Source organism: Cibotium barometz, chromosome 7 (genome assembly GCF_041138505.1).
Source record: "Cibotium barometz isolate CiBa-2024 chromosome 7, ASM4113850v1, whole genome shotgun sequence".
Taxonomy (NCBI): domain Eukaryota; kingdom Viridiplantae; phylum Streptophyta; class Polypodiopsida; order Cyatheales; family Cibotiaceae; genus Cibotium; species Cibotium barometz.
The window spans coordinates 2,514,152-2,586,240 of NC_141052.1; the positions used below are offsets into that span (position 1 = coordinate 2,514,152).

At 42.3% G+C, this 72,089-nt stretch overlaps 1 pseudogene across 1 annotated transcript; it reads left to right on the plus strand.

Moving 5' to 3' along the window:
* Positions 1 to 30,305: 30,305 nt before the first annotated feature.
* LOC147636586 (uncharacterized) lies at positions 30,306 to 60,173 on the plus strand (annotated as a pseudogene). Its single transcript, XR_015266170.1, has 8 exons — positions 30,306 to 30,562; positions 47,503 to 47,586; positions 47,733 to 49,643; positions 49,762 to 50,865; positions 58,984 to 59,209; positions 59,307 to 59,449; positions 59,703 to 59,726; positions 59,824 to 60,173. The product of XR_015266170.1 is annotated as an uncharacterized LOC147636586 (transcript).
* Positions 60,174 to 72,089: the final 11,916 nt, after the last annotated feature.

The window sequence follows — 72,089 nt, forward strand, 5'->3', positions numbered from 1 at the left end:
TTTCTAGCTATAAACAACATTTCCATAAGTGTTTTATTATCTTACAAAACCATGTACCCTTGCATGAATTATGATCCTCAAAATTTTTGTACGTAAGGCTTTTTCTAAGCATTAAGGTTTTATGTTGTAAGCTGTTTGCTTTTAAAGACTAAAAATGCAATTTTCAGCACTATATAAAGAAGGTCGTGATATTAACAATGAAAGCAAAGGAATGTTTAAAAATGGTGCAAGCCTAATGGAGATGAAGGGTCTACCTCCTTTTTGGAAATTAATCAAAACCATTGTAGGTTAGTGTGACTCATGTCAGGCTTCTACTAAATGAGGACAAAGTTATTGTGAAGATGAACCCACACGACATTTGCCATTTAATTCTTTTATGGTCTTTGAGAGACTATTATATCCGAGACTTCCGAGACTTCATGTTGTAACCATTTGTGATATCTTAATTTTGACCATTGGTGTATAAATGATTAAGGATGAAAAAGGGAAAACTTAAAGATTTTTGTTATATACAAAAATTTTAACAATTTTTATGATGTTCTACATAATGTGAACTTAGTCACCTTATGAATTTATTACCAAAACACATTATGAAAATCTTTACATTATGATGGATCTATAAATTAGGTGAATGAGTGGAAGTGTTGAGAAAATGAATCTGAACTTCCATGATGAATCGTTGATATATAAAATAACACATCTACAAAGGGCTTACATTTGTGTTGTTCCTGTCTTGCAATTATAATGCAAGAGATAAACTTGTGGGTCACTCCACATGGAAACTATAACATGATTTTTTGAACATTGTGGGGGTAAATACCCTAATAATACAATTTACATAGTTTGAAATTAATACCAACATGATTACTATGTCAAGAAATTAAATTGGCAACTTCTATTCTATACTTGGAGCAAGAGAAGCCCCTAGATGGCATACTATAAAACATGTGTAAAAAATTAAAGGTTTTTATTTCTTAGAGAGAGAGAGAGAGAGAGAGAGAGAGAGAGAGGGATTATTGTTTTCTCAAAGACTCAAATGCTCTATGAGACCAAAGAGTAATGCAAAATCTCCATGAAATAAATGTTCCATGGGAAAAATTGAAAATTGAAAAAAGAAGCTAGCTACCTATGTGATGTGTTGATGTTGAAAAGGTACTAAAAGTAGCTAGTTCAATCTAATAATAGTATATCCTACTGCATGATGGAGAAAAGAGCTATGATGATGTTCATCTCTCTTGTGGTGAGGCCTCTCTATGTCGGTCGAGTATGTTTTAGATCTACAACACTAACAAGTAGAAGGTTGACCAGATCCTTGGGGGCTAGGATGTTTAGCTCTTAGAAGAAATCATGCTTTCTCTCTAGTGACACTACAAGTGCATGGGGAATCTTGTAGTCAATGAAATGGTACTACAAGTAAGTATCTACAAGTAACCAACATCTAATACAAAGTGATAGTTTAATCTAATAATAGTAAATCCTCCTACATGATGGAGCACAAAGCTATGATGATGTTCATCTCCTATGGCGAGGCATATGTCAACCAAGTATTTCTTAGATCCTTGGGGATAGGTGTTATTCAACTAATTAATGACTATCTACATGGCATGTGACGTGCCTATGAAGGTACCCATGGTTGTTAACCCCATTTTGGGCTAACTAGATGCTCTACATGAGCATAGTAATAAGTATCATGAAAAGGAACTATAAAAGTGTAATACTTAGTTATAAGAAAGCTGGCCATAGCTAACCTCAATTAGCCTATGAGTTTTAGGTGCCCAAGTGTGAATAAGGGCCAATTGTATAAGGCATTATCTCATAATGAATGGAAACAATCCCCCTTTGTGATATTTGAGTTGTCTAAGCTATCTACTTGCTCTTGTGTATAAGACATTATCTCATAATGAATGGAAGCAATCCCCCTTTGTGATATTTGGGTTCTCTAAGCTATCTACTTGCTCTTGTGTATAAGACATTATCTCATAATGAATGGACACAATCCCCCTTTGTGATATTTGGGTTCTCTAAGCTATCTACTTGCTCTTGTGTATAAGGCATTATCTCATATAATGAATGGACACAATCTCTCTTTGAGAGTAGAGGTTAGATTAATTCTTAGTACATGTTCCTATTTATGCTTTGTGTTAGAGAGAGTAGATAGTGAGAGGAGAGAACGACTCCTTTTGCAATAGGCAAAGCAGCTTTCTTGGTGACAACTTGGAGGTGAATGCAAGCTTGAAGAAGAGGAGCTATCAACCAATAGTTGAGCTTAGATGGCTTAAAGAGACCCGAGCTGGGAGGCAATTTTCCCATTGTGGTTGTTGCTTATTTTTCCTCTTTACTTGAGAGAGCCGAAATGGGCCATAACATTCTTGGCACCACTACCGGGCAAGCAATCTTTCTTCCTCAAATTTTTTTAGAGCCTCCACTATATAAGGCAAGTAACTTTTTGCTTTGACATTGAATAGTGTTATGTAGGTTGAGAAGTGGATAAGGTTGGGTATGTTGAGTGAAAGAGAAGGAAATAATGGTTATTTTGTGTCTTCTATTTGCTCAAATTAGTTGTTTTCATATACATTTACATGTTTCTTGCATTGTAACTTCACTCCATTTATTTACATCACAGAGGCCTTGTATATTGTAAGCATAGTCACAAGAAAAGTTTTGAGTTTTTTTTCATTTCGTTTTTCAGGTTTTGTTTCGAAAGGTTTCTTCCCTCGGCTAAGAAACCGTGAGGTTTCGAAAAATCAATAATTTCATAAAGTATAAATACTTAAAGAACTTATAGTAGCCATCTAAAAACATAGTGTAATGATGAAAAATTGGCATCTTCTCACACATCTCGGTGCACTTAGCCAACCCTAATGAGGGTTAACTCCTCAATGTGAAGTTGCTTAGGGACTCACTCCATGACCACTTGTGTCACCCAAGTGGATCTTTCCTCAAGCTAGGTGGGGAGGAGCAATGAGAGAAGGAGCTATGGGGAGCTCAGCTCCTAATCAATGCCTTCATGTGAGAGAGAGAGAGAGAGAGAGAGAGAGAGAGCAGAAGAAGGAGAAGAGGTAAGCAAAAAGAGCATCACCTACATGCACACACACACAATCAAGCAAGCAAGAATGCACACACATAAGCTCATCACCATAGCCACAAGAGAGTGAGGGAGAGAGAAAAAAAAACTCAATTATGATAATGGGATTGTCCCTTTTCATATTTTGCAAGTCACTTATATACATGAGCTCTCTTTTTACAACGGCCGACTGCCCATTTAACAATTGGGGGCCCAAAATTGGTTTTTCTAGCTCTATGTATAATAGGCTTATGCTTATGGCTTGCATTACACAAGTCGTAAGCTCCGTCATCCCATATATCTTTTACATCATGAAACACTTAGTGCGGTTTACATAAAAATGAGTTACATGAAGCGTAACTATGCTTTAAAATTATGTTAACTAGTGTGGTTAGCATACACCCCTCCCTAATTTAGGTTCCTCTTTGGAGCTGGCAAGAAGAATCATCGATGGTAGATGGAGTATATGCAAACAAAGTCGAATCACAACTTGGGGTACTAGGGGGTCGAATGAAAGGCCTTGTAGCTCATCCAGAACGCCGTCTCCATCATGTCCTTAAAGGTTTGGAGACACCAGGCGGCGGGCATGCACTGGATACGCTCATGATAACCAAAAAGATACTTTAGGGTGGGGCCTTTTTTGAATTCAAAGGCGAGGTCTTGTGCTCCTTCATGATAATGGTGCCACTTGGGGAACTCTGTGAAAAGGGTGATGATGAGGTTGAAGAAGCATATGGTGGTAACAATGGCGAGATTCGGCACTTGATCATATCTGCCAATCAAAGTATGCATTTGAGCGAGCATGCTTTCCTCCGTGCATGGGCTTTGGGGCATGGGATGGGGGAACCATGGGAAGTTGACTTGGATTTTAGGGTTCGCATGTTGTTTGGTGGAGAACAGGTCTCAGGTAAGCCAGGCTAATGGTAGCGGAGGTTCAGGGGGCTTTGCAGTACTCACGCCAAAGGCACGGCTTGAGTAGGAAGGGTCTCCACTGCTCGCCCATAAGATCAAACATGAGGGATCGAGCATCATAGTGGGGAATGATGTAGCCTCCACATTGTTTGTGTGGATGATCGCTTTTCCATGTGGCATGCTTGGCATTGAGGTGGTAGAGCTAGAGGACATGGATATCAATGCGGTCCATTACCTTGGTGAGTGGTGCCTGTTGGAGTTGTCCAAGCAAGATTCGTATGGCTTACTTGAATTCTGTACAGTCCAAGGGATCACACTAGTTGAGGGGATTGAGGGGGGGATCCACCTTCTCATGCATCTCTCATGCATCCTACGAAGATTAGGGTGGGATCTCGCCCTCTTCCAGGGGGGTGGGTGAAGGGAGATCGGCGGGGTGAGGTTGTTGAGGTGGAGGGATTTTGAAGGAAGAGAGGGTGATGTTGAGCGAGGTGCCAAGGAAGGGGGTGGGCATGCTGATGTAGAGGGAATATCTTGTGGGAGCATGGGCAGGCCTAATCCAAGATAGAGGGAGGGTGATGGCAGTGTTGGTGAAGGAGGTGGCAAGGGAACTTGAGGAGAGGTTGTGGTTGGTGTGGGAAAAAGGGGTAGGGTAGTGGGGGAAGAGGTTGAAAGAGGAAAGCTAGAGCCCATGATGGAGGGTGGGGGACTCGAGGGAGTGTTGACGGGCACCAATGGGAGGTGGTTGAGAGCTGGTGGCAGTGGGAATGTGGTGGGCGTGGAGGGTGAGGAGGGGGAGAGTGGGAGATGGGGGGATGTGCTTTGGCGGGAGGATCGTTGCATGCGTCCCCGCCATCGTCATTGTTGTCATCGTTATTGTTGGTGTCGTGCACCAAGCGTTTGGAGAAGAAAGTTTATGTCTCGTCGGCCTCTTCGATGGTGATGTCATAGGGGAAGGCGATATGCGAGTAGTATGTTAACCCCATTTATAACTAGGCAAACGACTATGACGTGTCCCATCGGATTTTTTTCAAAGCATTCAAAGTCATTACGAGTGATTAGCATCAAAGGTTTTATTAATTTGGGTCACTGTAATTTTGTTTGCCTAAGTGATTTTTTGCACTTAATACACAACTTATGATTTTCTTCTCTAATGAGCTACACACGATGTAAACAAGGGATAACCGATCTAAGTGTAATGTCCGCATCAATTTCACATGTATACTAGTAGTCTAGATGATAGATTTACTCAATGGCCGCCCGTGCTCAATGCCTGGCCACTTATTGAGTTTGTATAAAGGATAACTCATCTAATGAGAATGGACACTTCCCTTGTGTGAGAATTGCAAGCTCTTGTTTCTTCTTCTTTTCTTGTTTGGAGAAGTTCTCCGTGCTTTTGAGTAGACAACTTTTGACTATTTGAACATCCCAATTGGACTTACGAGTCAAAAGTTATGAGTCGTACAAGTTGGCGTTGTCCATGCTTAGCCAAAAGTTGTCCCTGCCTAGCATTTTCTCTTAGCTTAGAGACTCTTTTTGAGTTCTGACTTTTGCTTAATGTTATAGAGACCTTGTACTAGGCATGCGTCAGGTATGACCTCAAACTGCTAAATTTGAAAATTGCCTAAAATTGGCAACATTTCTCTTTTCCTCATTTACGCCCAGCTAAAAATAGCGAGTGGACTTTGGAAAAGAAGACCTAAAGTGCTAAGACTGAAGATTAGTAATTGGACATACCACATATTGAATGCTGTCTCATTTCAACAAGATTAAACCCATTTGTGGACCACTCCAAAAACAAAGATAAGCAAGGGTACATGGCTGAAAATTAAGCATTTCCAGGTTGATTTGCATGAGATGTCTACGCCTAACCCTAATGTCCAAACAGAGAGTTTGAATCTCTTAAACTTTATAGGTGTGAGGAACCCTACTAGTACTTTCACGAAACTTCACCGAGCGATATACTAGCTATTTTTAGCAGTTTTATGGACCCTAAACCTTAAGCAAGCCACTTATCCTGAATGGCTATAATTAGCAATCTATATACCTATTTCAAGTGAACCTATGCATGGAGGTGGTCCTTGCCTAGGTCTACAGTCCTATCCAAATAGAATTTTGTTCCAACCATTTGTGTGAAGACGGTGGCTCGATGTAAACGAAGAAGGATTCTTCCTACTTGTCCACGCCTGGCTCTAATCCCCTGCTCATGTAAAGTTCACAAAAACAGAATATACACAGTCGTAGATGGTATCATGGACTACCCTCACACCAAATTCGGTTATGAGGTATTGAATTTGGAATGCACTTTGGAAAGAATCAGAGATGAAAGGCCTTACAATATCTTGGATATTGGCTTGTCAGACAATTACTTTCTTCTCATAGGAGAGGCAGCACTAGTGGAACCATGAACACTTACACATTAGTTAAAATGCTGCTCAGTTGCTTCAATGTGTCAATAATCACCTTGTAGTTAAATTTTCAAGACTTGACACGAGAAAATATGTAGACCTTAATGTCATATCTATCACATTATGCTGTGCCCACTCTAGTCTTTGGTTTATTCTTTGGTGATTACAAGTTGCAGGATGTCAAAGATTATTTGCTCTTGCTTATGGATCCATTTGTCCTCCATTTTCTAGGCCAAAAACATTATGCTAACATAGGTATGGAATGAGAGTGACCCACCACCATTAGTATTGTCAACTCCTCTTGAATTATATAATTTTTGAAGCCGCTCATCAGGATGGATTGAAGATAGTGTTTGGTGGTTAGACGTATATGGTGTACAGGAAGTGAGGAATGTATACATCACTTTCTAGGCAAGAATAACCCTTTTTACCATCCCTTGGGGTTTGTCAAACTACTCTACAACATACACAACTATTTAAAGAATATGCTTTTAGATGCAACTATAGGAGTCTATATTGATTTGGTCAATTATCCACAAGTAGACACACAAGAAATGCATGAGTTACAAAATAAATATCATGGCTTCTAGGATCTTGCAAGCAACTTATAGGAAAATGAACAAAGGTTACAAAACTTAACCTATCCTTTCTTTACGGAATCAAATCACTTAGAAGCTCCGGCTCTTTCACAGTGTACAAGTGGCTTAGAACCTCTCTTTTTTTTGGACCAATATTGGAAAATTTGACTATTTTCTTCCAAAAGAATAGTTTTTTCTCCTGTTCATGGGAAACTCTTGTATAATTTATAATGTCCAATCCAAAACCAATGTGCTCATGTTTTTGCAACAAAAATTTTGACTGTCTATTTTGGGACTGGCATTTTTGGACCAAAATTACCTCTAAAACTGGCCAAAAAAGTACCTTTTAACTACTTCTTGCTCAGGAAGGCTATCCTTATTTCCATAGAAACATTTCTCTTCAAACCCAACCCTCAACTCTTTATTTATAATCTGCTTCCACACTCATGGAAAAGTGTGAAACATGTAGGTAGGGGGAGTTAGTCGACCTAGAGAGTCCTCTAGTAGTGGGTGTTGGACATTGGTCATCAGTAAGGTTGAGGCAGAATGCCAAGAATCCTAACATATCATTTGGTTATACTATATATACTGAGAATTTAGTAAATTCACATGTATCATAAAAAGGGAAAAGAGAAGGTGGATCATCCTTTCATAAAACATGATGTTTCAGCAAGTCATTCATTTGTTGATGGGGATAGTGGCTCAGTGTTGGAGACCAATCAGCTCGTTTGGCTGCTACCTAGATCGTTGCTGCTGCTAGATTGACCGTTGTGCAACAAACCAAGCCTTCTTGTTTTGTAACAAATTCTTGATGAACGGGTAGTACCCGTGGTTATAATGGAAAAAGGGGAATCAGTTGGATAAGGGGATAGAGGAGTTAGAGTGGACGTGATCTACCCGGCTAATATTGTAGGAGAGTGCATTACTGCCTGGATAGAGAGACTCATGTAGTTTGTTCCTGTCTGGATGTGGAATGTTGTCTAGAATCTGGATAGCCCTAGGAACTAACCTGCTTTGCATTCATGATCATTCTGCCCGCGCTTAGGCAAATAGGTGGATCAACGTCCTATTATTGGCTTATTGCATTAGTCTCGCTGCTCCTCTAGAGCCGACTAGGTGGTCTCGAACCACATAAGTGCTAGGTCTTGACCAGACACTGACACCTTTTGCAATCTTGCTGGCAAACTGGTATGCCAGGTAGGGGAGTAGGAAGATAGAGGTTAGTTCTAGGTCAGTCCTGCAGAGTTAGTCAGTAGAGTGAAGGTAGTTGAAATAGATCTAGAAAGGAAGCATGCACACACTGGTGTTAGGAATGTTCAAGAGAGAGTCATAAGAGTACAATGGAGTATGTATGGAGAATGAAGGTAGCTCAAATAAAGCAATGTGGCACCACCATCGCCACAAACAGGTTGAAGCTACAGAACACAAAGGACAACTACATCGTCCAAGAAGACTCATAGAACGAATTCCACACCATCTGGAAAGACAGATTCAGGAACCACTGAGAAATCAAGAAGGAGATCACCAAGAGCCACAAAACAGAAGGCAAGGAGAAGAAGAATCAAGAGAAGCTATGGGAAGGATATCTCTCAAGTACCCTAAGTTCAAGGGCAAGAGTGAGGAGGACCAGATGCTCACATCTTCGTCGCCTTCAAAACCACATTCCTGGCACCAGAGCTTCATTGCCACAAAAGATAAATTATTTTGTGACAATGTTGGGTGGCAAGGCCACCAACTGATATGTGCAATATGGTTTAAAGAACTTCCAGACATTCAAAGAATTTAAGAAGGCCATCCTAAAGAGATTCAGGAAAGTTAAGACCATAACAGAAGTGCTCGAAAAGATACAAAGGCTAACTCAAAAGAAGAGGCCAACAAAGGACTATGTAGCTGAATTTTAAGCACTGCTAATACGCTTGGATCAGCCCAATCGACCTGCTCTCCAGCCACGCTGTGCCAGTGGTTTGTGAGAGGACTGAGGACAGTGAGAGGACCGAGGAAAAAGCTCCAAATAGCAGTGCCTCATATGAATTGGATGCCCTCACCTTTGAACAAGTGGTGGTAGGAGCTACCAGAGCTGAGGGGATCTTGAAGCAAACAAGCAAAGACCCTAAGAAGAAGAAGGAGGAGGACAAAAGGAAAAAGAAGGAGGAAGAAACTTTCGAGTTGGATTCCAGAGAAGACACCTCAGAATTAGAGTCCAGTCAAGAGTTGGATGCCGAAGAGCAAAAGCCCCGACGAAAAAAGAAAGGTAGGAAGCAGGCAATAAATGTTCAGGAAGAACTAAAGGCTGCCCTAGCCAAGATTGTCAAAAGGACACGTAGGATCCAGACTCATACCAGATGTTTGGTGCATAAGGCGTAACAATCAAGGTCACATGAAGGAGGAGTGCCAGTTAAGGAACACTAAGCAGATATGCACTATCTACGGGAGGAACAATCATATTGCAAAAATGTATTTCTACAATACTCAGAACAGGAATCCAAGGGTGATGGAAAGGTAGCGGCGGCAAGCCCTAGCCATCAACCAAGTCACCATAGGACCTCAAATCAACAGACCGTATGGAAGAGAAGGTGGTAGATTTGGACCAAGGGGAGCTTGCTTCTACTGCAATGGTCTAGGATATAGACAAAATGATTGCCCCATATTCCAGTGCCATCAGAGCAGGAACTACCAAAAGGCAAGGCCACAAAGGGAGGCAAACCCAGCAACATAAACATGGTAAAAGTGGACCATGGTGCAGATAAGGAACAAGAAAAGCCACCAGAGATGATGGCTATGACAAGATTACAAGGACTTGTAAGGACGCTGATAAGCATGAATGCCAAACCAGAATAGATATAGAAGCCCGAACAATGGGCAGGGCACAGCGGAGAGTCTATGAACAAATCACCAAATTGGTGCAAAGTGCACAAGGGATGGTGAGGACAGTGTAGGAGGAAAGCCCACCCCTGGGAGAGCATTTTGAGGAAAATCTGGATAGGACAAACCTATTCAAGAAAAGGGAAGAAATTGAAGCAAGAAAGAAGCCGTTGTGTAATGGTAGAGCAAATAAAGGATGTTGAAGTGCCAACTAGATCCAATTACAGCCCATAGCAGCAAAAGTAATTGGAACCCTGATTCCTGTATGTTCACTGTCGTGTTCATAGTTCTCAAAATGACTGAATATCCCATGCTTTTGGGAACATTATGGCTCAAAACTGGAAGGATAAAGCACAACTAGGGTATGGACAAGATCACACAATCAAGAGAGGGAAAAACAAGGTCTGTATTTTGGTCACAGGAAAAGACAAGCTAAATTTGGCCAACCAACCAATGCATGCAGAGGTCCTAAACTACCTGGAAGGGGTAGAAGATGACGAAGAAGAGCAAATCATGAAGGAAAATCTAGATTTGTTGTCACTATTTAAGGTGGATATAGAAAGGATTTTACAAAGATACGATCTAGAAGTCCTGGTGGCTCACCCTGAAGTGCTACTAAATGAAGAAAGTGCAAAGAAAGAGGAGGAGGATACTCGAGGAAAAGGCTATGATGGCTCTCAAGCAGGAGGAAGCCTAACTCAGGAAGCGGAACATCAAAGTAATGAACTTGAAGAAGTGAACCTGGGGGATGACCAAGAGCCAAAAACAGTTAGGACCAGTGACCAGCTAAAATCAAGAATTCAGAGGAAGGCTCCTGGATTTACTAAAGTCCTACAAAGATGTGTTCGTCTAGAATTGCTCAGATATGAAGGGGATTAATCCTAGCTTCTATCAACATAAGATCAACTTAAAAGAGGATGCAACTCCTATCCAGAAAAACTCATATAGAATGAACCCCAACTATACCAAATAAGTGAAAGAGGAGATTAACAAGCTACTGAGTAGGATTCATCTATCCAGTGGTGGACAGGGTGGAATGGATTTCACCAATAGTCATCATCTCAAAGAAGAATGGGAAGCTGAGGGTCTACATTGACTACCACAAGCTGAATGTCTCCACCATATCGGATCCATTCCCGCTACCATGTGTAGATTCCTTGCTGGATGCGGTAGTTGAGCATGAGACATACTCCTTCCTGGATGGGTTCAGTGGGTACAACTAGGTAGTATGGATGGCCCCTGAGGATAAATTAAAAAATAGCCTTCGTGACATAATGGATGGGTTCAGTGGGTACAACTAGGTAGTACGGATGGCCCCTGAGGATAAATTAAAAAACAGCCTTCTGGAGGGTTTTTTCCTCCAATGTAATTACTTTTGGGCTCCAACCACATTCCAAAGGATGGTTCATGAAATATTCTATGAATATTTAACCACCTTCATGAGTGTCTTTATGGATGATTTTAGTGTGTTTGGAAAGAAAGAAGAGAACACATAACATAACATACCACCTTCATGAGTGTCTTTATGGATGATTTTAGTGTGTTTGGAAAGAAAGAAGAGAACACATAACATACCTCACAATGTGCTTGGAGAAGTGCAGGAAGGCTAGACTGAGCCTTAATCCAGCCAAGCGTGCCTTTGCTATAACAAGTGGATCCCTCTTAGGGCACATAGTATGTGCACAAGGGCTAGTTGTGGATTCAACCAAGGTAGCAATCATTGTAAAGTTGTAGCCATCGAGATGACCAAAATGCTAGCGGAAATAAAAGAGAAGGATGCTATCATCCAGATAGTGGGAAGCTAGCAAGAAGCCCTATCGAAGGAGCTGTGCAAGAGGAGGATGGAGGAAGATAGCCTAGGAGAAATGTAGAGCCAGATCTGTGACCTCCAGAAGGCCAACGAGGGATTAAGGAGGAAATGGGGAAGATAAGGGAGGCAATGGCCCAGAAGGAGCAAGCATATGAGCGATTTCAAGAGGACTTGGACAACAGGGCCAGGGAAAGCCAAGCTACAACAAAAGGCTAGGTCATCTTGATCAGAGAAGATGTTAAGCTAAACATATAACGTTGCACACATGAGAGGGAAAGAAGAAGATAAATAACCATGCAAGGGTTGAGTCGAAGATGTGCACTTAGCCAACCCTAATGCGGGTTAACTCCCCTTTATGAGACAAAATGTTGCTCCTCCTCATCGCACGATGACCTTCTGGAGATGGATATTGTTCAGTGTAGATGTGTATAGATCATCGACAGTTTACAGCTCTTAAGCCCTCACAAGAAACATTTGTTGTTGTGCCAATGATGCAGCCTCTTGCTGGCGGTAAATGTAGTTCATCTACATTATGAGCTCGCAAGCCATGTGAGAGAAGCCCTAGGCGAAGTTTGGTACTTCCCCATGTGTTGCACAGACACTCTCTGCATATGCTTTGCTAGATTTGAAGCTGCCAGTCCTTGCCCAGCGGAGGGTTTCCACAGTGTTGAAATTGGAGGATTAAGGAGAAGAAGGGCCATGTCTAAGTAAGGAGGAGGGAAGGGAGATGAACCTGCGGGGCGGGGGGTGGGGTTTCATAAAGATTTTTCTCCAAAGAAGCTTGCCTTTATGCTTCCTCGTCAGTGAATTTGTGTTTGGCCTCTTCAGCTTCCTGCTCTTTGGGGGTGGGGCCTTAGGATTGTGTGGGAATGGGCTCTTGGCCTTTGGGGTTGGGGTGATGGCACTTTGGCGGTGGTGATTAGGGAGAGGATTGGGGGGGAGGCAGAGAGATGGGGACTACATCTAGTCCATTGAGCTACACGGCCCTAGGAAGTTCCTCCCACCCTATAGCGTGGTAGAGGACTTCGGTGAGCAGGGTGGCTACTGTGAGCTTTCCTTGGGGGTTTGAACAGACTGCATGCAGATCCTTATGTAAATATTCTTCCCAATTGATGGGAGTCCCCTAGTGGACTCTGGCTAATGTCAATAGGCTACAGTGGCTAAATCTATCAGTCCACCTGGTGGTCAGGCAAAAAGGGTTTGCCGCTCATGGGATGTACCTTCCACATCTGCAGGTTGATCTTAAGTGTCTAATCTTTCCTTAGAATGTAGATATGGTCAGTATCCCAATCATGGATCATTTTAGTTTCCCTCATGAAAGGTCGCCCAAGGATGCAATCATATGAAACTGGCTAACGTCCAAAGTTTATCACCACACAAAGGTGTGGTGGAAGGTGGTTCCAAGGATCTTTATTTTCAGATCCTTCAATAGAACAATGGGTCTAGCAGTGGCTACATCAATGAGTTTTACCAGTAATGTTATGTCATCCATGGCAGGTGCTCCCCATTTTTCCTAGCATTGTTTTGTAACAATGCTCACTCTCGATTCCCCATCTAGGATTGTTGTGACCTGGAGACCATCGAAGGTTATCAGCGACAATGCAGCATTGAGCTCATCACCTTCAAAATATTGTCCGAGCTTATTTACTCAAAGTGTGGGAGTGTTGGTGATCTTGTGGGGTTCAACGAGCTTGTCTTCCTCTGACTCATTAGAGTTGTCCAGCTCTATGGATTCTTGCATGCCTGCCTCCCCCCCAAGGCATCCCTCCATCCGATCCTTCGTATCTTTCCATAAGCTTGGGCTAACTTGAAGCAAGGTGCCAATGGGGATTTGGATCTGCAAGGAGAGGAAGGAAGAGAGACCAGCAATGGCTCTCTAGGAGCGGAGTCTGTTCCATGAGGAAGGTCACCTAGGATTTTTCTTAAGCTTGGGCTAACTTGAAGCAAGGTGCCAATGGGGATTTGGATCTGCGAGGAGAGGAAGGAAGAGAGACTAGCAATGGCTCTCTAGGAGCGGAGTCTATTCCATGAGGAAGGTCACCTAGGATTTTTCTTAAGCTCTTATTTGTATAAGGTATCTGGATGGGGATCTCTGTGTTTGTTCTTTTGAGATGGTCATCCCCTAGGTCTCTAAGATATTTGCCTACCCGGTTTCCCTGGTGGGGGGTAGCTATCGCAGTGGGAGTCGCCACTTCTGTTGGCCTATATGGGGGTGATTGGTCTGGGAGCTCTCTAGTATATACCTAAGCTTCCACAGTGGGTCTCATGTTGGAGACCAAAGGGCATGGCTCAAGGTAAGCAGTTGGAGGCTCATCTTCTATCTGAGCTTGGCAGTCTTTGACCAATTCTTGGGCTACCAAGAGTCTTTTTTTGTCCTCCATGGGCAAGCTTTTTAGGGAGTTGGTTAGTGTCAATCGGTTCCCTAGCTTGGGTGGCTGAATGTAGCAGATCTTCCTCTTATGATGAAGAGGTTGATGTATGTGTGGTCATGTCATCTTTCAAACCACTCTTAATAACTACCCGACTATCTCCTTTGCTGATTTTCGTGGTTTTCTTTCTCAAGCGTCTAGTTGCTTGTGCTTGTTCAAGGACGTTCTTTGAAGATAATACCTTTGCTTGTCCCTGGTCTTGCGAGGCCGATGTGTCTGCTTTCAGCATATGAGCTATGGCCCTTTGTCTGTTTTGCAATCTGCTTATTGCGTCGAGAGAGACCGTATGGATGAAGCTCTCTCTTACACTTAGCAGGTTAATGCTGGTGTTGGGATTAGCTTCACGAGCTTTTCCTATTGTTCCTGGTCTCAATGGAAAATTCTTATACATATGGTCTATCCCACACCAACACATAAAGGGGTTAATGCGGAAGTGCCTACAGAGGTACTTGCCATCCCTTTCTTGATTGGACACTCAGCCACTCGTTGAGGTCCCCTGCAATGATAGCATTGCATGGGTGGTCGTTTAGCCATTGTATTCATGTCCCGGCCCCGTGGCATTGGGGCAGCTAAGTACACTTGGAACATTTGGTCACCCTCCATCATTTAGTGGCTTAGAATTTGGGAGGGTGGACTAGTTGGCTCCAGAGGTTCATAGGTAGGACCTTCGGGAATTTCCCCCTTGTCTGCTTCTTCAAAGATTTTCATTAGGGTTAGCTGACGATGAACATGTGTGACTCATGGTAATGGGGGTTGAGGTGAAAGAATTGGGGGTGGTAAGGGCATTTTGGGTACCCTCAGAACTTCTTGGCTTGGTTAAGGTACATTGTGAAGCGCAAATGCTGGAAAGGCCAGTGCAGCCAAGGCTTGAGGTAGAGCGCGGGATTGAGCAGCCCTTTGGATGATAGCAATTCGTGACTTCATGATTGCCCCATCTTTGTAAATATGTGCAATAGAGGGTGGAATGGGGTCACAAATGTGGACACTCCGTGCTGGTATGGTTAGCTCGACAAATCGGGTACCGTACTAGCTCCCTCTTTGGATAGAGAGAAGGGGTTCGCCAACTCGATCTCGGCCTTTGTCAATTCTCCAATGTTGGGTCATTTGCTGCATTAATGCAACAACCATCTGCTCGACTTGTTGTCCAAAAGTCGACTCCTTTATATTTAGTGCTGGTGGTCTTGAATGAGGCTTTTGATGTACCCTCATGGAGTTCTCGGGAACGTGCTCCCTTGAAGTTGTCCTCGAACTCCATGGCACTCTTGCTACAGCATTGCTCGAAGGAGGTATGGACCAAGGCATACAAGGAATTGTGTAGGGGTACGTCATCCAAACCTTCTAGAAATCTCTCTATTAACCTTTCATCAAAGAACTTGTCTCTCGCACTGCAGCGGGAGTAGAGATATGTGACTCTGTTGATGAAGTCTCAGATGGTTTTGCCATCCTTTTGTCTAACATGTGCAGCTACTTAACAAGACTCCATCTGGTTCCCCGATGAGAATATCCAACCTTGAAGGCCTCTTTCAAGGCTTTGAAGGTGGCCTTGTCCTCAGTTTTCAAGGACCTAAACCATTGGCCAGCTTTACCATCTAGGGTGAGGCCAAAGGCACTCACCTTAACCTGATCTTCCACATGGCCAAAGGCTTCGCAAATTTAGTTGAATATCCCTAAGTGTGGGATGGGGTCTCCAATCCCATCAAACTTAATGATCAACTTCGAGATGCTTGCGGGTTTGTTCTGCTCTATTCTAGGTCTAGGCTGGGGCTGGGGGCATGATGCCTGTAGCCACCTTCTACCTATTTCCATGGCTGATCTTAACATTTCTAGTGTTAGTCCTGCCATGGCTAGAGCGGGTGCTAGTTGGGGAATGATAGGTGGAGGAGCAGGGCCAAGCAAATAATAGACCATTGGAGGCCCTTGCCTCATGGGTGGATTGGGTTGTGCCTCATGTGACCCCATGTGGTATCCTGGGTAAGCTCCCCATGGTGGGTATTGTTGATATACCAGCAGCTCAGGCTGATGTGACGGGGCCGAGTAGGCCCTGTCTCTAGCCCAGGGTTTTGTATGGGTCTCTAAGCCCTGAATGAATCGGCCACCCTGAGATGGGCATGGCTCTCCAAACTGGTGGCTCTAGAGACGGCTTGGGCTCTCTTTCCTATCGGTGTTCCATACCTCTCGTCTGGGATGTAGCTCTTTTGACTGTATGTTACTCATAATAAAGTTATGGAGCCTTGAAGCAAGGCTTCTCTGTGAATGTGTGGGAGAGGTAGGGTCTTGCTCCTGGATAGGTTGTACACTGAGCTTCAAGTTCTCCTATTAATCATCTTGAACAAAATTTCTTTCAGGATCTTATTGGTTAATTCAACCTATCTATTTGCATGTGGATAGTATGCTATAACTTTTTGTGCATAACCATATGCTACTCTGTCAATTTCCTAATAATCTCATTTAGGAAATGGGTACCTTAATCACTCACTAGCTCAATTGGGCATCCAAACCTTGTCACAAGGACTTCATACAGGAACTTTGCGCAAAAACTCCAATAATCTATTGCTACCAATATATATATGTTTCCTATTCTCTAAACTAAAGGCATAAAGTCAAAGCCCCACTTCTGGAATGGTTCTAGAGGTAACATGGGTTGATGAGGCATCCTGTCTACTGCATTGGACTATCCTACCCCCTCAGGCACTACATATCACATTCCTTTAAAAACTTTTTGGCATCCTTAAGGGTGGTGGGCCACCATAGTCTAGATTGGAATACCTTATTTCCTTTTTATGCCTCCAACAAAGAAGTGACCTCCACTTATACCTTGATGTACTTCTGTGCTAGTTGTTCATGATCTGAGACATATCTTCTCAATATTTGACCATTTTTTACAGCTGCCCTGCTGTCCTCATCATGAACGACTTGTTTCTTAAGATCAACTTTTTCCTATGATCTCTATCCATGCTTTCTGGAAAAGAGAGATCGGTCAAGAATTGCAGCATCTCATCATATCAGTTTCGTTGTCTTGATCCGCCAAGAATAGATGTGCATCTTGAAAATCATTTCTAGTCCCACAAGGGCTTCTCCAAATTCCAACCTAGATAGGAAAAGTTGGCCTACCTGGCATGTGCTTGCTATTGAATGTGAATTCCTATAATAACAACATTCACTTAGCCAACTTTCCTACCAAATCTGGTTTGTTCACCGTACAATAGTGCTTTGTGGTCCACATGAAATTCAAATAGCTTATCCAACAAGTGGGAACTTCTTAATGGAGTTAATCATCCCCAATGATTCCTTTTCCATGGTGGAGTATTTCCTCTCTGCTTTTGCCTTGCATAATACACTAGCCGGAACTAGCCTTTTGTGCTTCCTGTATCAATGCAATGGCCACATTAAATGCATCCATAAATATATGAAAGATTAGCTTGTAGTTGGATTATTACAAGATGGAGTTTCCCATCCCATGCTGGGATGGTCTTCACTCTCACTCATGCTGTCACAAGACGAGCACCGTTTGGCTCCACGTTGTATTAGACTGATGGGTCCAACCTTCTTAGCAAGGGAGCTTCAAGAGAGTTTATCATCAACGAGAGGGTTGTTTCGCACCAATTTACCCAAACGTAGGTGCATGAATGTGTGGAACTACTATGCGGAGCCCCCCTGTGAACAGTCTTTTATTTTTTTTAAATGGTATGGCCGTACGCTTTAGGATGATACGGGCATATGCCTCAAGAGGGAACGGGCGTATGCTTCTCAGGAAGAAGATGGCATGGGCGTACGCTTGAAAGACACAGTCATGGCTTCAGAGGAAGGAACAAGTGTGTGCTTTTGAATGGAGAGGGCGTGGTACAAATGCCACGGACATGGCAAGCAGATGGTACGGGTGTTGAAAGGTTACCATGGGCGTATGCTATAGAAAGGAGAAAGGGTACGAGCGTGGCATAAATGGCACAAATGTATGCTTGTTGTAGTTGAATGACATGAGTGTGGCGAAACTGACACGGGCATGGCAATTGAAGGGAACATGTTGGAATGGGCGTATGCTTTTGAGAAGGAATGACCATGCGATTCAAATGGAACGGGTGCACACTATGAATGGTATGGGCATTCACTTCTAGTTTTCAAAGGTTTTTTAGAGATTTTAATGTTTCAGGTCTTATTGCCACATATAACATTCTATGATAGTGCAGTTGTACCCCTTGGTTAAATGCAATTTATGCCTACTTAATGAAAATATTCTCTTTTTAATGCTCACTGCCAAATTAATGGCTAAAGATTTCACAAGATTTGTCCAGGAGGAATGGAACGGACTGGCAAGTTTGTCACGACCATTCACTGTGAATGGAATGGGCGTTTGCTTTCTCAGAGATTCATCCAGAATGGAATTTTTGCCTACCTTCCTCCTCTGACTTTTGCAGATTTAGGTATCTTCCTAATATTTTTTTGGATTTTTGTTTTAATAGGGGGCTAGAGCTAATCTCTACTATTGAAACCTAGAATGCGTAAAGATACTTGATAAATTAAGATTAATAATTAAACTATGGTGCAAACTTAACAAAAGATGAACAAAAATAAAAAAATTGTATGAATGTCAAGAGCAAAGATTGAACACTTACTTATGTCTCCTGCCTTTGGTGAAGACCTCGATGCTCCAATGCTCTGGTTGACCTCCATAGCTCCATTGAACATGATCAAACAAACAAACAACAAGCAATCAACTGGTGGATTTGCACTCCAACCGGACCAAATGAGGACTCTAGTAAATGAAATATGTGGAGGACCCTAACCTAAGTGCTATCCCTGATAGCGATGCCAAAGCGGTGCCAAAGATGTTAAGCTAAACATACAACCTTGCACACATCAGAAGGAAAGAAGAAGAGAAATAACCATGCAAGGGTCAAGTCAGAGATGTGCACTTAGCCAACCCTAATGAGGGTTAGCTCCCCTTTGTGAGGCCGCTAGAGGCTCACTCCACCACCACTTGTACCACCCAAGTGGAGATTCAAGAGCTAGGTGAAGAGAAAACAAGGAGGGATCTATGGAAAGCTCAACGTTCACTTCATACCACATGCATGCAAGAGGGACTTTGGTAGAGAGATAAGAGAGGGGAAGAGGAGAGGAGAAGCTAGATCATCACCATCCCTAACATGCACACACAACAACAATCAACAATACAAACAAGCATACATAAGCTCAAGAGAGTGAGAGAGAGAGAGAGAGAGAGAGAGAGAGAGAGAGAGAGAGAGGCAAAACTCAATTTGCGACTAATGGGATTGTCCCTTTTCATATTCCATAAAATGTCTTATATACAAGAGATCTCATTTTATAATGGCCGGCCACCCATTTACAATTGGGGGCCCAAAACTAGCTTCTTAATTCTATGTACATCTCTTTCCTATGATCGACGTTATAAAATCCATAAGCTCGATCATCCCATATCTCTTTTATCATTCAGTACTTTATGCGGCTACAAAAAGATAAGTTACAAGAAGCATAGCCATTCTTGAAAAATAATGTTAATTGGAGGGGTTAACAGAAGAGCATGTCAGAATCATAAAGGAGGTGCAGGCTATGGTGGCTGACAAAGATAAGATTGAGTTGATTAAGGTAGAATCTAGGCTGGCTATCTTGGATGCCAATAAATTTTTGGAAGTGTATGAACTAGAAGCTCAAAAAAAGATGGAGCAATGGGAAGGGCAGGCCATCGAGGATTTAAAGGAGGTGTAGGGGGAATATTTAAAGAAATTGGCAGCGACGGTGATGCAAGCCCAACACTTTCCTATAGACAAATGGTGTCCTACCATTCTCAAGACAACAATCTGGAGGGAGGATCCGGATAGTCAAACCCAACCCAGCCAACATGCTCAGAACCGACAAAAGAGCTTTGGAAGAAGCTGCACCCAGCCAAGAGGGCAAGGAGGCCAGAGCTAGTGGGGGAGACACCAGCAAGAAAAAGTAGTTGCAAAAGGAAAATGAGCAGCTAAAAAACAAAGTGGAAGTCTGGAAAAGGAGATTCACCCTCTTGAAGGGAGATGAAAAGAAGCCATCTGCGTCATAGACAGATGGGTAGGGGAAAGAACTATTCATATACAAAGGGTCATCAATGGACCTAATCCTCGACGAAGAGCTAAAAAATGAACGTGTGGGTAGCGACGAAGAAGCTAGAGGAAAAGGAGAATGACGAAGCTACGCTCAGGGCATAAATCAAAGAGCTGGAGGCCCTAGTGGGAGAGTTCAAAGAGCTACAGAGGCAGGATGGGCTAACAACAAAGGCCCTCAAGAAGGATGTAGAGGCTGCCATACCTGCAAAAATGACAAGAGGAAGAGGAGGAAAATGATGGTCAATGAGCTAAATGTCGCATTAACAAAAACAACTCATACTGACCTCTGGAAAAGACAAAAGAAACTGGACACCATGAGAAGGGCGCACACAGAAGAGGCACGAAAAAGACAGGAGAGAAGATGGACACTATAAAGAGGGTGCACACCAAGGAAGTCTGAGCAAAAGATAAGATGAAGAGGAATTCCAAGGTTGGGCAAAAAGGGAAAAGGGGGCAAAAGAAGACTTGCATAAAAGAGTCCAAGAGAAATTGGGCCAAAAGAGTATGGGTGTTTAGAAGGGCATTGCCCTCAAATATATTCAAACTTTAATCCGGACAGCCTAGCAGGTAGGTGCCTTGAGACCTTCCAACTGGGAAGAAATTACAAAATTCATGAACCAGTTGGAAGTGTCAAAGACAGAAAGAGAGGGCTTAGACAACTCTCAAGTAAGGGCGTCAAGACAAGAAAGGAGCCCCTCCCCCGGATCTAGAGCAGTACGTGGAAGCAAAGGTCTCTTATGACTCGAGGATCCAGGTGAGTTCAAAGAGAAACACTGCCAAAGCCCCTCTCCAAAGAAGTCAACAAGTAGAAAGGAAAAGGGAAGTATTGAAGCCTAAACCTACAGGCACTCCACCCTATGGTTGGAAATGGAGTCCCGGTGGGAGAAGAAGGCCAAAGGAACCAGAGCAGATAGTATTTGAAGAAGACCTCATCACCTCATAGTAGCAAATATAGCCCCATGCCTTCTCGTAGCAAGAATGGTTGTGGAAGCAATGCCAGGGCAAGGCAAAGGCATTTAGAGGCATGGACCATCGTTATGCGGTTATGAAGGGCCGACGAGAGGACTAGCATAGGGCATGCCTCGGTAAGCAGCAGGAAGAGGGCTTATGAGCCACGATATGCCCATGATTACCCCATCAAGTTCATCTTGGGGGGCATTGCAATAGAGAAGGTACCAGAAGAAGGCAACTAGAACAGGCCGTATGGAGTCTGGATGGGAGGTATCCGGACTAAGAGGCACGGACTAAGAGGCAATCCAGACACAAAATTTTCTGAACAGCGAGACCGTGTGCTTCATTGTGCTACTGGTTGAGCTGGACTGACCGTTGTCCAACAAATTGAGCCTTCTTGTTTTGTAACAAACTTGTAACAGCTTCTTAATGAACATGTAGTACCCATGGTTGTAATGGAAAAAGGGGAATCAGTTGGATAAGTCATGTCAAGTCTACTCTAACTCCAAAGTAATGTTGAGAACACTTGGCAATGGTCCATGTGTATGTAGGTCTACGAGGTCAAATATCCAACGGAGAGGTTGAGATTTGATGGGTATACATCCCATCATTATCAAAGAAAAACAAGAGATAAAGCCCATATGCTTTAAGGAGGCACTTGGAAAACTCTACATTGGATATCCGGTATCCAATGGTAATAAGATACTCCCCACCACGATCTTGTTTGGCCATGCTCTAGGTGCCTGATTCAAGGCTTTGTGTAGTATGCACATAAAATTTAATTGGCGGTAACCCCATTAGCCTTACCAGCCCACCAACAGGCACAAGCTCTAGTGTCGAGGTATGTATAGACCCAATACTATCACCCCAGCATGTTCCTCACTTGCGATTACTAACTCCAATACTATCACCCCAGCATGTTCCTCTAAGAACCACACCTGTACAACAGTACTCAGTGACCCTACCCACATAGATAGAAAACCAAGAACAAGAGAGCTATGAGTCTTATGACCAATAAACCCATATGAATAGCAATACTATGACCTCTATGGGTATCCTGAACAAGCTTCACCCCCATAAACTATTCCACTCTATTCAAAGCCATGGTGCTGCAAAGAGTGAGAGACCTCTATGGGTATCCTGAACAGGCTTCACCTCCCCCCATAAACTATTCCACTCTATTCAAAGCCATGGTGCTGCAAAGAGTGAGAGACCTCAATAATATGGTACGTAGGCCATCAATGTAAAGGCCCATACCATATTCTAGAATGTCCCCAAAGACACTATACCAAATCTCCCATGTGCTCCAAGTAGCACTTCGAGTCATGTGCCAAATCCCAACGTGATTCCTCATGAAGACCAATGCTATAAGTGTTGATTCAACCATGGTTACAAGGGTTATCCGAATAGAATGACAATCGTCCCCCATGTAAAAGCCCTTGGTACCAACAATGAGCTGTGTCATGGTTTCTATGGTGCTAGTAATGAGCACAAAATTGTTGATGTCTAGGCCTTAGCATTAGACACTATGTACTTGTATGATTTTGATGAAAAATTACACACCAAACCATATCTCTATGTGGGAATAAGTGTGGGTGTCCTGCTTAGGTGCTTGTTGGGGGGGCTGGCCTTGGGGCTGGCCTTGCCATTGTTTAGCCTAAATGGTTTAAAAGATTCTTAGCCATGCTCACGTCCTTGACTAGGACTCCATTTACTGTTTGGTGGGAACCCTTGGCCAATGAGGCTCTCTGTCAACTCAACCATGCTCATGTCCTCCTGTTGGTTGGACACCCTTGGCTGATGAGGCTTTGGATGATGCATCCGCTATCTCTTGGTTGGGGTGGAAGACTTGTATATCCTTCACTTGTAGATTGTCTACTAGGTCTATTGCCTCAACAAAACAGGTGACGGTGACAACACTGTCTAGACTAATAATACAGATGGTGGTCATGAAGTATCTTGCTATTAAGACCAATCAATGAGCGATAAGTCATCCATTATTTTGTAGGTGTTACATCTCATATGGAGATACTTCGTTCTAGCAATGTAATCCTGCATTGTTTCTCCCTCCTCATGCTTGAGGTTATATATTTTAAGTAATGGGGCTCCATGAAGCTCCATTGGGTGAGAATCCTATAGTAAAAGTGTGTCTCATAGTAGCTGGCCTTTTCAAGTGGGTCTAGTGATCTAAACCACTAGCCTACTTTGCCTAGGCAAAGTACAAATGAGAAAATCTTGGTGGGATGATCAATCCGTCCCATGGCCTTGCAAATTTGATCAAACTTCTTTTGGTAGTGAATGGAATCTCCAATTCAATCAAATTTGGTCGTCATCCTTGAGATGTGGATTGGCTTGGTTTTGCCCACTAGGTGCTATATTTGTCACAAACCCCCTTCCCATTTTCAAACACCATCCTAAGCATGTTTTTTTGTGTATTCACATGGCATCGGAAGGTAAGGATTTGGTTGCTTGAAACCCTCTATTTTAGGCAACCATATTTGTCGCAGCCCCCCTTTCCACTATCAAACACCATCCTAAGCATGTTTTTTTACGTATTCACACATGGCAGTGGAAGGTAAGGAGTTCATTGTTTGAAACCCTCTGTTTCAAGGTATGGGATCTCTTACCCTATAGGGTTGGTGGGTTTTGTAGTTTCTAGTGGCATTTTTCTTTCACCGAGCTAGCTTTGAGGCTGCAGGTTTTCCATGTGCCGGTGGCTAAGGACATGTTATTAGAATGGTCTCGCAAGTCCCTTTGGTTTGAGGTAGTCCCTACTAACATTGGCTCTTTATCCTTCCCCGCTCATGTGTCCAAGTTTATGCCTCGAGACTCATGTCTGGGCTCATGTGTCCAAGTTCATGCTTCTAGACTCATGTCTGGGCTCATGTGTTCAAGTTCACACCTCTAGACTCATGTCTACAAGCTCACGTATACAGGTTCATGTGTTCAAATTCAGGCTCATGTATTCAAGCTCTCACGTCTAAAGGTTTGCATCTTTTTTATATGAAGTGTTCAAGTTCACACCTCTAGACTCATGTCTACAAGCTCACATATACAAGTTCATTTGTTCAGATTCAGGCTCATGTATTCAAGCTCTCACGTCTAAAGGTTTGCATCTTTTTTATATGAACTATGCTCATGTACTTTTCTTTTATGAAGTAGTTTACCTAGGGCACATACTTTTAGGCAGCATTGGACCTATGATAAAGTTGGTGTGCATGTATTCAGTAATAATTATAGTATAATTTTCCAATAGTTATGAAGGAAAAGGATTCTCCTTAGAATTTATAGTTGGTATAGATTGTATTGTAGGAAAATCCTCAAAGGACATGAGTAGATATGTCCTTATCTTCAAGGTAGTAATAATTGGAATGTACAATGGTAGTATACCTACCTCTAGGCTCACATGTCCAAATTCACGGCTCATGTCTCTTACTACCTTGAAGATATGTCCTTATCTTCAAGGTAGTAATAATTGGAATGTACAATGGTAGTATACCTACCTCTAGGCTCACATGTCCAAATTCACGGCTCATGTCTCCAAGATTGTCTCACATCTCCAAGACTCACAGTTCACATATGCGGGCTCATGTCTCATGTCTCCAAGATCACGTCTCACATGTCTAGGCTAATGTCTTTTTGCTGGGAGCGGTGGGCTCATGCCCGAACCCAAGAGGTGGTTTGGCATGGTTTTTGGAGTTTTTTAAAGTTTTTTTTTGGACTTAATGGGGAGCTAATAAAGATATTTATTCTAATTAATAATTGTTATGCAAGTAATTATACATTTTTTGATAGATTTGTATGCTTTTAAGCTACCAAGTCAAACATGCAATACATGAACACAATTGACTAATTCACTCTAATCCACCCAACGGAGCTTAGTGCTTATGTTTTTTGAGTGGATTCCACTCCTAATCACAATTGGTAAGCTATTCGTTGGCTCAATGTAATGAAAGCCTCTTGGGCTCCAAAATCATGCAAATCACTAATGAAATTGGTGTTTTGTATTTCCAAAAGATGAAAATAGAATGCCCTAATGCAACAAGCTTCGAATCAAAAGAAAAAACAATAACCCACATGTTTTTTAGAGGACCTTCTAATCAACACCAAGCTTGGAGTGGACATATGGACGAAGCTAAGCCCTAGGCTAGTCCCTTGTAGAGCGGCACCAAATATGTTCAAGTCAAGAACTTACCTTAGCCTTGTTGAAGCATGTGTCATTGGGTCTTGCCTTAGAGACCACAATGGCAACTTCCCTGTGTGGGTGCACTAGCTGCCATGTCCTCACTCTATTATCACACTAGAATGATCCTTGCCGCCGATAGGGTGAAGGGAGAGCTCTCTAAGCATAGGTAAAGGCAAATAGAGATTGTACTTCATAATAGAGAGATATCTAAGCATAGGTAAAGGCAAATAGAGATTGTCCTTCATAATGGAGAGATCTCTAAGCATAGGTAAAGGCAAATAGAGATTGTCCTTCATGATGGTTCTCTCTCACAAAAGGAGAGGGAAAAAGAGGAAGCTAATGCAAGTAGAAAACATAAAACCAATCCAATGTAGCAAGCATTCGTCAACAGAGCACAAGCAAGCAAGAGCAGCTCACAAGTATACTAATGCAAGGGGACAATTGTGTATTACTTATTGTCAAAAATGATTTATATAAAAGTGACTAGTTTTCACACAAGCAAGCACAAGTAGAGAAGAAGGGGAGCTCATAAGTATTCGAATGCAAGGGGAGCTCATAAGTATTCGAATGCAAGGGGAGCTCATAAGTATTTGAATGCAAGGGGACGATTGTGTATTACTTATTGTAAAAAATGATTTATATACGCGTGACTAGTTTTCACACTAGGTTGGCCAAACTTAAAATTGGTCTAGCCTCTATTACTAGTCTTAAGCAAGTACGTAGAAGGAGTCCATAGACTTTCATGTAAGGTCGCTTTATATGTTTCAACACTATCTTAAAAAGGATAACTGCCCATTCGAGTAAGTAAGATCGCAAAGTGCCTTACAGTAGGTTAGGTGGGTGAAATCATGTTAACCTATGAAGTGGTTTAATATGTGAACTAACACCCAACTCTTTAGGTTCACACTTCTCTTGAACTATTCTTTTCACCATCTCAAGGACACATACATGGTCATACAACAAGGATTTCCACACCCCTCCACAAGATCTTGCATTATTCATGAGCATTTACACATTCATTTCTCACTTTCACCCTCTCCCCCCCTCTCTTGTGGCCTCCCTCATTGATGACAAAGTTGAAGTTTGTGCCACGTCCATAAACCCCTCAATGGCTGGACATGGCCAACCATTGAAGATTGCCTACTTCACACTGCTGCCAAGGTCTTCACAACCTCATAGTTGCCAAGCCCTCAATGCCTTCTTCACGCTTCATAGTGTTCACACCCTCTTCAAATGGCCACCCAACCCAAATAGGCCATCTCAATCGGTTTGAGCTCAAACTTGCTACATGAGCTAGTTTGCCTTAAACTTGACATGTCATCTATAATTTGCCTCAAACACGATCCCAAACTTGCAAGCTAGGGATAGTTCAAGCCCAAACTTGTTAGCTCACTCTAACCCTGAACTCAACAAACTGGCCAGTTTGAGTCAAAACTTGCTACATCATCTAATCTCAGCTACATCATCTAATCTCAGCAAAATCATCTAGTTTGTTTCCAACCATGAAATTTTTGGCTCACTTTGAGCGTGAACTTGCAAGCTCCACTGTGGTAGCCATCAAGATAATGTAAAACACTTACGGATTACTCTCCCAAATATGGCGCTGATGAGTGGGCACATGGTGGTACACCATGAAAATAAGAAGTAGGAGCCGGGGGGGAACGTGCATGTGCAAGGAGAGCACACTTCAATTCCTCTTCCTTTAATAAGTTTCATGCATAAATTGTCCCATTTCTCCCTATGTAGGGTAATAACTCCATTCTTTACTACTTATGTGTGATAAGCCCAAATGCCACCACATGGTAGCTTTTGTGGCAATAAGCAAGAAGAAAGGAAGAAGGAAGAAAGAGAAAGAACAGAGGAGAAAATTAAAAAGAGAGGAAGAAACAAAAGAAAGGAGGGAGAAATTTATGGAAAGAAAAATGAAAAAACAATTGAGTAAAAATGTTGGAATAGTAAATGAAATAAACAAGGACCACAAGAACAAAATGAGACAAGGAAAAAGGAAGAAAATTTCCAAAAATCAAGCAAAGAAAGAGAGAAAATCGCCAAATTGGAAAAGACAGGCAACAAATAAATAAAGTTGGGGAAAAATGGGAAGAAAATATCAGGAAACAACATGAGAGAAGTAATAAAAAAGAGTTAAAAAACTAATACAAATATTTTTTAAATAACTCACCAAGCTTCTTTTTAAAGACAAAGGGGATGTGCACGTCATTCTTCTCACCATGCACGAAGGAAGAAGCTTTCATTCATAAAACAGTCATCTAGCCATGGTAGTGGTCACAAGCTTGGGAAGGTGAATTCCCATAGCTCTTCAATAATCCCAATCCATAGGGGCAACATGGTAGCTATTAACATTGATGCCATAATATCACAAGATTCATGTATGTAATGATATAAGGCTAAGTTTCCATAGGGCTTACAGAGTTGAATGTAGGTGGATCCAAGACCACTAGAAGCGTTGATACTAGAGGGAAAGGCCATAGATCCCATGATGGAATTATGGACCATTGATCCCACCATTAGTCGTATAGCAATATGTAACAAAATTCAACAACCATGTGTTTAATCTCTTTCTCCCTAAAATCTTAGAAGGCCAACAAAGTGAACTACCATGAAGGCTTGGAGAGGATCTTTTGCTTCATATGGTAGCATATGAAGTTACCCAATGTGCTTGAAAAGTTCTAAAAATAGTGATGCTATTACTATCTTACATGCAATTCAAAGACTCAATACAACACATGGATATGGAGAAAAAGTGAATGAAAGGGAGCATTGCTCCAAACTCATAGATGAAAGGGAGGGAAAAAGTGAATGGAAGGGAGCATTGCTCCAAACTTATAGATATGGAGAAAAAAGTGATGAAAGGGAGCGTTGCTCCAAACTCGTGGATATGAAAATCAATTATAAAGTGGGCATGGGTGTAAACATCATATGTGTTTATGAGCGATGGTGCATATTTACAAAAAGAATACATAAAAACACAAAGAAAATGTCTTCTTATGTAGGGGAGTGAGTGCGCACACTTAATTTTGGGTGCTTTGTGAAACTTACTTACTGTCATATGGCACTATGCTAATACTCTTAGGTGTTGGTTAATATTGTAAAAAGAATACACAAAAATACAAACAAAATGTCTCCTTATGAAGGGGAGTGTGAATGCTTAGTTTAGGTGCTATGTGAACCTCACTTGCTATAAGTTGCGCTATGGTGCTAGTACTCTTAGGTCCTAGCTACTAGGAATGTAGATGAAGAACCCATGACCCCTAGCTCAATTTTGTCTAGCCCAAGTTGAGGCTAAAATGTGGGATTAAGATATGGCATGGTGAGGAACATGCATCTGCAAAGAGGAGGTGTTGGAATTTGAATCTACATTTTGGTGAGTGAAAATCATTCACTTTTGCATGTATTTAGTGGATGAAAGGTCCTCCAAATGTGTGTGCTGATTTATGTGCACAAACATTGATTTATTATGGTCAAATGTAAAAGGGGAAAAGGTGGTGAGTCTTTATGGTCAAATGTAAAAGGGGAAAAGGTGGTGAGTCTTTATGGATCAAATGTAGAAGGCGAAAAGGTGAAGAGTCTTTATGGATCACATGAGTTATGCCATGGAGTGCAAAGCATATGTAGCATAAATTCTTGTACTTGGGACTCCCTTAGTGACAGGTTTTCTAATGAAATCACCTTCTATGTTTCATTATTATCCTTTACTATTTTTGCTTATCATTTTGTAAGTTTTTAATCATGTAATTAATTAATTGCTTTGATCTCCCTAGCTGTTGATTTTGTTGAAACTTTCACCTCCCCTCCTTGCTCAACAAAAAAGTATTAGGCTTTTCAAGGAAGAAGCTAAACAAAAACTAGGGAAGAATATTATCACACCATTGGAATGTTGTCAATTCTTCATCCACAAAAAAGCATCATCGCATGTATCCTCCCATTGTCTTTTCTCACTTAAAAAAGCAATTCAAAGCCAAGCTTCAAATAGAAACTTGATCCTTGTTAAAGCCTTAGCTGTGATATCACTATGAGGTCCCAATTACTTACAACAAGCCTGTGTGCTCTACCTTCCTCGATGATGGCACGGAGGGTGAAGATGTGGTCAAGGGTAAAGTAGCTCCTCCGAAAGCCTGCCTGTCCTGAGGCTCTGCATCCTTGTCTCTCTGCAAATGAACTGAGCTCCGCCTCTAGCACCGATCCATAGAGTTTGGCCAATGTGTGCACACATTAGTGGAATGGGAAGGGGATAGTCTTCTAATTCACTTCCTAACCAAGAGCACCAAATCCCCTTGGGAGGACTTCCCTCACACAAGCATGATCTTGAAAAATGGGATTGGATTGTTCAGTCCTTGAGGCTAAGAGAACTATGTGCATTTATAGGCAAGGCTACCCGATTTTTTCTTGTAATTAATTGATTTAAAGTAACTCATATTAATAATTCAATTCCAAGCCAAAGTTATAATAGTTAAATTCCAAGCCAAAATTACTAATCACTAATCTCCTAATCATCATGTATCTCTGTTAATAGACAATTACAAGTTCCACCTAGCCATCAGTCTTGATAATCAATTAAAGCACCCAACCCTTATTTAATGCGAAGACTAAATAGGGATATGACAATGACCAATCCTTTGTTTCTTCATCATGATGGATAACCATGAGGCCCACTTTCACCATTGCTTGGGCAGAGGGGGAGGTATGCCCAATGATACTTTTGGAAGATGCATGAAATTACCATGGTGCCTTGTGCATCATCAACGAGGGTTCGTTGGAGTCGTTTTTAATGGTAGATAAAAATATGGTTGTAAATTAAATATGGGGAAAAGTAAAGCAAGATATTTTTTAAAACATATGTATATATATGTGGGCCTTTACACACCGCCTTGCGCCCACCGAAACGGGTGGCGCTGGGTCAATCAAATACCCTGCCATACATGTCTGCCTTACACACTGCCTCGTGCCCACCTAATTCGTCTGCCACTGTGGCCTCCACCTAATTCGTCTACCCCACTGTGGCCTCGTGCCCACCTAATTCGTCTGCCACTATGGCCTCCACCTCCGGTCCCTGTTTTTGCCTCTGCGTGGGTAGCCGAGCTTGGCTGCCCAAACTTGGGTGCACCTATCTCAAGCCAATCGCCCTCTAGTTGGTGGACCATGTTGCATTCCTTCCTGCCATTCTACAATGATAAATCGGCCGTGTTGCTTGTGGGCTATTGCAGACTGATTTCCAGCACATCGCCTCAATTTGTAGAGCGATCTCCATCCAGGTAAGCCTTGCATTTTTTTTTTCTTGCTCCTCTCTCTCCGTATCTTCTGTATTTTTTGCATGCTATATTTTCTGCATGTTGTATTTTTTGCATGCTATATTTTCTGCATGTTGTCTTTTCTTCTGTATTTTCTGCATGTTGTATTTTCTGCAACATGCTGTATTTTCTGCATGTTGTATTTTCTGCAACATGCTGTATTTTTTGCACTTAGTATGAGCCTGATGCTTTGATACGAATGAAATATGTGGAAGTTTGGATAGTCTTCTCTCATCCCTAAGCACTTCATAGGAACTCTTGATGCAAGAATAATCACCATAGATAGAGAGTAGATAGTGAGAGATGGCTTTGTATTTAGTATATTCATATGATACAACAAAGTACATCTTCTGTGGCCTTTGGCCTTTCCAAAAGGATAACCCTGTATCTTCAATATTTTCTACATATTCTGTATTCCTCCCTTAGTGTGGATTGGCAAAAGAAGTATTCCGTATCTCTTTGTTCTACATATTCTATATCATTTTTGTTCTGTATTATCTGTAAGGCAGGGTTGCATGGCGGGGTATTTGATTGGCCCAGCACCACGTGTTTAGGTGAGTGTGAGGCAATGTCCTAATTTGCATCTTCTTTGATTATTGTTAATCATCATTGAGTGCTTTGATTAGTATCTAACCCCTTTATTTTGACGTTCCAGTTATCCCCCAATGGATTCCCAGAACTCGCAAGACAGCGAGTACACGCCCTTATACTCCCAATATTCTTAGGCATCCTACTTTCTTGACATGCATGTGCCAGTCACTCTCCAACCAATAGTTTGACACTGCACGCATCCTCATCCTCAGCATTTGCATGTCCCCCACTTGTTCCAGGGACTTTTCCTTTGTCCGCTTTCGGTGGTTCACCGTTTGCGTTTACGCCATACCAAATGGCCCTACCCAATCGGCTACCAGTCTGTGCATCAAAGTCCGCAACCCTCACAAGCAGAGACGGAGATCTCGTCTTTGCCTCTAGAAGGGAGAAGTGATGTGGATGAGGTTTCTGCCCTAGAAAAGGTAAAAAAGCTTCCAATAAAATGTAGAGTCCAACAATCAGATGATGCAGAGGTGCAGGAGGTTGAAGTTTCCAACAAAGCCCCCATGACCAAGAGAGGTAGAAAGGCCTCAATACCAAAGACCAATGTAGATGAACAAACATGCAAGAGGGAGGTTTGGAAGGATGCATGGATTGTTCAGCTCATTCACATTCGGGGCTCAATGCATGATGAGTTTGGAAAAACTCCAAAGCAAGGGGTTGATCTATGGTCTAAAGTTGCCACACTCAACTTGCAGGACTATTCCCAGAGTGTGACAAAGACTCTGAAAGTTACAGAAAGAAATGGGGTCGTGTGTATGCAGACTACAAGAAGGACAAGGCCCATAATTCAATCTCTGGACATGATTATAAGGTAACATGTCAATGGTTTGATATCATTGATGAGTACATGCACAATAGGGCAAACGTGGTTAGCTACACCCATGCTTCAACTGTGGGTGGTAAGACGAAGGAGAGGGCACACAATCCTCTATTAAAACAGAAGCGCCAAAGAGCAATGTCCCCAATCTACGACCACGAAAAGATCGGAAGATTGAGGATTCCCTTGTCAACATGGCCAGCACAACCAAAGTAATGGCAGATCACTCTCTTGTGGATCGCAAGGTAGCAGAAGCCCAAAAGTTGCCAGTGGATGATAGCCATGTTCCAATTACTGCCCCTCATGTGCACTATGAGGACTACTTTAATCAGAAGGGGTTTCATTCTATAATTTTGCAGATGACCGTTGCTCCTAACTGCTTGGTTTGGGATTATGACATTGGTTGGACAGGTTCTATGCATTATTGGAATGTATTCCAAAGAAGTGATCTAGGACAGAGGTGTGAATCAAACAGCTTAGGCAATTATTGTTTACTTGGTGATTGTGCTTACCCTGCAAGGTTTTGGATGCTTCCTCCATTTAAAGGAAGTACAGATGGATTATCCCCTGAGCGGTACTTTTGGAACTACATTCAATCTAGTTCATGGATGCCTGTGCAACGGGCTTTTGGAATGCCGAAAGCCCACTTTTGTATTTTATCGAAGAGATGTGACATGTTATTGCAGAATGTGCCGAAGATGGTTAGCACTTGTTTGGTCCTTCATAACATGTGCATTATGCATGGAGATTCATTTGATGAGGGTTGGGTTCGAGAGACACAAGAGGAGGTGGAGAGAGCAAACAATGATGCATTGGCTTTGGATCCAATCATTCAGAATGGGTTGTAAGTGGGTCTTGCTGAGGTTACAGCTTTGGTGCAGACCAAGACCTCAGCGGTTGTGCAGAGGGCACAATCATCAGAAACAACAATGCTTGATTCATCCTAGGTTGGGGTGAAGAAAGAAGAGACAATCTTACTAGAGTTATGTTTAAAGAATGAGAGAGGACAAATGTGAGAATTGTATTTGGTGATCACTCATGACTCGGCTGATGAGAGTGACAATAGTCAGTAGGAGATGAAATAGTGCTTGGATGTTATGACTTTGGACACAATGTTGGTATTTTGTTTATCTCTAAGACATCATATTTTGTAGGCTTTATAAAATATCTCCCAAACACTAGGTAGATTATTTTATTAGGATGTTTATTTGGTTTTTAATCTCATATGCCTGCTGATTCTCATTCTTTTTTGTAGATGGGAGGAGGGGAGGGTGTAATCTAGTTCATCCCCTCCCCTCCTCTCGAAGAGAGCAAGGTGTAGCCACAATAACTGTGGTGATGAGATTCAAGTCCCCAACTCTCTATTTGTATGGATGGAAATTGCTTTTGTAGGGTATTGATGAAGTTTGAGAGCATCTTGTAAGTTACGGGGTGAAGCATGCAAGTATGTGGGTAAGTGATCATTGATTACCAATTCATTCTTCCATAGTATAGTAAGACAGTAGGAGCACTTGCACTTGTATTTAGAATCATTTATCATGCAATGACTCTTATCGTATGTGTTGAGCACCAGATTGGGACTAGGTGTGCACTGACTTAGGCTCTTTACATGTTGCATGTATACGCAAGTTAACATGCTGGTGAAGATGCACGTTGTGTAAAGGGCGATGTGCACCCATGCATGGGCGGTCACTTTTTTAATAAACGCAAGCATGGGCAGTTGGTGTGTAATGGGGTATGCCCATTTAAGAGTGCACAAGGCACTTTTTGGCTGCCCACATGTTGGGCAGTATTGTGACACCCTTAGGTAGTCTGTATCCAGCCTGTATATGAAAGATTTTTGAGTTTGTTGATAGGATAGGCTAGAGCCTGGCCCTTTGTTCATCATGTCACGCCCGGCTGCAGCAAGTGCGGATTGAACCAAGGACCTTTCGCATCCTAAAATATACAATTTGCTTCTTAAAAAATACCAAATTTTGGGTGGAAAATTGCATTGTGTGTGAAAAATTGTAATTGCAAATTGAAGCACGTAATATTACATCAATGAAATGAGTTTGTGTGAGGATTAGAGAGAGTTACTTCTTTGACTGTGTTACTGAGAGATCATATTGCTCTTCGAAAGCCCGCTCATCGAAGGGGGGACTGACGCGCTGATGCGAGCGCCACAGGTACCTGCGCCCTTCGAAGCGCCCAAGCTTTAATTCTCAATTCCCGTAACATTTCAATTAGCATGCGATCAATTAAGCATTGACTTGGTGCTTTAGCTCTGTAATCGGGAAAAAATCTTGCGATAAGTGCTTACAATATGTGTGTGTGTGTGTGTATATGCACGCTCATATACACAGGCATACATACCATTCAGTAGTGGAGGTATGGATTACAGGCTAACGGCACTCATCCTTACACATGTTACATGCATCCACCGCATCCAGGATGCTCCCACTCCACATGTCATATGCATCTACCCATCTATTTGTGCTCACTACTTTAAACCTCGACCACGGAGTCCACAATCCTGTGCATGTCACATATCCAATACCTCGTTGGGATCCTCTGACATGAGTGTTCTGCAAATAACCTTGGTGGGGGGACAGCGTTGTTGCTGCACAAGAAACAATTGCATAGGTAAAATATGTGATTTTTATGCTAGTCAAGCCCAAGAAAAGCTAGCATACCAAGGCTGTGCGAGGCCTTACTGTTTAAGCAAAGGAGAAGGAATAACAAACGATCCAAAATTCAGCATAGTATCAGTCTCATCAAGTATCCATCCACATATATTGTTAGACCTAGAGGGAAATGGTCTTCAAAGATAAATGATGCTAGCTGCTAGTAGGGGAAGCACTTGGCAAGGAGGGACAGCCCCTAGCACTTGGCAAGGAGGGACATTGGGCTGGGATAGCTTTAGTTGCACCCTCTTTTACTCCAGAGCCCTATACGAGAGAGTGAAAATAGAAGACTCAGGAGATAGTTGACTTTTGGTTCAGAGATGGGGTACGCACTTTGAGTTGCATTCTTTTCCCGTGGATAAAAAGATATAGATGGTACAGGCATTGTTGATAGGAAAAGCCCTTACCTGGTGGAAAGAGTTACGAGTGAAGCCCACGATGTGGTTAGATTTTGAGCAGGTTTTCCGAGAAGAGTTCTTGCAGGCCGAGAATGAGTAAGACATTGTCTCCAAGTTTAAAAACTTGGAAATGAAGAATATGCCTTTTGACACATATTTGTGCAAGTTTAAAGAGCTGCAAGCTCGGGCAACTCACATGGACTCCATCACTATTTTGGGATTCTTTGTGAATGGATTGCCTAGTGGATATCAGCTCTAGATGAGAAATAAGCGCAGCAAAACATTGAATGATGCTATCCGATATGCAAAGATTTTTTATGAGACTATGGCAAAGAAACAATCGAAGAAACCCCAACAACCCTTATCAACAAGCAACAGACCCGGTAGGATCCCAGCGTTAATGAAAGTTTAAGCATGGGAAGACTTCACAGACTCTTGCAGAGACCCAGGCCTCCCTAATCCTAGGGCCCTCCTAACACAGTTGGATTAGATCCCTAATCTGTAGATTAGTGTCCAAATACATAACATTCTTCCCCTCAAACAAAATGAAATTAGGGAAGCGCCTACTCAAACTAGCTGCCGACTCCCAAGTCGAGTCCTCCTCCATCCTATCTTTCCACTTAATCTTATATTCAAGGATCAACTTGTTCCTAAGTTGCCTTTCCTTGAAATCTATAATCCTCTCGGTTCATGTGAAACATAGGATAAGTCCTCAACCTCAACAATTTTGTGAGTGGTAATAAGGTTATCCTCACCTCCTAGTATTTCTTGCAGTAGACTGACATGAAAGATTGGATGAACTTTTACATTCGGAGGTAGCTCTAGCTACAAGCAACCTCATCAATCTTTTTTAAGATCCTGTAATGTCCAGAGTACGTAGGGGGTAACTTCCCAACCTTCCCCGTACGTAACATCTCTGAACTCTTGGGCACTCTCAAATAAACTAGCATTCCCTCGGTGAACTCCCTCGGTGAACGTTGCCTATCAACATAAAACCTTGCACGATCTTGTGCACGTGTGATAGCCTCTCGTGCACTGACTAGCATTTCCTGCATATTTGTTAAGAAATCTCTAGCCACATCAATATGAATACCCTTAAGTCCAACTGTTATCGGAGATCTAGGTTCGTATCCGTACATGAGAACTAGTACCCGCATGCTTAGCTCTGTTATAGGCAAACTCGACCATCAAGACGTACATTTCCAATTTGATGGTCTCTTGGAGACGTATGCACGAAGCGTATTCTCCAAAACCTGATTCGCCCTCTCTGTTTGCATATCAGACTGAGGATGATTAGAGGAACTCATATTGAGCGCAGTCTCCAATCTCTGGAAAACTTCTTGCCAGAAATGTCTAGAAAATTTCAAGTTACTTTCACTGACTATATCAAAAGATAGTCCGTACAACTTGAAAAGCTGCTCAAAAAAGTGTAGGGCCAATTTGGTTGCCTTCACTGTCACTTTTGTAAGTAAAAATGGTGCCATCTTCGTCAATCTGTCTACCACCATCCAAGTAGCATCATGTCCTGTGCTGTTCCATGGCAAACCTACAATGAAGTCCATGGGAATACTTTCCCATTTACCTCTTGGGATCTCTAAATATGTAACATACCTTCCGCCCTAAGGAATTCACTTGACATTGACGAACCCGTGGATGACCTGCAGTAGGAGAGTCATGACATTCATATAGGATCCTTTCCCTAATCTTAGTGTTATATCGAGTACACAAAACTTCTCATCCCGGAACAACAATCCATTCTGAATAAGGAACTGACCACTTGCCACACCTACGGATGGCATGACTCCCGAGTCCCGATCTAAATCTATGGAGCCCCTTGCCTGGATCTACTACCATTACCAACCAAAATGACTGTCGGTCTCACATAGCCCTCTCAGAGAGAGTCATAAAGGTTAGCCCTAATCTCGGTGAAGCTCAAAGTGTTCACTTCCCCAATTCTACTCAAGGCAACCGCCACTATTTAGGCTACCCTTCCGATTTTTTATTTCCATATCAAAATCTTGCATCAACTCAGCCCACGGTGCCTTCCTCCCCCTCAACACAGGTCTATCACATATGTGTTAGAAGTCATCTCCTGTCTAGTTTTATACACCAGGGCCTTTGTTGTGGGTGTGCCCACCCTTATGAGGTGTTTTATCATTTTTCCCCACTCTCCGTATTTTTCCCCTATTTTTTCCCATTTTTCTATGGCTTGGGAGGCAGCCCTGAGGCGGCTAGAGGACCCAGTAGCTGGCCGACTGCTCAGACATCAGTCGTGGAGTGTCTCACTGCTGGCCGACTGGATGTGTGCAGTCGTGGGCCTCATGTGCTGCTGGCCGACTGTTGCTACAGTCGTGGAGGGCCTTTTCAACAGGCCGACTGCCCATCCGGGGGCATATAAATAGGCCCCCAGCCCCATACCACTCAATGTATCATACCGAGATCTTCTTGTGTATATCAGAGCAGAGTTACACGCCTACATCTCTCTCTCTTGTGCTGTATTTTTTTTCTGCATGCGTTTTTGCTCTTGTGTCCCAGATCTGGTCATCATCTCCGCTGCGTATTCTGACATGGTATCAGAGCCCTAGGCTCTAGATAGTTCTTGGGATTTGTGTGAGCAAGAGGGGGACTGTTGTGTGGCTGATTGGTGGACTGTTTTGGACTGTTCGGGAAGAGAAGAAGCAAGAGGACGGCGGGCTGATTTGCTGGACAGCCACTTGCAAGTATTAGTTCTTCTTTGTTCCCACCCACCCACCCTTTTCAGAGTACATCCCCGCAATGGCATATCTGTTTGAGATGGCCGAGAGGCATGTGAAGATCCCGACACTCCCCACGTTCCCGGTGGACCGTCAGTTGGACGGGAGCAACTACGGCATATGGAAGGTTATGATGGAATTTGTTCTGGAGTCTTACGACCTCGCTGATTTCGTCGTTGTTGGTGTTCCACGGCCGGAAGTAGAGGATGGGGAGCTACTGTCGATCCAAAAGGACCGGGAGGCTCAGACACAGATGTGGGATCGTGTCAACGCCAGGGTCTGTTCGTTTATTTTCCTCAACTGCACACCACAGGTAATCAATCATGTAAGGCATATGACGCTGGCCAGAGGTATATGGCAGCATTTGGCCTCTCTTTACAACAAGGTATCGCCCATGAAAAGGATTTCCTTGGAAGTACAGATGCGGGTTATGAGCCCTGCAAAGTCGTTGACAATGCGGGAGCATATTAACAAGCTGCAGGCTCTTCAGCAGGAAGTTCTTCAGGCTGGGAAGGAGATATCGTCAGAGGACATGGCCATAACGTTGCTGTCGCACTTGCCCTCTTCGTACTCAGCATTTTACTCGTCTTTGATTACCAGTGGCAAGCTCAGCACCATCACGTGGGAGAAGCTTGTGCCCATGGTCCTGGACCAGGAGGAACGATTCACGAACCCTCCTCAGGGTGGAGGTTCGGAGGCCTTAACTGGCCAACGGTCGAAAGGCCGTAACTCGGGCAAAGGGAAGGCTTCATCGGAGAAGTCTTCTGAGAAGAAGTCCGACGCTGACCGCGAGAAACTGAAGGCAGAGAGGACCTATAATGATTGTGGCGAGAAAGGTCACTATTGGAGGCAGTGTCCCAAGCGGAAGACCGAGAAGGGTGAAGATTTCTCAGCAGCAATCATGAAGACTCCGGCTTTTGTGCACCTGGAGGTGGTGGACACCGATGTTTCATTTTCTTTAGGCAGGGAGGAGATTGGAGGACTCTCCGCAATAGTGGTGCTTCCAGGCACATGACTCCTTCCCGTTCCGGTTTACAGGATCTCTGCAAGCTTTCTGGTCACATTCTTACTGGGGATACATCCACTATCCCAGTTCACAGTGAGGGCAGGATGGAGATAGTTCCCAATGGCAGAGGGGGGAAGCATTCCTCCCAGGTGTTGTATGTTCCGGCACTTGGTTTTCATCTGTTTTGTCAATGCATCAGGTTTGCAAGACTGGCGTACGGGTGGAGTTTGATGAGCATTTTGTTGCTCTCCGGGACAAAGCAACAAGCCAAGTGGTTTGGGAAGGCGGAGTGGAGAATGGAGTTTACAGGCTTTCAGCACTCTCTCCCCCAGGTCCTCAGGTTTGTGATGAGTGGCAGTCTGGTAATGGCCACTTAAGTGTGGATACGCTGCAGGTGTGGGCTTTCCGGGACCAGATGGTGGATAGCTTGCCAGTAGATGGCAGCAGTTGGCAGGAACTTTCCAGTACTGATGTTGGTAGTTCTTGTGTTCGTCAGTCAGAGAAAACTGAACAGGTAACTTCTACTCTGATGTCTCGTGGTATTCGGTACAAAGAACCTCCTGTATATGAGGATGTTCTTTCCACGGGGACCTTTCGGAAAGCCAGGCAGGTGGTAGTTGATTACTTGCAGAAGGAGGTGACTACTCCAGGCTTTGTGGTTCCGGACTCAGAGGGGGTGGTTGACAGGTTTCAGAAGGCCTTGCGTGGTCTTCAGCAGGTTTCCAGGACTTGTTTTTGCACCGTAACTGGTGTTGATCCTTGTGAGCAGTGTGACGCCTCTTTGACTCAGAAGCAGAATGGTTCATTGATCTGGTTGATGGACACCAGATTGGACGGGAGCTTCCTGATGAGGCAGTTGAGCTCATGCTTGTAGATGACTCTTTGGGAGGCAGGATTGCGTTTCCTGTGGTTTCTGCGGCATGCGAAGGATCATGGACTCTCGTACACAGGAGGGGGATTGATGGATGGAGTCCAACTCCACGGTTGGAGTGACTCGGTTTGGGGAGGAGATCCAGACACGAGGAGATCTACTTCAGGCCCAGGAGCAGTTTTACGAAGCAGTAAGAGGCAGTCATCTTTTGCCTTGTCGCGGACTGAGGCAGAGTACCAGGCTGCTTGTGATGCTGCTTGTGAGGTGGTGAGAATGCGGCTTCCACTGGAGGAACCCATGGTCATCCAGAGGCACTTTGTTCGTGAACAGATCATTGCTGATGACATCTTGCTAGAGTTCTGTTCGACGGAGGACAGTACGGTGGACCTCTTCACGAAGTCGCTCTCTCAGGACTTGCTCAGGCGGCACCCCAGCTCCATGTGGTTGGTTTCACAACCAGGAGTTGAGAGGGGTTGTTAGAAGTCATCTCCTGTCTAGTTTTATACACCAGGGCCTTTGTTGTGGGTGTGCCCGCCCTTATGAGGTGTTTTATCATTTTTCCCCACTCTCCGTATTTTTCCTCTATTTTTTCCCATTTTTCCGTGGCTTGGGAGGCAGCCCTGCGTAGCTAGCCGACTGCTCAAACATCAGTCGTGGAGTGTCTCACTGCTGGCCGACTAGATGTATGCAGTCGTGGGCCTCATGTGCTGCTGGCCGACTATTGCTACAGTCGTGGAGGGCCTTTTCAGCAGGCCGACTGCCCTGGGGGCATATAAATAGGCCCCCAGCCCCATACCACTCAGTGTATCATACCGGGATCTTCTTGTGTATATCAGAGCAGAGTTACACGCCTACATCTCTCTCTCTCTTGTGCTGTATTTTTTTTCTGCATGCGTCTTTGCTCTTGTGTCCCAGATCGTCATCATCTTCGCTGCGTATTCTGACAATATGTACCGAATCGACTCTTGGTTGGTCTCAGCACAACAAACTTGGTTTCATAAAAATAAAGTCACAAAGTTTTCAGAGTGTGTATAACCCTCTCTCTTGAGTATGCCATCTGATCTAGGTATTGTCAAGCTTCTTGCTTTCAAATGCCATAGGTCGGCCATCTTGGCCTTCACCCTAAGCTTGAGAGCTCAAATCGCCTCCAAGCTTCTCATGCCAAGAGATCGAGCTATTGGACTTATGTCTTCTATCCCTAAGGAGGTCCGTAAAAGGTATGGTAAACTGCGAATAATCCCTCATTGACTTCTTAAGAAAGACAGCGAATCCCAAAAACACTTGAAGTTGCCTCACATTCTGAGGAACCGGCCAATCCAAATCCTTCTGTATCGCTCAAGATCTATTATGCACATCCCATCTCAAGAAATCCGATGTCCTAGATGTAGGAGCTCTCTTACACTTCGTATACTTGGCATACAACCTCTCCCGTCTCAAAATCCTCAAGAAGATTTGGAGATGTTCAATGTGCTCCTCCATAGTATGACTATCAAGATATCATCTAGAAACACAACCACGAATTTTCCTAAATAATCTCTAAAGAGATCATTCATCATCTCTTGGAAAGTGGGAGGAGCATTCGTGAGCCCAAAAGGTAACACGAGAAACTCGTGATGGCCATACCGCGTGTGGAATCTTGTCTTAAAGATGTCTTTCTCAGCTATCCGTATTTGGTGATAACCATAGTTGCACCTGGTTCGCGCACCGCCGCCTCAATTCGATTCGATACGGTACGGTACAGTACGATCCGGATTTGATATGACCGTTTTTTTTTGCCGTTTTTGGTCCGTTCTGTTCGCCATTGTTTTGGCCATTTATGACCATTTGGAGAGCCGTTTGATGGGCGTTTTTTGGGGCTCTTGCTTGCTTGCCTTGAGGCTTGGCAAGTTGGTCCTTTGATTGCCAACTTGCCTTTGCTTGAGGCTTGACTATTGAGCCTTGAGCCTTTCCCTATTATCTATATAATAGGCCCTCCCCCAACCCCATCCTCACAAGTCTTCATTGCTCAACCCTCCCCTCACAAGTGCTCATTGCTCAAGTCTATACTCTCCCTTGAGTCCCCTCTAGGCTCTCTGCCTCTTCCTCAAGGCTCAAGCCTCTCCCTCTTCCTCAACTTTCAAGCCTCTAGGCTCTTCCTGTTGAGTTTTGGGGCTCTTGCTTGCTTGCCTTGAGGCTTGGCAAGTAAGAGGGAGCAACTAAAGCTCAAGGCTCTCCCTCTTCCTCAACTTTCAAGCCTCTAGGCTTTTCCTGTTGAGTTTTGGGGCTCTTGCTTGCTTGCCTTGAGGCTTGGCAAGTTGGCCCTTTGGTTGCCAACTTGCCTTTGCTTGAGGCTTGACTATTGAGCCTTGAGCCTCTCCCTATTATCTATATAATAGGCCCTCCCCCAACCCCATCCTCACAAGTCTTCATTGCTCAATCCTCCCCTCACAAGTGCTCATTGCTCAAGTCTATACTCTCCCTTGAGTCCCCTCTAGGCTCTCTCCCTCTTCCTCAAGGCTCAAGCCTCTCCCTCTTCCTCAACTTTCAAGCCTCTAGGCTCTTCCTGTTGAGTCTTGAGTCTTTCTCAAGCCTCTCCCTCCCTCTCCCTCCCTCTCTCTCTTCCTCAAAGCCTCTCCCTACCTGTCCCTTTCCTTCTCCCGGGACCCTTCTCTCCTCTTTCACCATGAGAGAAAAGCATGAAGCATTTACTTTGCATGCCATTACCCATGAGAAGAACGAGGGGAAGTTGGGGGCATGGAAGTGGACTTGCAAGTATTGTGGCAAGGCCTACACTAGTAGTGCCACTAGGCTTCTTGCACATCTCTCCAAGATGGGGGGGCAAATTGCACCTTGCAAGATGATCCCTCAAGACATTTCCGATGGCATTGTGAAGAAGTACTCCTTGCTTGGCAAAGCAAGTGATAGTGGAAGAGTCCCCCCCACCGTTGCCGCCGCTCAAGACGAAGCTATCCCGCCGGCAAGGGATACATCCTCTTCATCATTCTCCGCTGCGTCCTTCTCTCCCTTCACCAACTCCAACCCCTCATCAAAGAGACCAAGTGAGTTTGAGGTTCCACACAAGAGGCAAGCCACTCTTGGAGGCTCCATTGGAGCAAATGTGGCCTCTCTCACTTGGGCCTGAGCAAAGCAACAAGACACAAATGTGGAGATTGTAAGCACGGTCATTGAGTGCAATCTCACATTTCGTGTCCTCGAAACTCCTCAATGGCAAAGGATGATGAGGGCCATTGCCGAAGTAGGACCATGCCATGGCCCTTGGCATGGTATCACCTACAACGACATGCGCACGAAGGCACTTGATGAAGAAAAGGAGAGAATCAACAAGACCCTTGAGCCCGTCCGAGCGGGATGGGTGAAGTATGGGTGTTCCATCCTCTCTGACGGATGGACTGATAGAAAGAAGAGGGGCATCCTCAACATTCTAGTATCTTGTCCTCTTGGCATGTACTTCTTGCGGGCTGTGGATGCCGGAAAGGCGGGGAAGAAAACCTTGGGCGAGGTCATCTATCGCCACATTCGACAAGCCGTAATCGAGGTGAGATACAATTTTAATTTGCTTATGGAGGACATAGACAAGTTAGAGTGGGTGAAGAGTGTGGTGACATAAGCCACTCAAATTGTCACTTTCTTTAGTCAAAAAGTCAAGGCCCTTGCTATCTTCCACCATCACAGCGACTTGGAGATGAAGAAGCCATCCTCGACGTGCTTTGCCTACATGTGGCTTCTTCTAGAGTGTCTTTATGATGTCATGCCTAAGCTTCAAGTAACAGTGGTTTCACCGGAGTTGCAGGAATGGATACAAGGTGAGATACCTTCGCGTGTCGATGAGGCAAGAGCCATTCAACGGCTATGCTTGAGAGAGGAGTTCTGTCGCCAGGTCCGCGCCCTAGTCATTGCGGTTACTCCCTTGTATAGGGTTTTACGCATGACAGACATGGAGGGGGCTACTATGGGGCTCCTCACTCACTTTATGAGAGAGGCTGTGGCCGAGATTACCCGCACCACAGTCCTCGATGAGCTTGATCCAAAGTATATACTAACAAGGTAAATAAGATTCAAGAATAAGTAATAAACTAAAATAGAATGTTGAATCTAAATACTTGTTCTTTCGTTTTTCTCATATAAGATATTCTCCCCTTTATTTTAAAGTTCATAGTGATCCCCTTGAGGCTACTCCTCGACGCGATGCTATCTTGGCACTCGTGGAGAAGAGATGGAAGTGGATGAAGAGGCCCTATCCATGGCCTTGCTGCTTTGTTGCATCGTGCCTACAATGCACTCCCAACTCCCACTTTTCACTGATCAAGAGTTGCTTTCAGCTCTAGGGATGCTTTCTTACCGAAAGCATTACTTGATGATGAGAATGGGCAATTTCAGTTCTTACAGGAGCTCATCAACAATAATGATCAAAGGGGCTCCGCATTCGCCAATGCGGTATGTTGGAGGAGGGATTCTATGGTGAAGCCTCTTTTGGTGGGAGTCATTTGCTTACCAACAACCTCACTTACAAAGAGTGGCTTTGAGGATTCTAGCGTAGGTAACCACTAACCACTTGGCACCAAGTTACTAAATTATGTGTGGATACTAGAATCTTGAACATTGTTTATTTTTATTGTGGATTAGGATTGCTCTTCGGGTGCATGTGAGAGGAACTAGAGTTCCTACTCACTTATACACACGAAGTTACGCAATCGATTGAGCACGAGACAGTTAGAGCGGCTGGTCTATTGCCGCAATAACTTGCGCATGGTGCGTGCAATGCACGATATGAGTCAAGCTAGACAGGTATATTGTTATGTAACATGTTAGACTTACATAACTTTCAATGTTTTATTATTTAGCCCCTAATCAATTATAAAACTTGTAGGTAAACGGCGACGAATTCAAGTTGACGGTGGACACTCTTAAAAGTGTCCACAAGGAGCGTAATGTAGAGGAGGCCATATATGCAGAGCTCTACCAAGAGCTAGAGGAGATTGATAGACGAGTCTCTTGCACTTGTTGTGGCCGCCGAGCTAGAGGTGGAGTACAGGTTCGGCCTGTTCTTACCTTTGGCTCTCGAGGCTCTGATCACCCAGTTGCTACCTATGTCAGACTCCTATCCATTCCTTTGCACAAGTTCAACACTCCTTGCCGGCTAATTGCCATTGTAAAGCCTTCATACTAATATAAAAGGTGATCTTGTCCACAAGTTCTCTCTACTCTCTCTCTTGTTCGTTTTCTGCTTCGCCTGAGCATTCTCCAACACGTACCCCGTCTACGAAGCCAGGAGTCAACTATCTCTTGAGTCTTCTGTTTCTGCTCCCCCATATTGGGCTGTGGAGCAAAAGAGGGAGCAACTAAAGCTGCACGCCCCCCCCCCCCCCCCCCCCCGCCCCCCTGCCCCCGTGCTGTCACCAAACGCGCCAAAGTTGCTTGCATAACAACCATGGTGTTGGTCAGGTTTGCAATCTGCTGCTCAAGCAAGGTCATCCTTGCGTCGAAGTCAAGCTTAGTGACGAGGTCATCGATTGACACATTGTCATCCTGATGGTCATCGTCAGATTGAACATTCTCGTCCATCTCACAATAGTTCTGTTCTTCATCAGCCATGACAAACCCAAGATAATTTGCTGCAGCTCAAGGAAAATTTGCATGTTGAGATGAAGTGTCACCCAAATTCCCGCTCATCCACTATCACAAGTACAAATCTTGCTCTTGGAAGCTGGCCATGTACTCTCAGCCCTCTTAACCAAGGAGATTGTTCTTTGAATGTGGAGAACTTCTAATCAAACCCCCTCTTTTATACTAAAAAGACAAGGAGTATAATTGCTTTTGAGTTTTTTTCTCAGAAAATTAAAGTGCTTTTCAGTTTTTATTGACTTTTTAGCAAAAACTTAAAAGCCATCGCTTATAAAAAAATAAAAAAAGATCTGCTTTTTTCTTCCAAAAACGATGCTGCTTTTTTTATGCTCTAAAACTGCTGGCCTCTGATGCAGCACGCAGGTCCGTACAGTACATGCAGGCTCTGATACCAGTTGAATGGGAGAGAGAATTAGGGTTAGAGTGTGGGAGACATACACAGAGAGAACAAGGGAGCGAGAGAGAGAGAGAGTTGTGGGGATAAGTCAACTCACCAAGATGAGTATGTGACTCCCCTATCACACATGTATATTGCACTAGTACACATAGTGCACTTAGTACATTAAAAGTACTAAGTGTACTATGTACTATAACTTATGGGCTTGTACACACTATAAGGGTGGGCATTATGCCTTTACCCCAACACGGCCTGTTTTTTATCTTTTGCACATGTGGTTGGTCGGGTTATGGTCGGCCATGATTTGTAGGACCCAATTGTGGGTGGTTGACAATAGCCGACTGGTACATTGCCAACACTAGGAGACTATATATAGTTCTAGTGATGGCTCTTTTTTTTTTTTTTTTTCATATCTTGCATATCATCTCTTGGAGATATTGAGATCTATCTTCACTACAGTAGTGCACTCTTGAGATATTGAGATCTATCTACTCTAGGAGACTATATATAGTTCTAGTGATGGCTCCTTTTTTTTTCATATCTTGCATATCATCTCTTGGAGATATTGAGATCTATCTTCATTATAGTAGTGCACCCTTATATGTGCATGACATCCTCTGTCCAGAGTCTACCTAGATAACCATCAAAGCTCCCAGCCGGAGCACATGGGTGGGCAGATGCCATCAGTTTGTAAATTTGGTTTGCAACAATAATTGAGCATTATTAAAAGCCATCGCTTATAAAAAATAAAAAGAGATCTGCTTTTTTCTTCCAAAAACGATGCTGCTTTTTTTATGCTCTAAAACTGCCGGCCTGTTTTTTATCTCTTGCACATGTGGTCAGTCGGGTTATGGTCGGCCATGATTTGTAGGACACAATTGTGGGTGGCTAACAATAGCGAACTGGTACATTGCCAACACTAGGAGACTATATATAGTTCTAGTGATGGCTCTTTTTTTTTTTTCATATCTTGTATATCATCTCTTGGAGATATTGAGATATATCTTCACTACAGTAGTGCACTCTTGAGATATTGAGATCTATCTACACTAGGAGACTATATATAGTTCTAGTGATGGCTCCTTTTTTTTTCATATCTTGCATATCATCTCTTGGAGATATTGAGATCTATCTTCATTATAGTAGTGCACCCTTATATGTGCATGACATCCTCTGTCCAGAGTCTACCTAGATAACCATCAAAGCTCCCAGCCGGAGCACATGGGTGGGCAGATGCCATCAGTTTGTCAGTTTGGTTTGCAACAATAATTGAGCATTATTCTCTATATCTCTTGCTTCAAGTTCTTTCAAGTTCTGCCTAGTGTATTTTCTTACAGGGCAGCTTGGGAGTTCTAACCCACTCTCAGAGCCAAAGATACTTGCTTGGAGTAGTGCTTGGTCACCCACAGGGTTGGAGATTAAGGTCTTAAGGCACTGCTGCTAGCTTTCAATTTTCTTGGCTTAAGAAGAGGAACGTGGAAATAGCTCGTGGTAGAATTGACAGGCTTTATGTGGATGAGTGGGCTATGGATGGTGCAGGCACAGTATTTATTACAGTAGGCACTACGGTAACCTGCTGGTGGCATATCTCTTGGGCAGCTTGGGATCCATTCCTAGAGTGGACTCCCTCGAGCATGTTTTAGAGTACCTACTTATTTGGCAATATTGCATTTACTTATGTTGTATTATGGGAACACACATTCATATATTATTTGAAAATGTCGTGTTTATGTTTTTATTCTTGCAAGGTAGGCTCAATGGCTTTGTCATGATGGTGCAGGAATGCCTTAAATCATCAATGGGCATGGTATCAGCTGTCCAACCTTGGCAGGGCATAAGGAGCTGTGGTTGTCGTGATTCTCTGGTATGCTAGTTAGTGTTGTCTATGGCAAGTGTAAGTATTTTGATCATATAGTATATCAAGGCCAAGGGTGGGCCTGGAAGCTTATTGTAGATGAATTTTCACCAATTTCCTCATGAATACTGCTTACACTTGAATTGCAATTTCAGATCTGCTTTGGGCAGGGTGGACCAAAAAGCGGAAGGGCCTTCTGCTGGTGTTTTCAAGGTCCACTACCATCAAACAATGGATGATTGCCTCCAGAACAGTGACCAAGATTCAAAGGACCAGATATCACTTCCAGTGTCTCTGGATAAATGGAGAAGCAAGGGCATAATAGATCTTCGAGCTTAAGCTCTTCTAGCTCATTTGATAGTTGTTCCGACCTTCTTGGTTCTTTGGAACTCTCAGAGAAAAACCCTGCTGATTATGTGTCTCGCTCAGAAGTGCAGCAGTCAGAATACAAATCCTGCAGCGAAGAAAACGCTGGAGCTGAGGACAGCTCTCCAGATGTTTTGTGTCATCAATCATTGCAGGAGTTGGAAGATATAGGATTGATAACAGGTCAGGTGCCAGACCTCTGTGAACAGTCTATGGAGGGATCAAAGGAGAAGGTGCCCGACCTCTGTGAACAGTCTATGGAGGGATCAAAGGAGGAGGTGCCCCAGGGCAAGGATGGTTGTGTAACAATGGAGGTGCCCACATTAAAGGATCATGTGTATGGGCTCTCCTCAGCCATTACCTTTAGCAAGGTTCGATCTCTGGCTGAAAATACAGTTGAGAAATTCTCGCAGTTGCATTCATCCTTGCGTCTACCGACCGGCTACATATTTCCTTTGAAATCTGTGGAGTCAGTAGACAACACACCCTGTGCTTCAAAGGTTGATTCAAAGATGGCAGTACCAACAGAACCTTCTGATTCTTATGAAGAGCATGTAATTGAAGGAGCAAATTTCTCTCAAGAGTTTTCTGGTAGCAAACCAGACAATAGCAGACCTGGATGGGGTGACATCAAGCCTTTGCATCCCAAAGAAGAACTTGTCATCACAGAGTACACACCATGTGGGGATCTGTGTGAAAAGAGTGCTTGTGTAAAGGAATTGGACAATGCAAATCCTTGTTTGGAAAATTTGTGCACGGGTGATTCTAAATTGGCCACTGGTACCAATTATTTCACTAGAAATGATGCATTTGGAGGTAACAGTATGCTTCGAGTATCTCTTAATGAAAACGAAGGTGGGAGACCAGCTGATATGGGAAAAGAAGCTTCTTCAAATATAGATCTCAAGGGTTTGGGTCTTCAAAAGCTTCAGAATTTGAAACAGTTTATGCCATTCTCACAAATTTCCGGACATTCAGACATCCTGACAATGGTGGACGAGGAACATGATGGGATTGGCTTGGATTGTGGATTTCAAGGCCAGGCTTGTGCTCCTGAATCTGGCCAACAAGTGTCAGTATCTTTAGAGATAGACCATGATTTGCAACGATTGGAAGAGTCTATAAAGTTGTTTGATCTGCACAAGAAAAATTCTGTTCCTCCCCACCCCCTCGGAACTCTGAGCAGTGGATCTGGCAGACCCGACCTTGAAGAGGTTGATGATGAACAAGTCAACTTGAGTGAAGCTATAGGCAAGGATCAGTTTCTACATTGGACTTCATCACTGCCTGGTGGTGTGACTACAAAGAACATAATGCTTGCAAATAGGCCACCAGTCGAATTAAGTTGCAATGACCCATATTTTGCCAGTACGGTATCAGGCTTGGAATCACGAGCTAGGATAGACCAGCAAGGGTACACATTTAAGGGAAATGAGTGTTTGTCATCAATATGTGGGCAAAGAGTGCAAGTAGTCAGTTCCTCTCTACAAAGTTGTGTGGATGAAGACAGAGATCTTTTGCAGAATGATCAGCCCATCCTAACTGAAACCTTGGAGGCATTTGATTTTGGGTGTAGACAGCAGCCTCACGTAGAGGAAGAGTCGTATGGAGAGCAATTAAATCAAGAAAGATGGAAGGGGTTAAGCATTCGTTTACCGTTGGACTGGGAGGAGGAGGATGAAGATTTGGGTCCAGATGAGGTATGATTTGTTGGACGTTGGTAACTGCTTTGCATATTTTAGAAAGGCAAGGTTCGTATATATACTTGTTAGGTCTTCTCACTGACCTGCATATCTAAGTGGTGTTTTTCACTTTCAGCTTTTCAGGTATTTGGAGAATCTAGATTTGAATGAAACCTATGTTGATACGGTCCTTGATATGGAGGATGTCCTTCTCAATTGCGATGAAAGCGGCAGCAGAGGGAGGTTCCTACTGGCTGCAGACAATTCAGTAATCGGTACACCCCGTTCTTCTAGAGACGGGAGTTTGAGCTCTTCAACATCGGGCCTGCAATTATTTATATCAAATTCCACAAGTTCAGGTGAATGCACCCCCTTCACAGTAGACTGGGTAGAAGTAGTTGGAGCAAAGCAAAGAAAGGGTGGCTCATCATTTGGAGAGAGGATTGTTGGTGTGAAGGACCACACAGTGTATTGTATAAAGGTTTCAAGTGGCAGCCAGGAGTGGGAAGTGCTGAGAAGATACAGAGACTTTGTTGACCTCTATCATCAGTTGAGACGCAAATTCAATGCTCGGACAGAAAGGCCTCTCCCACCCCCTTGGAAGGAGGTCGAAAGTGAGTCTCGCAAGGTGTTCGGCAGCATCACTCCAAATGTCATAGAAGTCAGAAGCGGCCGCATTGAGAAATGCCTGCAGTCTCTTCTTCAAGCAGGGCTTCCGTTCAGTACTAGCTCTCCTTTACATTGGTTTTTGCACCCGCAAAGTACTGCTGGGAGGTCATCTGGGTTTGAGGATCATCAATCAATAGCATCGTCAGTTTCACACAAGGTTTTGGATGTCCAGCTGGGCACTCTCAATTCGCCTCACTTACAATCTCCTCGATCAGAAATTGGAAGTAGCAAGGGGGAGTTGGTTAGCCCTTTCACTCTTGGGAAAACCATAAAGCTTGTTCTGGAGATTCATTCAAACAAGAATCTAAAACAATTGCTTTCTGCTCAGCATCACTCTTGTGCGGGGTGTTACAAGCATCTGGAGGTGGAGAAAGGCTTGGTGCAGGGTTTCGTGCAAACCCTTGGATGGGGAAAACCGAGACTCTGTGAATATAGTGGGCAGCTTTTCTGTGCCTCGTGCCACTTGAACGAAACTGCAGTTCTTCCTGCTCAAGTATTGCGGCATTGGGATTTCACACCAAGACGAGTTTCCCAACTTGCAAAGGCATACTTAGATTCGATATACGACCAGGTGACTATTCTTGAACCATAATAACTTGTCTCAAAATGCTTGGATATTCCTCTTCTTGCAAATTTTAGGAGAGGGAAAAAAGAAGAATGCTGATGACATTCCACATTTGTCTAGTCTAAACAACACATTGTCTTTAATTATGGAGCATCTCCTCTGGTACCACTGCAGTAAGGCTCCCAGATGGTATGTTTCCATTGGCATTTGGAGGTCAGAGTATCCTTTATCTGCTAGTGAGGTGTTGGGGGCCATCTGGTCTATGGTCTAGGGTGTCTGTCCTTGATGACTTTAGTATCAAAGGTCTTTAGAGTTTTCTGTGTATGGGTTGGTCTAGGGTGTCTGTCCTTGATGACTTTAGTATCAAAAGTCTTTAGAGTTTTCTGTGTACGGGTTGGTCTTGTGATTTTATTGCTTGCAGTGATGAAGGAAGGAGAAAAGTGTTTAAATCAACACTTGTGTTACATGACTTGTAGTTAATGCGTGCAATTAATTACTTTGGTGCGTTAATTTTAATGCTGAAAAGAAAGAGGAGAGTGAAAGCACCACACACCTGTTTCGGTCCTAATAACCCACTGAAGGGTCTCCACATTGCGGTGTATTTACTTTATTATGAAACAATGCAGATTCGATGCTTGACCTAAGAATACCTTCTTCCTTGCTGGGCTGAGGGATGGCCCGAGAATCCGGGCTGTATAAGAGGCAGGGACTTGCTAATCCAGGTAGGAACTGTGCCAAAGCAAGCTGCCTTCCAAGGGTTGTGATAATCCTTGCAGTGATTGTGAGTAGGAAGAATTAAAGGGTGGTTGTGATGCCTGCATCGAATATGACATTAAGGAGACTTCTTGTTGTGTTTGTTGGTCTGTTGTCTTAGTCTAGCTTCAAGATCTATTTGTGTTAGTTCGTGATTGAACTTGAAGCTTTAGGACAAGAGACAAGTCATATTGTAGCCCCAGACAGCTCTTTTCAAGTGCCTTCTCGTGTGAAAAGCTACTATGTCACACGAGAATCTCTCATGAAGTGCTTAGGCACTTTGGTTGAACCATGTACAAGTTTAATTCCTCCCCCCTTTAAAAAAGTTTACACTTTTTGAATGGGTACGTGCGTATGATTTCCAAATTGGTATGAATGTTAGTTTTTTTAAAATAAGTACGTTCGTATGATTTTTAAATCGGTATGTGCGAACACTTTTTGAATGGGTGCATGTGCATGCTTTTTGAATGGGTGTATGCATACACTTTTCAAATCGGTATGTATATGCTTTCTAAATGGAATCTCTTAAGATTCCCCTCCTCTCCTGAGAGGTAGGCAGCGGTATCATATGCAAACTCAGAGTCTAGAAGCTCCTCCTGTGAGCAGATGGGGAGACGAAAACCTTGCAGCCCAGTCCCCTGGGTGGTCAAGAAACTGCTCTTTGTCTCAGCAACAAAGAGGAAAAGGAAGGGGGCGAGTGGGCACCCCTGACGGACTGATCTAGTAATCTAGAACGTGTCCCCTTTGGCCTTCTGAATGAGGACCTGACTGTGGCAAGTGAAATAAAGTGCTAAGACTCCCCAGATCCATCTGGTCGGGAATCCCATTCGAAGCATGGTACCCTCAAGGAAAGCCCAATCCACTCTGTCGTAGGGTCTCTCAAAGCCCAGAAGCAGCACTGCCAAATCCTTGTGGCGAAAGCAGGCCATGGCAGTCACCTCCCAAAAAGTGAAGATGTTATCCAAGATGCTCCTATCCTGGATGAAGCCTGTCTGTGTGCCATGAATCAGATCTGGGAGGTGAGGCTAGGCACTGCCAAGGAGGGTGATGGTGTGCCATTGGCATGAGGCTAGTGATCATGATCTCATTGAAGGCGGCCTGGAAACCGTCCTGCATGAGGTCCCAGTGATGAAGGAAGAGGGAAACCAGGAGTCCGTCCGCTCCAGGGCACTTGCCGAGGCAGGGCCTGGAGGGCATCACTCAGCTCCTCTCTCGAGAAGGGAGAACTCAAACCTCTGCAGTCCGGGGGAGACCACCTCTCGTGTGTGCTTCCACTCTCTCTCGCTGCCTCGATCTCGAGCGTGAGGGGACCAGCCGAGAGGAGATCCCTGCAGAAATCCGTGGCAATGGCCCACACCTGAGGAGGATTTGACTCAATGGTGCCATCTGACGACTCAGCTTGCGGACCCTGTCTTGGTGGTGCTGAGGACTTGTGATCTCAAAGAAATCCTGCATGACCCTGACACCTGCCTTGGTCGTGAAGGATGCACGGGTGTGGCACCTGGACTCCTCCCTCCTCTCCTCTATCGAGCATATCTCTGTGCAGGCTGTCTCCATCTGTGACTCCAGCCACGGGCTATCTGGTGTCTGCTCGTGTAGTCTCTGGAGGGAGGTGAAGATTGTGTGCAGGCTGCTCTCCTCTTCTTGGAAAGTGATAACACCCCATATCTCCTCTATCTGCGTGCCAATCCTGGAGTCTTGAACCAAACTCTTGGGGATGCGGTCACTCTATTGTTGTTCAAGCTGCCAAGGGTCCTCCAGGTGAAGGAGGACAGGGGCATGGCCAGATAACGTGGTGCCTGCAATGATGCGTATCATACCTTCCATGCTGCATGCCCCCTCATCCACATAAAATCTGTCAATGCACAAGAAGTTCGGTTGGTGCATCCTCCTGTTTGACCTATAAAAATGGAGGCTCCTGGTGGGATGCCCAAATTGTAACTTGGTTGAACACAATGCTAATCAATACACTTAAATACACTAAGATTTGATGGACAGTTGCTCAAATACGAGAAGTAATTTGCTGAATTGACAAGAGACACAATGAGCCGGAACGGCCGACCCCTCCCTCAAATAAAGTATATTGATCTTGGGAGAATCAAGTACATAGTGTCATGGGCATTTCTGACCGGATTTCCATACCAATGCATATGAATACAGTATTGAGAAAAGGGCACCCACGGTTGTAGATACAGTCTTATCTTCAGAGGCTAGTCGTGGTTACCAGTTTTTAGTTACAGAACTTATTGTAATGAAGTGGTCAATTGAAGGGAAATCAGTGAAGGTACTCTTCGATATGGGCTCTAGCCATAATGTGGTTAGTTCTCAACTTGTCAAGAGGTTAAAGTTGAAGACTCAACCATCGCTATATCAGTACACAGTTGAGCTAGCAAATGGCAAAGGAATAGAGGTTCGAGACCAACAAGTTGTAGGCCTTGGTCTCATGAGCCATTCAGTCCTACTTTGAGGAGCTCAACTTTGATATTACTTGACTAGTACATTTTGATGTTGTGCTAGGGAAAGAATGGCATGCATGGAAGAAGCCTCTCATCGACTTCGCAACGCATGTCTATCAATTCATGCATGAAGGGAGGACGCATCACATTAAAGGTGAGCCAGGTCTACCCAAGAATGCATTAATTACTACTACACAAATACTCAAAATATCTTGTTGAGTCTCTCTTTTTAGGTTGGGTCAAAAAGTTCCAAGTGTTGTAGACACACATGAAAGTGGAACTCCAACTTGTAATGCCACAAAATCTTTGCAAGAGAAAATTCTAACGGAATTTTTTGATGTTTTCAAATCTGACCTGCTCTCTTCTTTGCCTCTGCACAAAAATGTGGAGTATCGAATAGAGCTTGTGTCTAGTGCAACTGTGGTCAATAGACCTCTGTACCGGATGAGTTTGGTTGAGGAGAATGAGGTGTCAGTGCAACTGTGGTCAATAGACCTCTGTACCAGATGAGTTTGGTTGAGGAGAATTAGGTGTCAAGGGTAATTGAAGAGTACCTAGCAAAAGGACTCATTCGCCCCAGTCTCTTAGGGTTTGCTTCTTCGATTTTGCTAGTTAAGAAGAAAGATGTTCTTATCGAATGTGTATAGACTATAGTGCCTTAAATAAACTTATTGTAAAACATCGATATCCAATGCCAAGGATCAGATTCGTATTAAAGACGAAGATGTATCTAAGACTCCTTTTTGTACTCGTTTTGGTCATTATGAGTATCTTGTAATGCCATTTGGGCTTACTAATGCACTAGCCACATTTATGATGTTAATGAATGATGTCTTTAGGTCATTCATGGGTAAATTTGTGATGGATTTTATTGATGAACCACAGTTGTTTACAGTATTTGGCGTGCTCAGGAAAAATGTGTTGTATCTTATGTCAAGAGGAAGTTGAATATTGAGACACATTATATCGGCGTTAGTTGTAAAGATGGATTCGAAGAAAGTAACAATAGTCTTAGCTTGGCCTATTTCACAGGACATTATTGCGCTCAGATCTTTCTTAGGACTATTTGGTTTTTATAGAAAGTTTCTTATTTTCTATTCTGAAACAGCAGCGCCACTAACTGACTTGTTGCAAGTTACCGTTGTTTATGTCAACTGCAAAGTTTTAATAAATTAAAGCAAGCGGTTGCAACTGCACCTGGTTGAAGATCGTGGATCCGTCATTACCTTTTGTCGTTGAGATAGATGCTAGTAGCATTGCCACAGGAGCTATGTTGAGCCAAGAAGGCCGACTAGTGGCTTTTGAGAGTAAGAAACTCAGTAGTTTGCAATGCAAGTGGCCCATACATAGCTTGAATTGTATGCAGTTAATACATGCAAGTGTCTCACATGGAAATCTTGTATTGACGAGGAAAAGAGAATGTTGTTTCTGATGCATTGTCTCGTATAATGTATCAGATGAGTTTTAGTATAGTCGAGAATGAGATCATTCATAGAATACATAAGCTCAAAAGACAGATCTGTATGTATGGAATAAGGCTAGCCAAGTAGAGGAGCAGTCCTATTTGATTTATTGTCTGGTAAACGTAGATTTACCATTGAGAATGGAATTCTCAAGAGAAACGGCAAGATATGCGTTCCGGAATCAGATGATCTAAGGGTATTAGTGACACGAGAATGTCACGATAGTCCATGTGTTAAACATTTCTAGTGGTGGCCACAGTTAAAGAAACATATTAATCATTATGTGACACATTGTTTACAGTGTTAGGTTACTAATTCAAGCGTGTGAAGTTGGCGGGATTGTTACATCCATTGCCTATCCCAGAGAGGAAATGACATAGTATTTTCGTGGATTTCATTATGGGTTTACCCAAAACTAGGAAAGGTTATAATGTTATCTTTGTAATTGTGGAGGCACATTTTGTTCCTACTACGAACAAAGTTGAAGCTCTGCAATAGCGGAATTATTTATTGCCAATGTGTTTAGATTACATGGCTTGCCAGAATCCATTGTGTCGGATAGAGATCCATGGTTTACATGTTATTTTGGTAACACGTTTTTAGTAAACTTGGAACGCAACTCTGCATGAGTAGCGATGATCATCTGTTGGAGGTGGCAATTCTCGTAGCTACTCTCGGGTTATTGCATGACTAGAAGTTGTGGTGGATTATCCCATATGCAAGAGCATGGGAAGTCAAAGAGCCATATATAGGGGGTGGTGGCATCTTGTCATAGATATCTCCTCCAGCCGGGTTTTGGGGGGAGCAATGGTTGGGAGATGGGAGCCCAACCACCGACGTTGCTTAGTGCCGTGGGGTGGTGTGCGTGTTGCTGCTGCGTGACTCTAGCATGGTATCAGAGCTCGGCCTGTGTGGTCTTGGGCGGTCCTAACCTCTGTGTGATCGAGGTGCTCGAATTGAAGGAGAGTGTTGGAGGTGGCAATTCTCGTAGCTACTCTCGGGTTATCGCATGACTAGAAGTTGTGGTGGATTATCCCATATGGAAGAGCATGTGGGAAGTCGAAGAGCCATATATAGGGTGTGGTGGCACCTTGTCATAGATATCTCCTTCAGCCGGGTTTTGGGAGGAGCAATGGTTGGGAGATGGGAGCCCAACCACCGACGTTGCTCAGTGCCCTGGGGTGGTGTGTGTTTCTGCTGCGTGACTTTGACATCATCCACAGACTAATGGTCAGACCGAGAGAGTCAACCAAGCCTTGGAGCATATGTTGAGAGCTTATGTCGAGGAATGATAGAGCGATTGGGAAAAGTATTTACCTTTATTGGCGTCTGTGTATGATTCGCGCAAGCATTCCTTTACAAAATTTTCTCCATTTGAATTGAATTATGGGTATAATCCAGTGATGCCAGGTACAATTGGATTACCTCAGAAGACACCCATGAATTTTTGTCTTAGATTCAGTTAAATTTATCTAGAGCTCGTGATTATATCCGTCGGGCTACGGATCCAACAATAAGTATGCTAATCCCAAGTGGATAGCTTGTTCTTTTAAAGCGGGGGAGAAAGTGTTTCTGCTTATTCCTCGGAGAACTAAGATGCTTCGTGTGGGTAAATCTACTAAGTTGTCGCCTAGATATTGACGATTTTGAAACAAGTCAGAGATGTGGCTTATAAGTTAGGCTTACCACAGGATTGTCGTGTCCACCCAGTATTTCATGTGAGTGGATTGAAGCGTTATCTTCATGGCGATGATAATTTAGTTGATGGTATGATTGCTTTGTAGGAATCTAATCAAGAAAATCATGGACCAAAACAGATCTTGGAACGAAGAGAAAGACGATTGCGAAATCGTAATTTTCGGAAGTTCCTTGTAAAATGAAAAGGACATCCCTTGACAGATGCAACTTTGGGAAAGAGAGTATCAGTTTCGTACGCGTTATTCTCAGGACGATGATTCCTAAAAGGGGGAAAGAATGTTACGACCCTTACACGAGACGCGTACACACCAATACGCGGGATTTACACGCTAGTAATGCGTGGTGGGTGTTGCGTGGGAAAACCAATGGCAGCATACTATTGCACATCATCACTTATAATAATAAGTGTGAACGGGTAACGTTAGTGGGTGACGGTTGTAGGTCAGTGATGTGTAGCATGGGGGTACCAGCAGGGCACAGGGGGCGTGTGAGTATGGTGTGTGGCTGGTAAGGTACACACTGAATGCCTGGGGTCACGGTATATATAATGGTTGGGTGGTGCCAAGCTAGGTTTTGTTTAGCTATTTTCGAGTCTCACATTTTTTGCAAGAGGCTAGATTCACAGAGCTAGAGCTCCTTGCATGGAGGCTTGACACGAGGAGGCAGCAAGGGCAACAGTGCAAAGGAAAATTGGGGTGGGGGGCACAAAGTAGAGGACGAAGGCACACATACGGGAGGGTTGGGGGGGGCATAGCAACAGACGGACTTTGGAGGGGAGGAGCACAGAGCACAGGAGGAGCGGAAGTGGAAAACGAAGGGGAGGCGGAAGTGAAGAGGGGGATGGCGCTAGCGAAGGCGGGAGGGGAAGCGATAGCGATGGCGAGGACAGAGGGGGAGAGGATGCACATGCTTGCTAACAGGGGAGCTCCAGTGCCAATCAAAGCTAAGGTTTAGTAGAGAATGAAAAGCCGCACTATGAATCTTTTTATTGGCACCTGGTTACTTTTTGGCTTTTGTTATATGAGATTTTTGGACTCTCTTCTCATGGTTTTTGAATGTGTGAAGCTATTTAAACTAGCTATGGAAAGCATCATTTAAGACTTCGAAATTTCCTGTGTGTATAAAGATGTAGGCTTAGAAGGTCTATATCTATGACTAAACTTATTGCACATGCTGACATGTACACACGTTTTGAAATTTTTTGGCACTCCAATGATTTTTAGTACCTCTAAGTCTACCAATGTTTTTTCTTTGTGATAGTAATAACTTGACAAAAGTCATCAATTCAAAAGCTATATTTTTTCTAGGTGCTAGATGTCGGATATCTATAGCAAACGTAGGTGGCACAAGACTCCTCGGTTTGTTGAGAGGATAAAGGATGCCTTACTGATCCTTTTCTTCTGTGCTAATGTTTTTGCCAATATTACACACCTTGAAGGAAATTTGCATCGAAGAAAGGTTCAAACAACAAAAAACCTTTTTGTGACCCTTAAAAAGGACTTTTTTTTCCAAGAATTAAAAAGGACATTTTTATGTCCTGTTAGGCTACCAAACTAGTGCTAAGGTCACCTATGTCAGTAAGCACTGCATGGACAGATCTCGACACACACACACACACACTCAGCTAGACATGACTTGTAGCTTTCTGTACTTTTAGCACCCCTCTTAAACACTAGTCTATTTGTATAATTTTCAGGCTTTCAAAGGTTTTAATATGAGTAGTCATTAATTCAGTAAGTGTGTGCTTTTTGCAGCCGATGTTGTGTGTCAGTGCTGTAAACCCCTATCTATATTCCAGGGTACCTATCCTCTCTCATGTCAAAGAGACCCGAAGAAAGCTGAGCAAAATGCTATCATGCATGCATTGCCCTTCGCATGGCCGAATACTGCAGACAATGGCTTCACGGAGGTATCTTTTGGAGAACAATGATTTTTTTGCCCTGCGTGATCTTGAAGATCTCTCCAAAGGTGCCTTTGCAGGTAATGCTGTAATACTACCGCTAGACAGTTGTTAACATTGGAGGCAGCATGCAAGCCTGGCTAAAGTAGTGTTTTTTTGGGGTCAATGGTTGTGCAGTGTTGCCGGGACTGCTCACTGCTGTGCTAGAGAGCTTGAGAGTGCACATAACAAAGCAGTGCTCGGTTTGTCAAGATACAGGAGAATGGTGTGGTGCTGGAATACTGTGCGAAGACCCTTTCAGTCCCATCTTCCCATTTCAGGTTGCCATTATCTCTCCGCTTCTCTTGTTCGCTCTATACACAAAAAATAAACCACAAAGTTGTCTTAAGATTGGACTGAGTTAGTTGGTGGTGGGCTGGCTTTTGCACCATGCTGCCCATAAGGTGGTGTGAGTTCAAAACCCAACACCTAAATTTATAGTGCCACAACCAAAGAAAAAGAAAAGATGGGGGGAGTTCATACATTTAATTGCATTTCTTTTTCAATAATTGATCTTTATCTGGATGGTTACAGGAGGAGAATATAACAAGTTGTAAGGTATGCCATGCACCTTTCCATCAGATTTGCTTTTCAAAATGCAGCTCTTGTCCCTCATGCCCTAAGGACTGGAGCAAGAAACAAGTGTATGCTGCAGGGTCTACACACTTTCAAATGGAAGATCTTGGTGATGATCACACAGAGGTACTACCATTTTCAAATGGTCAGGTGGTCGACAAAGCGATTGATGGTAGTGCATCCTCCTCTTCATTAGGAGGACCCAAGTTGCAAGGTCTAACTGAAGAAAAACAGTCTCAAACTCAGAGAAACTGGCCTTCTTTGTACAACTTTTTGCCAAAAAGGCGGTTGTGGTAGTCTTGAGGCTGGTACCAACATGTGATTGGTCTGCTAGGACCTTTCAAGTTGTTCATCAGCACTGTAATGTATGGTGAGACCATGCTTGTATATTACTTGTATATTTCATTAATAAACTCGATTTTTTGGGGAGGGTTCACTTGTTGGAAAGTAAAGAGAATTTTAAGGGCAGGATCATATGCAACAGGTGGCGTTTTCATTATCTTGTGCCAGACTGACTCGATCTTACAAAGTTTCAATCATGTTTGTGGAGGTTTAGATTGAGTTGAAGCTCCTTATGGAGCACATTACTTAGTCAACGGTTTTGAGTTGACAGTGCTGCCAGCACAATGATCTTCTCTCCTTTGCTCTCGAGTGCCTTTCTTCGTCATGAGCATGCTCTAATGCTCAACATAAGTAAAACATCACAAGCCATTTCAATGAGCCACTTAGAGATGCACCCGGCTCAAGGTGGTTGTGGTAATGTAAGAGCTCCTTTTCCAATATTGTTGTGGTGATGTAAGAGGTCCTTTTCCATACATACACTTACACGTTTTCTTATTTATTAAGTCAAGCTGCTATACTGTAGGAATTTGTAAGCTCTGACATAGAAAGAAGATAGCATCCATGCAGTCTAATTCCATCTGGAAGAAGATAGCATCCATGTAGTCTGAGCATGACTCCATTCCATTTTGCACACCCCTTTTAAATTTAAATTCATTCGCTTATCTTATTATCATGCATGGTCAACAAAGGCAGTAATGTAAACAAGCCATGCCGAGGGGCCAATGTCACTTCCTACACCTCAATGTTCAATCTAATGCTATGGAAAGAGCCTTAAGTTTTTATGTCATTTCATCACAGCAAACAATAGACATGCCCATGTCCTTGTCGGCATTTTTTGGCGCTAAACAAAACTACATATAGCATAATACTGATATAAAACCAAATGCCTACTTTAGAGCATGGCCCATATGCAAGAAGCACTATCCATAGCAGATAGAGCCATGTAGCGCTAAAAATAAACAAATCAAATTGGCCAAAAAAAATCAGTTTAAGTCTTTGCTTGCCTTTAAAAATCTAGATAAGGTTTTGAAAAAGCCAGACAAGAAACTGATTGATGTGTAGAATTTTGTAGAACAAATTAGCATAGGTGAAGACCTCTTCTTATATTGGTTGGTTGGAAACCCTAACATTGGAGCCATGCATGATTGGAACAACAAATTCAAATTTAAAATCTCATCATTTTTGGGAATGAGGAGAGTCTAACAATGTCCCTTGGTCGATGTCCGATCTTGTGAGGAGTTGGACTTAGATTAGTCATGGTATATGGTATGTCTACTTGCCCTTTAGGTAGAGGGGGTGCATGGTTGTTGAACATCTGATCAAGTAAATTGTATTTGCTTGTGAATAGTTTCTTGTATCATTAAGGGCTTGTTGTGTTGTACTTAGAGGAACTAAGTTGGCCCATGTTTGCCCTAGGTCCAAATATGGAGCTTCATAATTGGAAGTCTCAAATGAGGTGGTGATGGTTAATTGAGTCTTGGATCCACTTTCGATTGCATTAGGAAAAATGTGGACTCAAAAGAGTGCCCTCTAAGGAGTGAATAAAAAAGAATGGGCCAACCAATGAGAGGACTAGGATTTCCATATAACATGGATCCTTTTTAATCTTCTTCCTCAAGATCAAGTTACCCAAATAAAATGTGAGAGGGTCACTTTTCTCTCCTTATTTTTTCATGCTACAATTTTTTTCCCTTTTTCCCTTTTTTCCCTTTTCTCACCTACACAATTCAATCTTGATATATCTATTCTTGTGCTTCATATTTTAAGGCAATATTTACAATGATGTTTCTCTCTACCATATCTCCATTCCGGTAAACTTTTATTTGATTTGGACAAATACTCAATGAGATATAAGTGGTTTCTCATGGCACCTTTGTAGTCCCCTTTCTCTTCTTCTTTTTTACATAGACATCCCATTTTAATACCTCATTAAAGTACTCTCCTACAGATATGAGAAGCTTGACAACACTATTTATAAAATGTAAGAAGATTTAACTTATTCCAGTTAGAAACATAAAATTTTGAAGGTTTTTAAGTTATTATTACTAGTGTTTGTTTGTGTCCTCATGGAAAACAAGCTCTAACATTGTTTGCTCTATTTGTTTTGATTTTTGGCTAAGGTTTCAACGAGCATTCAAGTAAGGGGTTTCTCTTTTTGCTACCTATTTTGACTATTTTGTATTATTTGATCAATACATTAAGAGTCCTTTGAAGTTTACTTTATTGTTATGTTTTCAGGTCTAAAAAGTTTGACATCACTTTTAGCTTAATTAATAAGAACATGACTATTTAAGAATTCATTGTTAATACTTTCTTTTATTAAGAAGCTTGGTTGTTTTCTCTAATAGAAAACAAGCTCTGACATTGTTTTTCGAGTCGTCCTATTGCATGCACATTATTTTTTATTTTTTTGATTTGCTATATGCTGTTTGTTTTTTGATAGTTTTTTAGGTTTGGCACCGCTTTCTAGGCATTATTATACTATTGTGCCACTTATGAAGTTTGTTGAGACTTTACTCATCAATGATAATGTTTTGGCTTATGTAGATGTTGATTGTAAAAGACATGTAAATTCTTATCTCCATCTTATTGAAAGTAAAGCCTCGCTTCCTTGGTATATTGTGACTTGGCAAATCAGATCATCTTGCATACCTTCATTCTCTCTCTCTCTCTCTCTCTCTCTCTCACTCACACAATGGAGAACACAAGAGCTCGACACACATAAGAGATAAGCAAGAAGGGAGGAGACAAAAAGATCACTTACTTAGATTATCTATAAGAGAATGAGTGGTGAGAGTTACAATTTTCCTTTTGTGTGGCTTCTAGGGTCTATACACTTGGGTGACGAAAGTTAACAATTATACACTTGGGTGGCTCATTCGGCCACGCTCGCTTGTGTAAACACCTAATTCACAACTAGTACTCTCTCCTTAAGATCATGTGGGGTGCCTTTAATAGACAAGTGGTGATCACACATGCAAAATAATATAATAAAAACACTTATTTCTAATGAAATTTGGCATTTCTAACGACTTCAACCAAAATTGTTGAAGTTAGTAAGGTGGTTGGCATCGACGTTGTCGAAATCTCTAGCAGAGGTTAACAAAGACATCATGAAATTGATGTCAAAGCATGGAAATTATTAAAGGAGAAGAAGGTGACAGGTATTATTTCTCCCATAGTGAGTCAAGCAATGCTTCCACACATCGAACATTGTAAATTAGTTATTGAAATGTGGGACACTCTCAAGCATGTTTGAAAGTGTGTTAAAGTCTGGTCATGTTGTTCTGGAAAGTAACACGAGCACATATTGGGCATAAAGAAAGTTGAAAATTGTGCATACCGACATATGAGGATCATGCCAAACCATGTCATTTGGTGGTTCATGATACTTTCATCAGACTACAGAAAAAAAAAGTTTGGGTCTATTTCTTGAAGCAAAATTTAGATGCATTTGAGAAATTCAAACAGACTCAAAATCATGGTTAAGGATGAAGTTGATATGCAAGGATCAAGATCGTAAGGTTTGAGGGAGGTGGAGACTATGTCTCAAATTGCTTTGAGAATTTTGGATAGAATCATGGAATCCAGAGGTAATTAACTTCTAGATATACAAAACAATGTTGCCAATAGGAAGAATAGGGCGATCTCTATAGACTTTGAGAATTTTGGTTAGAATCATGGAATTAAGAGGCAATTGACTTGCTGATATGGATCTCGACAAAATGGTGTTGTAGATAGGAAGAATGAGGTGATCACAGAACATGCAAGGTCTATGATTAATAAAAACACATGTACCTAATGCATTTTCGCCAAAATTGGTGCATACAACAGCAGTGTAAGGGTTGTGAGAGCCTAAGAGGCATTTAATGTAATCTTTGGTTATATTTTACACGTTCAATTATAGAATTTGGATGCAAAGTCGATCAAGGCAACATTTTTGGGATATTCAAAAGTATCAAAAGCACATAAATTCTATAGCCTAGAAACAATGAATTATTTCATATCCCAAGATATCTTTGATGAGAAGAATACGTGACAGCTGAAATATCAGAGTGGCAAATTTTAGCAAGAGGTGCAGGTACAACAAGATAAAAACAACAATGCATATCATGGAAATAATGGCATAGTTCCAAGTCTTATGACTCCAACAGGGATGATGTGAAAAAGCAATAGCATGAAAATCAGCCCATAAGGTCACAAAGAGTGGGAAAAGCACCAAAAAGGTTGGTTGCTCTTCAAACTTTTGTGAGGCACATTATGCATTCATGACAAGTTTGGTTGAATTCAAAGAATCGAAGTCATTTGAAGAAGCATTGGAGATGCAAACACATGGAAATTGGTGGATTCATGACAATGTTTGTTGAATTCAAAAGAACCGATGTCTCTAGCAGAGGTTAACAAAGACACCATGAGATTGATGTCAAAGCATGGAAATTATTAAAGGAGAAGAAGGTGACGAGTATTATTTGTCCCATGGTGAGTCAAGCAATGCTTCCAGACATCGAACGTTGTAAATTAGTTACTGAAATGTGGGACACTCTCAAGCATGTTTGAAAGTGTGTCAAAGTCTGGTCATGTTGTTTTGGGAAGCAACACAAGAGCACATACTGGGCATAAAGAAAGGTGAAAATTGTGCATACCGACATACGAGGATAATGCCAAAACATGTCATTTGGTGCTTCATGATACTTTCATCAGTGTCTACACAAAAAAAAGTTTGGGTCTATTTCTTGAAGCAAAATTTAGATGCATTTGATAAATTCAAAAAGACTCAAAATCATGGTTAAGGATGAAGTTGATATGCAAGGATCGAGATCGTAAGGTTTGAGGGAGGTGGAGACTATGTCTCAAATTGCTTTGAGAATTTTGGACAGGATCATGGAAACGAGAGGTAATTAACTTCTAGATATACAAAACAATGTTGCCAGCAGGAAGAATAGGGTGATCTCTATAGACTTCGAGAATTTTGGGTAGGATCATGGAATTAAGAGGCAATTGACTTGCTGATATGGATCTCGACAAAATGGTGCTGTAGATAAGAAGAATGAGGTGATCACAGAACATGCATGGTCTATGATTAATAAAAACATGTGTACCTAATGCATTTTCGCCAAAATTGGTGCATACAACAACAGTGTAAGGGTGTGAGAGCCTAAGAGGCCTTTAATGTGAAAAATTCAAAAATCTTTGGTTATATTTTACACATGTTTGATTATAGAATTTGGATGCAAAATCGGTCAAGGTAACATTTTTGGGATATTCAAAAGTATCAAAAGCACATAAATTCTGTAGCCCAGAAACAATGAATTATTTCATATCCCAAGATGTCATCTTTGATGAGAAGAATACGTGGCAGCTGAAATATCAGTGGCAAATTTTAGCAAGAGCTGCAGGTACAACAAGAAAAAAACAACAATGCATATCATGGAAATAGTGGCATAGTTCCAAGTCTTATGACTCCAAGAGGGATGATGTGAAAAAGCAATAGCATGAAAATCAGCCCATAAGGTCACAAGAGTGGGAAAAGCACCAAAAAGGTTGGTTGCTCTTCAAACTTTTGTGAGGCACATTATGCATTCATGACAAGTTTGGTTGAATTCAAAGAACCGAAGTCATTTGAAGAAGCATTGGAGATGCAAACACATGGAAATTGGTGGATTCATGACAATGTTTGTTGAATTCAAAGAACCAATGTCTCTATCAGAGGTTAACGAAGACACCATGAAATTGATGTCAAAGCATGGAAATTATTAAAGGAGAAGAAGGTGACGAGTATTATATCTCCCATGTTGAGTCAAGCAATGCTTCCACACATCGAACATTGTAAATTAGTTACTGAAAATGTGGGACACTCTCAAGCATGTTTGAAAGTGTGTCAAAGTCTGGTCGTGTTGTTTTGGGAAGCAACACAAGAGCACATACTAGGCATAAAGAAAATTGAAAATTGTGCATACCGACATATGAGGATCATGCCAAACCATGTCATTTGTTGGTGGTTCATGATACTTTCATCAATGTCTACAGAAAAAAAGGTGGGGTCTATTTCTTGAAGCAAAATTTAGATGCATTTGATAAATTCAAGAAGACTCAAAATCATGGTTAAGGATGAAGTTGATATGCAAGGATCGAGATCGTAAGGTTTGAGGGAGGTGGAGACTATGTCTCAAATTGCTTTGAGAATTTTGGATAGAATCATGGAAACCAGAGGTAATTAACTTCTAGATATACAAAACAATGTTGCCAGTAGGAAGAATAGGGTAATCTCTATAGACTTTGAGAATTTTGGTTAGAATCATGGAATTAAGAGACAATTGACTTGCTGATATGGATCTCGCAAAATGGTGTTATAGATAGGAAGAATGAGGTGATCACAGAACATGCAAGGTCTATGATTAATAAATACACATGTACCTAATGCATTCTCGGCAAAACTGGTGCATACAATAGCAGTGTAAGGGTGTGAGAGCCCAAGAGGCATTTAATGTAGAAAATAACCCACGACTATGTTTTTGCTTCTTGTGGCTCACACAGTGGATGAAACGGCACAAGATTTGAGATGTAGGTAGCTTATAGCAATGCTAAACTACCCCGAATAGGAATTAGGCTAATTGCAAGTGTGGGTGGAAAATGAATTTAAAAACCAGTTAGCACTGAAGCATCGTTTTCTGGCTGTCCGCGTCGATTTTTGCTAATTCCTCCAGGATAAGCTTCACCTAGGGTTGAGCAATAACCTCCTAAAAGGGCTTTGAGAGAATAATCAATGCCAAGCGCGTGAAGTTTGGGCCACAAAGGGGAATATTGGATTAGTGACTAATTAGTTGATTAGTGAAGTGATTAAGCTAATGTGAGCTTAGATAGGAAGGGAAGAGGATTAAATATAGCCGAGTCACTCTTTGAGAAAAGGGAGGAAGAGCATATCTCTGATCATGTGGGGATAAGGAAACTTTGATACCATTTTAAAATCATGGGTATCATGTGCATGTGCAAACTGATTAGTACTAATCCTACACTAAGCTAGTGATTAATCTAATTAGGTTACAAGATCTCAACTTATACTCATAGAGAGGCTTGAAAGCTTGCTTCATCTTTCATTGCTTAAAATAACCCCTTTTTGATAGCTCATGTGGGATAATTCAACTTCGTTCATGTGGCTTCTTATTGGACAATGTCTTCTTTGGTTTTCTCAACTCATTCCCTACCTCGTCCTTGTGCACACAATGGCACACATTTCTCAACAATAATGTATGGTGTGTGACTTGTATACTAATAACTACTAGGAGGCTAATAACCTAACCATGAATAGACACTTCTCAACAATAATGTATGGTGTGTGACTTGTATACTAATAACTACTAGGAGGCTAATAACCTAACCATGAATAGACACATGGTTTAGGAGATAATGTATGGTGTGTGATTTGTTCTATGCTAGTTTTTTTTCTTTCATGTAATAGAGAACATTTGTTTGCTTCTTCTATCTTGTTTCTATGGCATTGTGAGTTATTCCAACCAAGCTTCTTGAACATACATCCCTAAGTTGTGAGCTTCTTTGGGAGATGGTCTAAGAATTATTCAAGGTATTTAATGCTTTCTTGACTAGGGAATTTAGTCCTATAAACATTGATGATGCGGGCATGTGGGACACAAGCTTATATATGTGTATGGAACCAACCTTAGGAAACATGGACAAGATGATAAGCCCGGTCTAGTGCAAAGATAATTGTAACCTAATCCGATCAAGTTAGCCCTAGTTAGCTATACCTTATCCCACTATAAATAGGCCCCCCTAGTTCTTGTATTCATAATCCAATCTCATGAAAACTAAAGGGCCTAGGCCAAGTGCAAGTCAAGAGAGTGAGATGATCATCTAACTGCTTGTCTTTCAACAATATGCCCATGGTTTCATCTTATGGCAATCACTTTATTATCATTTTTTTACAACCATTTAATCCGTGAGTCGACATTTGTCATGCAATTGGAAAATATTGCTTTTCTTCTCAATCAATATCCATCAAGTTAAAATTGATGTACATTATTTTTATAAGTTGAACACCCTTCTTTCAATGAAAATGGGTGTACTCATCTTCAAATGGCCATGTATCCTTCGTTCTTTGATAGACATACCCTTCCTTTGTTCAATCAATACGTGTACTCTCTCTTTGGCAACATGCATTTCCTTCCTTCAGTAGGTTGTTGCATGCAATCTTTTTCTTTTAGCCACCGACATGCCCTTCCTTCCATAGATTGGTATGAATACTTTTTCTTATGGGATCCATGTACACTTCTTTTGATAGGTTGGTATGCATACTCTTTCTTTTGGTAGGTCGACATATGCATACTCTTTCTTTTCGGAAAAACGTATGCTTATTTTGATAGGTTGATAAAACATGCTCTTTCTTTGGGATAGACATACCCTTTACTAGAAAGGTAAATATGTATACTCTTCTCATGGATTGATAAAATGTACACATTATTTGTTTTGAAATCCACATTATCATTCTTTGGTTTGAAATAGGTGTACTCATCTTTAATAAATTGAAAAATGTGATGGTCCCATTTTCATGTATTAGGAGACATACCCTTTCTTTCATGGATTGATAGGCAGTACCCTTTTAGGAGACAAACCCTTTCAAGGATCAATAGGCATACCCTTTTATAGAGGCATAACCTTTGTTTTAGGGATCAATTGCAATGCATATACTCATTTTTTTTACAACATGCGTACTTTACTTTTGATAGGTCAATACACGGGCTTTTTTGAGACTAATATATCTTTACTTTGATCTTCAATTGATCAAGCAAATGTACTTGTCTCTAGTCATGTTTTGTCTTTTGGGAGGCGTACCCTTCCTTTATTGATACATGTATCTTGGGACATGAATACCATTCCTTAGATAAGTCGATATTCATACTCTATGTTTTGAGGAAAATGTTCCCTTCCTTTCATAGCTCAACACATGTACTCTTCTCATGGATTAATATGGCATTCTCTTCTTCTTGGGATTTGTACTCGTGTTCTCATTCTTTGGATCAATTAATACATGTGTACGCTTTCACTAGATTGATTGATACAAACTTACACTTCTTTGGATCGGTACACAAACCTAATTTCTCACTCCAAAAACTAAAGATAAGCTTTTAAAAACTGATTTCCCACTCCAAAAACTATGAATATAACTTAGCTATGATTTGGGTTACTAAGGTTAATTTTATAACAAGCTCGCATGCAACCATAAAAATCAATATGGACATATAGATTGAGAAACATAGGCATAGCTTCCCAAGCATTCTAGTTTAGGAACGTAATTTACTATGCCTCATTTTACAAGGCACTCCACCAAAATTTACTAACAAAGTTAGATTTTGAAAAGAAGTATAAGCTTTACAAAAAGACTATGTGAAACTATATGTTGAATAACTATAAATATTGCACCTTTTCTTAAATGCTCAAGCATTTTCTCCCCAAAAAAACGATCATCCCTAGCAAAAACTCCCAAAAACCACATTTTATTATATTATTTTCAACTGCCCTCCACTCAACAAGTTCACCCTACAAACTCGCTACCCTCATGTGAACATTCACTCATTTGTACTAATTTACTATTCACATACTCCCTTTCAAATTCATTGTCCATAACCTCTTTTTCCCATCTCATAATGTCTACATTCCTCCATCCTTTCACATCTTGCTACCCTATCCCCCACTCACCACCCATTTATATTTGATTACCCTATCCCCCACTCACCACCCATTTCATATTTGATTACCATATTCCCATTCTCCACCTGTTTCACATCTGGCTACCCTATCTCCCATTATCCCCCGATTTCACATCTTGCTACCATATCCCCCACTCTACTTTAACCACAAAAGGCCAATTACACATCCTTCAAAGTTAGACCTTGTATAGTTAAATGCAAATCCTTGTAGAGTTAGAGTTACTGTTGTGAAATTCATGCCCAAAAATGTGTTAGATTTCTCCCATTACAAAAGTTACAACAACTAACGCAACATGGCTAGTAATATTAAACAACATGTTAAGCTTGAAATCTTTCACGCATCAACATTAACTTGACATGCACAATATTCTCACCATTTTTTCATCATGGCATGACTTTACATATCTATTATACACAAGTTTCTAAAACAATGAAGAAGAAGAAGAAATAAAATCTCATGCTTCTACTCTCTTTGCCACTTGAGTTTGGTACTAAAGGAAAAAAAACATAAACTTTTGAAAAAAAACACTCAAATGTAAGATATTTGTCTATTTTGAATCAAATGTGGAGAAAAATGATCCGCCCAATTTATTAGTTAAAGACTATTGAATCCCAAGACCGTGAGAGCAATGTACAATAGCATAATCATTTTCACCTTCAAGATTTAGCACATAACTCAAAATAAAGAATGGAGTGCTCTAATAATAATATAGAGTCATTACAAGTAGATCCCAAGCCTTAGCTAGTAATGTACGGTAGCAAAATCATGTTCACCCTCAAGCATTAGCACATAACTCAAAATAAACAACAGAGTGCTCTGATAATAATATGGAGTCCTTACAAGTGTCAATACAAGTAGATGCTACCAAGATTTTTCTACTTAGAAGTATGCAATAGTTGTGCCTAAAGAATACAAAAGTAAAGTTGTAAGAGAAATTAAAAGTGAAGCACCTTGAAATACTTTGGATAGCTCATGCAAAAAGTTGGTAGCCTTGCAAAATCCAATTGATGAGGATTGTAACCAAAATAACTATTAATAATCTAACTTACTATCATAATGTTTGAATTTTTTAAAAGAATAACACAATTGAGCAAACAAATTAACAAGAACCTCAAGTTACTACAAAACAAAGAGACCACACATAAGGAGTATCGTGCAAGGTAACGAGTATACATAAATGTACATAAGCGTGCCTTGACCAAGTGTGTGTGTGTGTGTGTGTGTGTGTGTGTGTGTGTGTGTGTGTGTGTGTGTGTGTACTAGTACTCAACCTGTGCGTTGTTGCAGCATGTACACGACATTAAGAAACAAAACGCAAGAATTTTTTAGAAATCCAAGATTTCTTTTTTGAATACAAAGGGTCAATGGAAGGGATTTTTTTCTCTTATTTTTTAGAAATCCAAGATTTCTTTTTTCTCTCCTCTCCTTGTGCCTTGATTGTCCATGGTTATATATAACTCATGCAGACCCATAATAACACATATCATATATATATATATATATATATATATATATATATATATATATATATATATGCAAACCCATAATAACACATGATTGGCTTATGAATGAAAACCCTAATTTTTGTATCTCAATTTCTTGTGCTCTCTCCACCACCTTCCCTCCTCCTTTCCTTCTTTACACCATTTGGTCCTTTCTCATTCGATCGGCATGGAGTCACGTGTGTCCAACATGGAGTCACGTCCTTTCTCATTCGATCGGCATGGAGTCACGTGTGTCCAACACGGAGCTTATAGTGTCTATTGTTTGTCATGGTGTTGTAGACATCTCTCTATCTCTACGTGTTCTCACCCATTGATGCCTCCGCATATCTACACGAGGATGCCATGGCCAAATACCCCTTTACTTTGCAAAGAAATTGTATGAAGAGTTTATATTCAAGATGCACACTACCCACCAACAACTTGGTGGTGGGTGCAAGTGAGGGTTAGATGTAGTTCCAAGACAAGCTGTCATTTCCCTTGGTGCAACTCCAAATCATTCTCTTCTATGAAGGCACTCAATACCTACCCTATTGAGGCACTCGATACCTAGATTGGGGTAGATCTGCAAAATAGCTTCCAACACGTGATTGATCTCTTTACACAACCTAGAGTCATTATACATGAGCTTACAACACATGATTCATCTCTTTACACAACCTAGCCCTTTAAGAGAGCATCCAACACGTGATTCATCTCTTTAGACAACCTAGCCCTCCATGAGAGATTTTTATCTATTCTTTTGTCCTCATACATGAGCTTGATATGTTAATTTATT